Source organism: Lepus europaeus, chromosome X (genome assembly GCF_033115175.1).
Source record: "Lepus europaeus isolate LE1 chromosome X, mLepTim1.pri, whole genome shotgun sequence".
NCBI lineage: Eukaryota > Metazoa > Chordata > Mammalia > Lagomorpha > Leporidae > Lepus > Lepus europaeus.
Window position 1 is genome coordinate 84,253,187 of NC_084850.1, and position 72,089 is coordinate 84,325,275.

The 72,089-nt window shown below is 42.9% G+C and overlaps 1 protein-coding gene and 1 long non-coding RNA gene across 2 annotated transcripts; both read left to right on the forward strand.

Moving 5' to 3' along the window:
- Positions 1 to 6,297: 6,297 nt before the first annotated feature.
- On the forward strand, positions 6,298 to 33,455 carry LOC133752719 (uncharacterized protein CXorf49 homolog). The gene is made up of 6 exons (XM_062183080.1): positions 6,298 to 7,584; positions 8,135 to 8,291; positions 8,826 to 8,902; positions 9,968 to 9,996; positions 32,187 to 32,343; positions 33,375 to 33,455. Exons 1-6 carry the CDS (start codon positions 6,298 to 6,300, stop codon positions 33,453 to 33,455), a joined length of 1,788 nt encoding a protein of 595 aa, XP_062039064.1.
- Positions 33,456 to 33,674: 219 nt separating this feature from the next.
- On the forward strand, positions 33,675 to 51,701 carry LOC133753807 (uncharacterized). The gene is made up of 5 exons (XR_009865086.1): positions 33,675 to 33,753; positions 49,445 to 49,601; positions 50,469 to 50,499; positions 51,305 to 51,346; positions 51,453 to 51,701. It is a non-coding gene; the product is annotated as an uncharacterized LOC133753807 (long non-coding RNA).
- The last annotated feature ends 20,388 nt before the right edge of the window (positions 51,702 to 72,089 follow it).

Sequence of the window (72,089 nt, forward strand, 5' to 3'; positions counted from 1 at the left end):
ATAACCTTGAAAACAGAATGAATTCCTCAATTATAAGATACAAACTACCTAAATGGACTGAAAAACAAAAACAATCTATATATGCTGCATGCAAGAAACACATGTCACTAATAAAGATACACACAGACTGAAAGTGAAAGGATGGAAAAAAAGCTATTCCATGCAATTGAAAATCAAGAGCAAGCAGGAGTAGTGATATTCATATTAGACAAAATGGACTTTAAGACACAAAATGTTAAAAGAGACAAAAGGTCATTATGTAATGATTAAGGGGATCAATTAAAAAGGAAGATGTGACTGTAGTAAAAGTATATGCACCCAGTGCTGGGGCACCCAGCTATTTAAAAGTGTTAATGAATAGAAAGGTAGACAAAAGCTCCAGTACAATAATAATGGAGGACTTCAGCACTCCACTTTCATCAATGGAAAGATCAACCAGACAAAGTCTACAAAGATAAACAGAGCTTATCTATGCTATTGACCAAATGGATCTAATTAATATTAACAGAGCATTTCATCCCATAGCTGGAGAATATGCATTGTTCTCAGCAGTACATGGAACATTGTCAAGGATAGAAAATATACAAGACCACAAAGCAAATCTCAACAAATTAAAACAAATCAAAATCGTACCATGTGTCTTCTCTTACCACAATGAAATGAAGCTGGAAATTAACAATATAAGGAAACACTAGAAAATACGCAAACACATAGGGACTGAAAAACATGTTCCTGAATGAACAGTGTGTCACAGAAGAAACCAAAAGGGAAACAAAAACGTTCCTTGAAATGAACAAAAATAACAGCACGATGAATCAAAATGCAGCAAAAGCAGTGTTAAAAGGAAAGTTTACAGCAATTAGTGCCTACATCAGAAAATTGGAAATGTATCAATTAAGTGACCTAATAATGTCTCCAGGATTTAGAAAAACAAGAAGAGATCAAATCCGGAATTAGTAGGGGGAAAGACATAGTAAAAATTAGAGAATAAAATTAAAATAAAAACCATATGGGGGATTCCAAGATGGTAGAATAAGGACAGGGCAGACTGCTGTAGTTTGGGGGAAATAGTAAAAAGTAAGTGGAGAAAATGCATTCTCAAGGGACAGTTGGAGGGAAAACTGCAGTGGACATTCTGTGGAAGGAGGAGAAATGCTGTGGAGCTGTAGAAGGTGAGACACACAGCAACAAGCATGGACATAGCTGACTTTCAATCAGAAATTTAAAGGTGAAGAGATTATGTAAATACATAGTCAAGATCTTTTTTTAAGATTGATTTATTTGAGAGGTAGAGTCACAGAGAGCAAGAGATAGAGTGAGATCTTCTATCCACTGGTTCACTCCACAATTAGGTGCAATGGCTGGAGCTGAGCCTATCCAAAAACAGGAGCCTGGAGCTTCTTCCAGGTCTCCCATTTGGGTGCAGGTGCCCAACCACTTAGGCCATCTTCCATTGTTTTTCCAAGTTACAAGTAGAGACCTGGATCAGAAGAGGAGCTGACAGTACACAAACCGGCACCCATAGGTGATGCCAGTGCCATAGGCTTTGCCCAATACGCCACAGAGCTGGCCCCAATTGTCCAAGTTTTAAGAGAAAAAAAGTTAACCTAGAATACTGTATCCCATAAAGTTCTCATTTATGAATGAAGGTGAAATAAAGACTTTTCAAAACAAACAGAAATTGAAGGAATTTGTCACCAATCATCCAACCTTACAAAAGGGGCTTAAGGATGTGCAGCACACAGAAAGGTAGTAATCATTATGAAAGAATCTGCAGGCAGAAAATCTCCCAGTGAAAGTACAAAGGAAATCCAGAACAAAAACATGAATATTCATGGAAAAATGTCAGGGGCGAGTCATTACTTATCAATAGTAACCTTGAATATAAGTGGCCTCAACTCTCTACTCAAAAGATACAGACTGGCTGAATGGATTAACAAACAAGACCCAAGTATTTGCTCCCTGCAGGAAACACACCTCACCAACAAAGATATACACAGACTGAAAATGAAAGGACAGAAAAAGATATTCCATACTAACAGAAAGTAAAAAAGAGCCAGTGTATTCATTCTAAAATCAGATGAAACAGAATTTAACAAAAAAAAGGTTTAAAAGAGACAGAGAGGGGGTACTATGTAATTATTAAGGGATCAATTCAACAGGAAGATGTGACTATAGTAAATGTATATGCACCAAACTTCAGGGAACCTGGCTGTTTAAAAGAAATGTTAATGAATCAAAAAGGAGACATCGACTCCAATACAATAATAATGGGTGACTTCAATACCCCACTTTTAGCAACAGACGGATCAACCAGACAGAAAATCAGCAAGGAAACTACAGAGCTAATAGACACTATGGATTAAGTGGACTTAACTGATATCTACAGAACTTTTCATCCCACAGTTCCAGAATAGACATTCATCTCAGCAGTGCATGGAACTTTCTCTAGGATAGACCATATACTAGGCCACAATGCAAGTCTCAGGAAATTTAAAAAAAATGGAAATTATACCATGCATCTTCTCTGACCACAATGGAATGAAGCTGGAATTCAACAATTCAAGAATCTCTAGAACATATGCAAATTCATGGAGACTGAACAATATGTTCCTGAAAGAACAGTGGGTCACAGAAAAAAATCTCAAGAGAAATAAAAAATTCTTTGGAAACAAATGAAGATGACAGCACATCATGTCAAAATTTATGGGATACAGCAAAAGCAGTGTTAAGAGGGAAGTTTGTGACAATTGGAGCTTACATCAAGGAATTTGAATGGCACCAAATAAATGAGCTATGATTACTTCTCAATGAGCTAGAAAAAATAGCAAACCAAACCCCAAATTAGTAGGATGAAAGAAATAATTAAAATTAGAGAAGACATAAACAAAATAGCAACCAAAACATACAATACAAAAGATCAAGGAAATGAAGAGCTGGTTATTTGAAAAAGTAAACAAAATTGACCCAGCATTGCCCCAACTAACCAAAAAAAGGGGAGAAGACCCAAATCAATACAATCAGAGATGAAAAAGGAGCTGTAACAACAGGTACCAAAGAGAAAAAGGAATCAGCAAAAATTACTGCAGTGAGCTGTGTGCCAACATTTGGGAAATACAGAAGAAATGGATCTATCCATGCACCATACAATGTACCAAAACTGAGTCATGAAAACATAGAAAACTTAAATAGACAAATAACCAAGACGGAGATTGAAAGAGTAACAAAGACCCTCTCTACAAGGAAAAGCACAGGATTGAATGGTTTCACTTACCATACATTTAAAGGAAAACTAACTGCAATTCTTATCATGCCCTTCAAAACAACTGAAAAAGAGGGAATCCTCCCAAACTCCCTCTATGAGGCTAGCATCACCTGAATTCCTAAACCAGAAAAAGATACAACAGAGAGAGAACTACAGATCAATTACCCTGGTGAACAGAGATGCAAAAGTCCCCAACAAAATACTAGCTAATTGAATCCAACAATACATCAGAAAGATCATTCACTTGGACCAAGTGGCATTTATCCCTGATATGCGGGGATGGTTCAACATTGGCAAATTAATCAACGTGATGCATCACATTAACACACTAAAGAACAAAAACCACATGTTTCTCTCAATAGATGCAGAGAAAGCATTTGATAAAATACAGCACTCTTTCATGATGAAAACCTTAAGCAAATTGGGTATTGAAGGAACATTCCTCAATACAATCTAGGCAATTTATGACAAACCCATGGCCAGCATCTTTTTGAATGTGAAAAATTTGGAAGCATTCCCCCTAAGATCTGGAACCAGACAAGTATGCCCAGTATTACCATTACTACTTAATATAGTTCTGAAAGTTTTAGCCAGAGCCATTAGGCAAGAAAAAGAAATTGTAGGATACCAATTGGAAAGGAGGAAGTCAAACTATCCCTTTTTACAGATGACATGATTCTATATTTAGGGGAACCACTGATTCCACTAAGAGACTATGGGAATTTATAAAATTGTTTGGTAAAGTGGCAGGGTATAAAATTAACACAGAAAAATCAATAGCCTTTGTATACACAGAAAGAATGTTTAAGATTCATCCCATTCACCATAGCTACAAAAATGTTTAATTCCTTGGAATAAATTTATCCAAGGAGGTGGAAAATCTCTATGATGCAAATTATAGGTCATTAAAGAATGAAATAGAAGGAGACGCAAAAAAATCTTCCATGTTCATGGATTGGAAGAATCAATATCATAAAAAATGTCTATACTACTGAAAGAAATTTACAGATTCAATGCAAATCCAATCAAAATACCAATGGCATTCTTCTAAGGTTTTAAAAAAATGATGCTAAAATTTATATGGAACCACAAGAAACCCCAAATAGCTAAAGCAAGATTTCACAACAAAAATAAAGCCAGAGGAATCACAATACCAGGTTTGAAGACATAATACATGGCAGTTATAATCAAAACAGCCTAATAGCAGCACAAAAACAGGCATGTGGACCAATGGAACAGAATAGAAACTCCAGAAATCATTCCACGCATCTACAACCAATTTAGCTTTGACAGAGGAGCTAAATTCATTCTGTGGATCAAGGACAGTCTCTTCAACAAATGGTGCTGGTAAAACTGGATCTCCACATGCAAAAGTATGAAATTAGACCCCTACCTTACCCCTTACACAAAAATCCACTCAACATGCATCAAAGATTAAATCTACAGGCTGATAACATCAAATTACTAGAAAACATTGCAAAAAAACTTCAAGACATTGGCATAGGTGAAGGCCTCTTGGAAAAAAACTGCAGAAGCACAGGCAATCAAAGCCAAAATTGACAAATGGAATTACATACAGCTGAGAGGCTTTTGCAGTGCAAAAAGAACACTCAGCAAAGTGAAAAGGCAACTGGCAGAATGGGGGAAATTTTTTCAAACTATGAAACTGATAAAGGATTAATATCCAGAATATATAAATAGATCAAGAAACTCAACAGACAGTCCATTTAAGAAATGGGCAAAGAGCTTGAACAGATATTTTTCAAAAGAGCAAATCCAAATGGCCAACAGACATATGAAAAATTGCTCAGAATCACCATCTCACTCCTGGTAATTTACCCAAGGGAATTGAAAGCAGCTTGCTCTCTCACTCTCGTTATTGTTTCTGTCCTGGTTGGTTAAGAAATAAAAAAGTTAAAATAATCACACTTCCTCTGGAGACAGACTGCTTCTTTTCCTCCTGTCTCTAATGCTGGCAAGCCCAATGACCTTAGGAAAAATGCTGAATCTCTCTGTGCTTGATTCTTACTTTGTGATAAGGCTGGGGGAATGAGTGAGAAAGGGATTGGAGAAGCCAGTGAAGATGAATTAGTGTGGATCTATAGTCCTTAGCAGAGTTCCAGGCACACATGGCATGTGGTATAATCTGCATTCCACGGATTCTGGAAAATCACTGTTCAAAGGCTGCTTCTCCCTTTGCTCCCAGCAGAGGGCGAAAGCACGGGCTTGCTCACATTCTCTGCTATCCTTGGATTGTTTTAAGCTGTTTAATTGTAGCAAACATGGCAGGCCAACAGAAAGTGTCATAAACTCTGATTACACATCTAAAAGAATCTTTTGCAACAAACAGAGAAGGCACAAGGATAAATTCTAAACTATTTGCTATGTACTTAGGGGAAATGGAGTTTTCCTCTGATCACTGAGAATGGGCTTCCCTGCCTATTTTGCTATCAGGACGTAGATCTACTTATGGCATGGAGGCTTGCCAATCCTTTTTACTCTGAGGGCTTTACAGTCATCATTACCTTCATTCGTATACAGCCCTGAGCCAGATGGTGTTATCACCCTCAACCTGCCAGCACAGCAGTACCGTGGGGAAGCCAAGGCTCTGAGACTTGGATGTCCTTCAAAAGCAGATCAGGAGTGCCTGTGCAGATGTAGTGAGAAAAACAGAGATGGGACAATCCCTGCTCAGTCTTCACCACTGGGGCTGTCTGCCGATCTGCCCCTTCAGTCTCCTTGCTTGGCAACAGTACGAGCACCCTTGTTCCTATTGGCTGGTGCCTGGAAGAGCGGCCCAAGAGAAAGCACGCTGATTGGCTGGAAACTGACAAATGGGAACAGCACAGCGTCCTGCAGAAAATTTGAACGGAAGCCTCGCAGTGTTTGAGAAGCTTCCCTACAACCCTTGCGATAACGGCCTAACGTAAATCTGTGTTCTTGCCACATCCTGGCTGTTCCTCAGCGAGGATCATGGGCAGATTGACCGACTCCTTTTAGCGTAGTCTGTCTAGACTTGCTACCAGAGTAAGATGTCTGGTTTTGGCGATGGTACCGGCCCAAAGAATGAGAAGCAGGTCAGCCGTGGTGGCCTTGGAGCCCCTTGGGAACCTGGACTAGCCCTGGATTTGGGGCCAATAGGAAATGATGAGGGCCGAAGTCAAGGCCCGGACCAGGGAGAGGGCGGGCTCTCAAGCCTGCAGGCCATCCCGTGGCAACTGGAGTTGGACTCTGGGTCAGAGCCAGAGCTGGAAGTGATCCAGGGGGGAGTGGCCGGGCTTTGGGGCAATGAGGATCGGCCTAGCACTCCTGCCCCTAACAGGAAGAGTGCTGTGGCTTCCATGTCCCGGTTCACTGAGGGGTGTGCAGACATTGTACAGCCACTGCGCCACACAGGTTTCCAGGCCATGCGCAGATTCCGGAGCATAGAAAGCGGCGCCACCGAAGCGGCCGCCATTAGGGCGCACGTTGAGGCAGGACCCGGTGGTAGAGGCGCGCTGGGCTGGAGCTGTGTGGAGTCGATGCAGGCTTGTGCTGCCCCTCAGCACGTGAGTGCTCCCAGGAAAGAAGGCCGCGGCCAGCGCCATAGTAAGAGAAGAGCTGCCAGACGTCGTTCAAGCACCAACACTGATGACCAGCGCACCTGTGGTGAAGGCCTGGCAGGGCTGCCTTCGGATACCGAGTCCTCCGATGAGCTCAAGGACATGCAGCTCAGGGGGGCAGGCATTCCTCTGAAACGGGATAGCCAGGCCAAGTGTAGTAATCTTGCGCAACCAGCAGAGAGCCCCAGACGCTTGATGTTTCATCGCAGGGAGACTTTCCCTCACATTTCAGGCCCTGTCTTGACCTCTACTGTCTGGGGTCTCACTTGTGCCATGGAAAGGCAGGTCCTGGGCGAGTCAATGCCCTCTTCCTCAACTTCCTCAAAGAAAATGCAGAAGGGAGGGGGCAGGCCTAGATTCCCAAGGGGTGATGCTGCTGCTACTGGTGGTGGTACAGAGGTCCTTCCTCAGGCCACTCCTAGGAGGCAGTCGTCACAGGAGAAGAAATCCCCAGGGAATGCCCCTGGAGTTGTCCTGGGGACAATCTTTTCACCATGGGGCAAGAGACAATCTGCAGCTCCCATTGATCCAGCCACTATCCCTCCAGTGTCTGGTATTTCACTGCTTAGGAAGTCCAGCACATCTTCTTCGCTCCCTTGGGAACCCAAACAGTCTAAGCAGGGCTGTGTTGGGAAGAAATCTGGGGCCAGGAGGAAGTCTCAGCCTGTGGATGCAGGAGACTTTGACCCAAATAGAAGTCCAGAACAAAGGGCCCACGTGAGTATGCCTTCCTCTTCCTCCTCCCACTCTTTATATCTGTCTGTCCCTGTTCCCCTCCCTAGTCTTTCTCCCCACCCCCAGCACACACCTCTCCACCCCTGCTACATATATCACTTATTCAGTTGTAGTTTGGGAGTCCTTGGTCATTATGATGCCAAAATTGGGTACTGAAGGTTGGAACAAAGTTTAGAGTACTCTTGGTGTTCTGCAAGCCCTGTTCCTGACACTTACACAATTCCTGCCTCTGCCCCAGGGAATAGATGGGATGGAAGGCAGAAAGCTGATTTTGTATGATGCACTCATCTGCAAAGCTTCAATGTTTGGTTTTCTTGGCTCCCTGCAACCCTGTTTTACAGGGGGCGCGGGCTTATTATCTCCATACTTCTCCCTGGCTCAGCTCTGTCTCCTGGTCTTGAGCTCACTGAGTGAGAAAGAGCTGATGAGATGAGATTCTAAATTGTCCTCCCTATTACAGACATATCTCACCTCAGATCCAAACACACTGACTCCCACACACTAGCCTGATTATGAGTAATTTCTTTTTTAGCTTCCAGCTCGCAGGTCAGGGAGGCCTTGTTGGTATGTACATCATGGAGAATTCAGCACTGGGGACTCTGACACCCAAGACCCACAAGTTGCAGCAAATTTTCAGCCTTTATCCCCAAGCCAGGGAAGTGTCACATCTAGAGGTCCTACAATCTCTGGTGAGTCCAGGGGGTTTAATTCTAGTGAAGGGGCAGGGTGGAGGTGGAAAACCTCTGGATATGTCACTTTTGGGGGATCAGCCTTGCTCCCAGGATTCCCTGCCTGCCCAGGCAGCTCACCCACAGGAAACAGATGTCATCAGTGTTTGCCTTAGGTCAAATCATTCTAACAGTATGGTTGTGAGGTAGGGGGAGGCTTTGGCAGTGCCCCAAGCTCCAAAATCAGTAGTGGGTCAATAGAGCAGAGCCTTTCCTACAATGACTTGTACAGCAATGTGGCTCCTCCCTGGAGCTGGCTGTAGCTGTGACTCTGCTAGCATGCAACCCATATTCACAGTCTTAGGGGTCCATAGTCACATGCACATTGACACTAGGGGAACATGGAAGGCAGGCCCAGAGAGAGGGCTGAAGTCCCTGGGCAGAGCTGGGGCAACAGGTTGCCAGGAGAGGATCAGGCTGCCTCATAATAGAACTGGCCTGGTCCTTTCCACCTAATGCCTGGTCTGGGAAGCTGGATTTTGCCTTCTCTTTCAGGTGAACAGGAGCCACCTGTCCGTCTTCAGAGACCAGAAATGGAGCAGTTACCACCTGGAATCGAGGGCTGTCCTCGGGTAATGCTGTCTCTGATTTCTAGAAATGCAGGCCCAAATTAGATGGTGGGATCTGTGTCCAGGTCAGGATGATACCAGGGTCCCCTACTCACCATCCCATACTCCATGGAGAAAGGGCAACTATTTTTATTGAGAATTCCAATCAAGCATGGCCACTGAGCTGTGGGAGGTGCTAAATACAAGGGCCAGGGGCATGGATGGGGAGAGAGGAGGCCATAATATCCTCTCTCTCTCTCTCTCTCTCTCTCTCTCTCTCATTCGCTGTGCCAGTGTGCCGTGCTACAGCAGGAAATAGAAGACCTTAGAGAAGAAATAGGTATGAAAAACCACAGGCAGGGGATTGGACTGGGGAAGACCAAGCAGTCGTTGTCAGGTGCCAGAGTATCAGGTGGAGATGGGTTGCAGGTGTGGGCAGAATCACTGGGAACTTAGTTTCTGTGGGGAGGAGAACTAATCAGGCTTGCCTTGAAACCTTGTGTGCATTTATAGCTAGGTGTATGCACAAGAAGTGCATTGTCTGAGCTGCACGTGCACTTCGCCAAAGAGTCCCAGAGATCTCTTTCTTTAGGACATTTAGAGCTACTACATGTGTTTGCCATGGGAGTGTTACTTGCTATGGCTTCTGTACTTTTTTCTGTTGTTTGATTGTTTGCTTTTTTTTTAACATGTTCTGAATGGTTCTGATATAATCCAACGTTTGAAAACAACTTTTACATTTTGTTCCTCTTTAGAAGACGCTACCACGTGTAATTCAGGTGATGGGTGGGTGGGTCTGTCTCAGTGCTTTTTGGATGGGAGTGAAGCATTTGTAGCTGGAGGGGCAAGGTGAACCCTCGCCCCAACCCCAGGGGCACAGGTGCAGGTTTCCATAGGCCTATGTCTGAAGTGCCTTGTTGTGTTTCTGTGTTTCAGTGGTGATACAGTCCTTCATAGAGAAGTTCCAGGGGCTATGAAGTGAGTGTTACACATACCATGCCCCTTTGCCACAATCCTAGCTGTTTAGGAGGGATGTGTGCCGGCGCTGGCTCTGGCATGGCTTTGACTTGACTCTGCTTTGCTTCATAGGTTGAACTGGGCATCTTCTACCAGACAAGGTATCCATGGACCCCAGGAGCTGCGTTCCAGCTGCTTCCCTCCTCTTCCTCTTCACCAGAGCTTCTTTTTATAAGAACGTTTTATTGAAACATTGTGTACACAATAAATACACAAAATTGTATAGATAAATGTGTTTTTATTTTCTGATTCCACTCACAAGCAACTCCCAAATTTATTAGAAAACATTAGGAGTACCCCAAGAATCTTCACCGTTCTCCCTCTACACTTTTAATGTGAGAAATTGTCATTTACATGGTATGATTCAGAGAAACAATATTCATAACTATACCAAAGGATAAGAAATACACAATTTTTAAAATTTCTTCTGTGTATTAACTACGAGAGATGAGAGAAAACCTATGACATTCGTCCTTTTGGATCTGGTTTATTTAGCTTAGCATAATCTTCAGTTGCATCTATTTTGTGTATATATACCATATTTTTTCTTTTTTGTTTTTTAAAGATTTATCTATTTATTTGAAAGTCAGGCAGAGAGAGAGAGAGAGAGAGAGAGAGAGATCCTCTATCAGCTGGTTCACTCTCCAAACAGCCGCAATGGTGGGGCCAAAGCCAGGAGCCAGGAGCTTTATCCGATAGTCTTCCACATGGGTGCAGAGGCTCAAGGACCTGGGTCATCCTCCACTGCTTTCCCAGGTCATTAGCAGGGAGCTGGATTGGAAGTGGAGCAGCCAGGACTTAAATCGGTACCTATATGGGATGATGGCACTACAGGTGGCAGCTTTACCCACTACACCAGAGTACCAGTCCCTCTTTCTTTTTTTAAAGATGTATTTATTTATTTTGAAAGTCAGAGTTAAAGAGAGGGAAAGACAGACAGAATTTTCAATCCACTAGTACACTAGCCCAATGATTGCAATGGCGTGGCTGAGCCAGTCGAAGCCTGGAGCCCGGAGCTTCATCTGGATCTCCTCTGTGGGTGGCAGGAGCCCAAACACTTGAGTCATTATTCATTGCTTTCCTTGTCCATCAGCAAGGAGCTGGATTGGAAGTGGAGCATACAGGACAGAAACCAGGGCCCATGTGGAATGGCAGCATTTCAGGTGGTGGCTTTACCCACTGTGCCACAAACCTGGCCACCATATTTTCTTTATCCAGTTATCAGTTGATGGACATCTAAGTTGGTTCCATATCATAGCTATTGGGAATGACTATAAACATGGAAGTGCAGGAAGCTCTTTGATATGCTGATGTTACTTCATTTGGATATATTCCAAGAAATGGGATTGCTGGGTCATAGGGTCGATCTATTTTTAGAATTCTGAGTACTCTGCATAGAATCTTCCATAACAGTTGTTTGTTCCAGTTTTCATTCCCAATAAAAGTGTATTAGGGGGCCGGCACTGTGGTGTAACGGGTAAAGCCGACGCCTGCAGTGCTGGTATCCCATATGGAGGCTGGTTTGATTCCCGACTTCTCCACTTTCAATCCAGCTCTCTGCTGTGGCCTGGGAAAGCAGTGGAAGATGGCCCAAGTCCTTGGGCCCCTGCACCCACATGGGAGACCTAGAGGAAGCTCCTTGCTCCTGGCTTCGGATCGGCACAGCTCCGGCCATTGCGGCCAATTGGGGAGTGAATCAACACATGGAAGACTCCCATCCCCTCTGCCTTTCCTTTTCTCTTTGTGTAACTCTTTCAAAGAAATAAATAAATCTTAAAGAAAAAAGAGTGTATTAGGATACCCTTTCTCCACATGCTTGCCAGCATTTGTTAATTTTTCATTTTTGGATAATAGCAATTATAACTGGAGCTAGGTGATACCTTACTGTGGTTTTTATTTTATTTTATTTCCCTGATGGATAGTTATTCTGATAATTTTTTTCATGTGTCTGCTGGCCATTTGGATTTCATCCTTTGAAAATGCCAGTGCACACCCTTTGCCTATTTTTAAACTGGATTGTCTTTGTTGTTGTTGAGTTATCTGAGCCCCTTATCTATTCTGGATAGTAATCCTTTATCAGATGCATAGTTTGAAAATATTTCCCCCATTCTGTTGGTTGCCTCTTCACTTTGTTTTTTTTGTTTGCTGTGCAGAAATTTCTTACCTTGATGTGCTCCCATTTGTTTGATTTTTGCTTTTATTGACTATGCTTCTGAGATATTATCCAAGAAGTTCACATATGCCAATTTCTTACAGCATTTCCCACGTGTTTTCTTCTAGTAATTTAATGGTTTCACGCCTTCAGTTTAGATCTTTGATCCATTGTGAGTTGATACTTGTATAAGGGTATAAAGGTATAAGGTCTTCGTTCGAGCTTCTGCATGTGAAAATCCAATTTTCCCAAAACCATTTGTTGGAAAGACTGTCCTTTATCTAGGGAGTAATTGTATAATTTCATCTCGCTTGTCAAAGATTAGTTGGTTATATTGTGTGAGTTAATTTCTGGGGTTTCTTTTTAAAAAAAATTATTTATGTGAAAGTCAGAGTTACACACAGAGAGAAAGAGAAGCAGAGAGAGAGAGAGAGAGAGAGAGAGAGAGAGAGAAGAGAGAGAGAGAGAGAGAGAGAGAGAGAGAGAGGAGAGAGGTCTTACATCTGCTGGTTCACTCCCCAATTGGCTGCAGCAGCTGGAGCTGCGCCAATCCAAAGCCAGGAGCCAGGAGATTCTTCCAGGTCTCCCACGTGGGTACAGGGGCCCAAGGACTTGGGCCATCTTCTACTGCTTTCCCAGGCCACCGCAGAGAGCGAGATCAAAAGTGGAGCAGCCGGGACTCGAACTGGCACCCATATGGGATACTGGCACTGCAGGCAGCGGTTTTACCTGCTATGCCACAGTGCCGGCCCCAATTTCTGGGGTTTCTATTCTGTTCCATTGGTCCACATGACTATTTTTGTGCCAGTACCAAGTTGTTTTCATAATAAAATCTCTGTGGTATGTCTTGAAACCTGGTTTTGTGATGCCTCTGTCTTTGTTTTTATTGGTTAAGGTTGCTTTGGCTATTCAGTGTCTTTTTGTTTCCACATGAATTTGGGGATTGTTTTTTCTAGATCTATGAAGAATATCTTTGGTATTTTGATTGGGATCACATTAAATCTGTAAATTGTTTTTGGAATAATGGACATTTTGATAATATGAATTCTTCCAATTCATGAACATGAAAGGTTATTCCTTTTTGTGTCTTCTTCTATTTCCTTAATTAATGTTTTGTAATTTTCATTGTAGAAATCTTTCATGTCCTTGGTTAAATTTATTTATCCCAAAGTATTAAAAATTTTCTGCAGCTGTTGTAATCAGACTAATCTTTTTAAGTTCTTTCTCAGCATTGTTGGTATATAAGAATTATACTGATTTTGTGTGTTGATTTTAAGTCCTATAACTTTCCTGAATTCTCTTTTGAGTTCCAATAGCCTTTAGTGGAGTCTTTTGGTTCCCTTATATAAAATAATCAAATCATCTTCAAACAGTGATATTTTGACGTTCTCCTTTCCAATTTGTATCCTTTTGATATCTTTTTTTGCATAATAGCTCTGGCTAAATCTTCCAGGACTACACTGAGCAATAGTGTTGAAAGTTGGCATTGTTGTCTGGTTTGGGATTTTAGTGGAATGCTTCCAGTTTTTCCCTGTTCAACATGATGCTGGCTGTGGTTTTCTCATATATCTCCTTGGTTATATTGAGGTAATTTCCTTCTATATTCAGTTTAAATTTAATTTTTTTATCTTGAAAGGATGTATTTGTCAATTTTTTCTCTGCATTTATCCTTCATTTTGTTAATGTGATGTATTAAGTTCATTGATTTGTGAATGTTGAATGTTTTCTACATTCCTGACAAATCTTACTTGGACTGGATGGATGACTTTTTCTGTGCTGTTAGATTCAATTTATTATTATTTTGTTGATAATTTTTGTTCATCAGAGATAATGATATATTATTCTTTTTGCTGTTATATATTTCCCTGGTCCTAGAATTAAGGTAATGAAATAAGTTTGGAGGACTTTCTGGTATTAGTTTCTTCCTTGAATGCTTGGTCAAATTCAGTGGTGAAGTTACCTGGTCCTGGGTTTTTCTTTTCTTGGAAGGCTCTTTATTACAGATTCAATCTCATTTTGGGTTATTGGTCTATTCATGTTTTCTTTTTTTTTAACTTTTATTTAATGGATATAAATTTCCAATGTACAGCTTATGGATTACAATGGCTTCCCCCTCCCATAACTTCCCTCCCACCCGCAACCCTCCCCTCTCCCACTCCCTCTCCCCTTCCATTTGTATCAAGATTCATTTTCAATTCTCTTTATATACAGAAGATCAATTTAGTATAAAGATTTCAACAGTTTGCACCCACATAGAAACACAAAGTGAAACATACTGTTTGAGTACTAGTTATAGCATTAAATCAAAATGTACAGCACATTAAGGACAGAGATCCCACATGAGGAGCAAGTGCACAGTGGCTCCTGTTGTTGACCCAACAAAATTGACACTCTAGTTTATGGCGCCAGTAACCATCCTAGGCTGTCGTCATGAGTTGCCAAGGCTATGGAAGCCTTCCAAGTTTGCCGACTCTGATCATCTTTAGACAATGTCATAAAAGACAGGGTGAGGATAGTAACCAATGATCCTAAGAGTGGCATCTACCAGGTTTGAACAATTATACAGCATTAAGTGGGGAAGAGGACCACCAGTACACACAGGTTGGGAGTAGAGCCATTGGTGGTAGAGTAGAGGTTATGATTACAAAGGAATGAGGCCCAAGTACGCTAGACAGGGCCTAGAACAAAGGACAGAGTCATTATTAGAGGAGCTAAGAAAGGTGCTGTCTAAGCTACAAGTAATTTTTCAGATTGAGAGGCAAATAGAACCTGATAGAAGGGGCTTGATAATAACTTAAAAGATTAGTCTGATTACAACAGCTGCAGAAAATTTTTAATACTTTGGGATAAATAAATTTAACCAAGGACATGAAAGATTTCTACAATGAAAATTACAAAACATTAATTAAGGAAATAGAAGAAGACACAAAAAGGAATAACCTTTCATGTTCATGAATCGGAAGAATTCATATTATCAAAATGTCGCTGATGGCGAAGTGAATCTAGCTATGAGATTATTATTTAAGTTTTGGCTATGCTATTACAGAAAAATGTTAGCCATCTCTTTTATAAGGTCTAAAGATTAAATTGTGTGTCCTACAGATTCCTTCATAATAGAATTAGTTTCCTACCTTGAAGAGAATAGAGAAATGAAAGAACAAGTTGGGCTTAGAATAGAGAAATGAGGGGGCAAGTCCTAGATCGCTTGCTGACAATAGCGATATTACATGAATATTTAGCAAACCGTTTCAACCATTAGATAACAACTTAAGAAAACATTTACCAGAAGGTCCAATGCCTTCTATAAATGTTAAGAACAAGGAAGACACTATGACGCCCCCAAATGAAAAAGATATCCCAATTCAAGATTATGAAGATGATGAGATAGAAGAAATGCAAGAAGCAGATCTCAAAAAATTGATAAGAACATTAAGAAGTTCTCAAAAACAAATTCTTGAACTACAGAAATCCTTAATGGACAAGATAGAAAATCTCTCTCGTGAAAATGAAATATTAAGGAGGAATCAAAATGAAATGAAACAACTAGTAGAACAAGAAACTGTGATAGTGACGAGAAATCATAATGAAATGAAGAATTCAATAGATCAAATGACAAACACATTAGAGAGCCTTAAAAACAGAATGGGCGAAGCAGAAGAGAGAATATCAGACTTAGAAGACAGAGAACAGGAAAGGAAACAGTCAAACCAAAGAAAAGAAGAAGAAATTAGAAATCTAAAAAATATTGTCGGGAATCTACAGGATACTATTAAAAAACCCAACATTCGGGTTTTAGGAGTTCCTGAAGGCATGGAGAGGGAGAAAGGATTAGAAGGCATTTTCAGTGAGATACTAGCAGAAAATTTCCCAGGTTTGGAGAAGGACAGAGGCATCTTAGTACAGGAAGCTTATAGAACCCCTAATAAACATGACCAAAAGAGATCCTCACCACGACATGTTGTAATCAAACTCACCACAGTGAAACATAAAGAAAAGATCCTAAAATGTGCAAGAGAGAAACGTCAGATTACTCTCAGAGGATCTCCAATTAGACTCACAGCTGACTTCTCATCAGAAACCCTACAAGCTAGAAGGGAATGGCGAGACATAGCCCAGGTACTAAGAGAGAAAAACTGCCAGCCCAGAATACTATATCCTGCAAAGCTCTCATTTGTGAATGAAGGTGAAATTAAGACTTTTCATAGCAAACAGAAACTGAAAGAATTTGTTGCCACTCATCCTGCCCTGCAAAAGATGCTTAAAGATGTGTTACACACAGAAACACAGAAACATGGTCACCAATATGAAAGAAGGTAAAGGAAGGAAACCTCACAGCAAAAGATCACAGGAAGCTCAATTTCTCTTTGACATAGAATTAAACTCTGATGCTCTGTTAAAGCAATGTGTTAAAGTAATCTATTATGTTCTCTTGATGTCTGTTAAATTCTAATTGTTCAAAAACAGCTGAATTTTTATTAAGAGCTATGGGTTATTTAAATATGTGCTTATTTTCAAAGATTTGAATAATCACCTTGTAACAATGATCAAATTTGGTCTATGTTATGTCATGATTTTAAGGAGTCTTATTTCAACCAGATATTTTGGATTTTGAGCCTTCTTGGCATTCTTGACAGGCATTCAAAAAAATCAAAGTTTCAAACAATCTGGTCTCTAAAATTTCCAGTAAATCCTGGACTTTGGTTTTTCCAGTTTGGGCCCAACTGAAAAAATCGAAGGACCTATGTCTGTCATCTTACAGAGACACCAACTAATCAGGCTATTTGGATTATATTAGAAGTACTGTCAAGATGTGATGTGGTACCAGACTTTAAGTTTCTATAATGGAAAATGCTATTAATACAAATGTTTGAGAATTAAAAAGTCTAATGATCTTGTGTTACTAGCCATGATAGTTATCTTAATGAGAAAGCCTCAGAGGCCTAAAGGGTTAAATACTTGTAAAATCCTACAGGTGCTTTCAAAAATACTGTGAAGTAAGCAAGTGCCTCTTGTTGGTTGATGAGTTTATAATTTTAAACAAGGCGACTTAAAGTCTTTTGTCATCCATAGTTATATATGATGTGCTGCTCATAAAACTAAAATGTTGTTGGTTTTTTTTCTCGTTATACTATGCCTCTAGATTAAGTGGGCTGTCTGCTTTGATGGATCCTTAGTGGCTGTGATGGGTGTGGCCAGAGAGCTCCGCTTGATTCTTCAGGTTTAAGGCTGTGCAAAAACAACTCACCCAGATTGTTCTCTCCCTTGCTAATTGCTGGATCGCTCTCTCTCTCTCTCTTTCTTTTCTTTCTTTTTTTTTTTTTGACTCAGTTGGGAAGTAATTCCGCACAGCTGAGTGGAATTGAGTGTAGTTGGTTGAAATCTGGCCTCTGTGAGTATTCGTTTGATCTGCCCCTGGGACCACACAAAGAGTTTATGCAGCCCTCAATGTGTTCTCAAGTTTCTCCACAGTCCCAAGATTACCAAGTTTGTGTACTCGGTGAGTTCGCTCGCCCCCCCCCTCGGATTTTCACAGTTTCAGATCGTTAGCTCCACCTACTTTCACTAGATTCCACCTCCTGTTATTTCTTCCGACCAGAGTCAAGTTTTTTTGCTTGGCTACTCTCGGTTGCCGCTTTACATATGTAAAATGGTGCCAGGGGTAGATCAAAGGAATAGTCACTCTTGCTTGGCTTTGTAAGGTGAGTGGAGAGAGAGGCTAGTGTCTGTGCCGGTTCCCCTGATTTATTTTTTTTTTCTCTCCTCCAGTCAGCCTGGTGAACTTTCCCCAGTGGGGCCTCAGGCCTCGTTTTGCCATAGATTAAGTGGGCTGTCTGCTTTGATGGATCCTTAGAGGCTGAGATGGGTGTGGCCAGAGAGCTCTGTTTGATTCTTCAGGTTTAAGGGTGTGCCAAAAGTGACATGACTCACCCGGTTTGTTCTCTCCCTTGCTCCTTGCTCGATCTCTCTTTTTTTCTTTTCTTTTTTTTTTTTTGACTCAGTTGGGTATTCTAGACTTTCTTTTGTTTTTAATTTCCATCTTCATTATATTGTGGTAAGAGAAGATGCATGATACGATTTTAGTAGAATTCGCTGAGACTTGCTTATGGCCTATTATCTGGTCTATCCTAGAGAATTCCCATGTACTGATGAAAAGAATGTGTATTTTGCAGCTATGGGATAAAATGCTCTGTAGATATGTTAGGTCCATTGGGTGTATAGTGTAGATTAGTTCTGTTGTTTCTTTGTTTATTTTTTGGTCTGGTTTATCTGTCCATTGATCAAAGTGGAGTTTTGACCTTCCTCATTATTATTGTATTAGAGCATATGTCTCCTTTTAGATCCATTAACGTTTGTTTTATAAAACTTGGTGCTGTAACACTGGATGCATAAACAATTACTATAGGTATATCTTCTAGTTGAATCCATCCCTTAATCATTGTATAATGACCTTCTGTGTCTTTATTACCAGTTTTGTTTTAAAGTCTATTTAAAGTCTATTTTGTCTCTTATGAGTATAGCTACTCTCGTTTGTTTTTATTTCCATTTGCGTGGAATATATTTTTACATCCTTTCACTTTCAGTCTGTTTGTGTCTTTATTGGTGAAGTATGTTTCTTATAGGCAGTATATAGATGGGTCTGATTTTTTATACATTCAGTGACTCTGTCTTTTAATTGAGCAGTTTAGTCCATTTACATTCAAGGTTATTATTGATGAGCAATGACTTGATCCTATGATATCTCCATTAATATTCTTAGTGTTTCTTTGGAATATACTTTGTTCTTTTACTAGGAGGTTTTCTGCCTCTACATTCTTTCATGATTCTGATTGCCTTTCTGTTTCTGTATGTCATAATCTTTAATTTTTATCTGAATAGCTTGTGATGAGGTGACAAAGTCTTCTAATTTTTTATTAACTTGGAAGGTTTTTATTTCACCTTCATTCATTAATAAGAGTTTCTTTGAGTTTCTTTGGGCAAAGTATTCTGAGTTGGAAGGTTGTTTTTTAAGACTTGGACTTTAAGTCTCCATTCTCTCCTGGATGTAGGACTTTTCTTCTTTACTCTCAGTCTCCGGACTGAAGATTATTTGTACTTATATATATGGTGGTGATGGTCATTGTTACTCTGATGAGCTGCATCTCATTTGTGCACTTGGACAACTAAACAACGGCCTCTTCTCCATCTGCAATGTTTTTCCTGTAGCAATTTTCTTCCTCCCAGCCCAAACTAGGACCATTGAGGTGCTGCCTGTTGTATCCAGGTGCAGCCCCAACAGGCAGACAATCAACAGATGGTGCTTGCAGTCCTTCAACACCTTTTTTGTGAGAGACAACGCTGGGAGACTTTTCCTGAAAAGTCAGCCTCCAGCCCACAATGAGTTTACCCTCCTTTTGTTTCTAGTACGGTGCTCTCCCCAGGTGATAGCAGCAAAGGTTTTCACTGGTTTGTGGTATTCACAGAGTCAATGAGGAAGAGTGTTGTGGTTATTTATTTCATCAATTGATTACATGCAGTGAAAATGACTCTCTGAGGCCATCCCTCTACCTAAACCTTAACTTCATTTCTCATTATAATGATTGCTCCATTTCTGATCCCTTTATTGAGCAATCTGGCTGCTGTGAGTCACCTCTTATGTGAGGATGCTTGCGAATCAGAAAAAGGAATCTTTATGTGGAAACATTACTGTAAATGATACCTTAAGAATTTCAAGGATCTTACCGGATTCTAATTCAGAATTTTTAATATCCTTAAAATGGAAGTAAATCTACTGTCTCTTAGCAGGTCTATAAAAAAAGACTCTGTCCTTAATTCTAGGCCCTAAATGCCTCAAGTGAATTTCCCTGAGTTTCTTGCCCTAGAATCATGAAAGTACAGAATATCAGAGCTAGATTAAGTCGTGGAGAAAATTCTAATTGGCCAACTCTTGGGCAGTGTACAAGTGAGGGATATCGGGGTTTGTATGGGCAGTGCCATGTCGAGGGTACCAGATAGTACAAGGCTTTTCCTCCTTAGTCTCTATTTTGTCCTTCAAAAAAGCCAACAAAGCCTTGGCCCAAAGGAGAAGCCACTACACTTCTTCATGCCCAGGCCTCATCTGTATTAATGTGGAGATTGGCAAAGTTTCTTTCCAACATCTTAAAGCTCTAAGCACTGAGATATATCCTTTTTGCTTCCAAACACACACAGAGCCTGCTTAACCCATATGAAAATCCCAGGTTAAGAAGCAGCTGTCCCTTATATCTCATTTACTGCAACTGTATTGTGTCATCCAGAATGGTTGTTTCTTCCTATTTTAAATTCTTGACAAAGGTGACAGATGGCAAAGTAGGTAGGGCAGGCACTGCGTGAGCAGTCAGGAGTCCTACCTATCTTCTGCCCTATTGACAATTACTTGCCACTTCCGAACCTCCAATTTTCCCTCCATGAAAGAGGAAGGTAATCTGGAGCCCTGGGGTCCATGAACCACCTAAAGTTGTGTGCAGAGTTGTGTGAAGTTGTATGAGCAGTCTCCTGGGGACAGTGTACAGAGCTTTCCCTAGATCCTCAAAGGGCTGTCGTTATGGACTGAATCATGTGCCCCCACAGTCTACATGATGAAGCCCTAACCCCCAATTTGGCTACATTTGGAGGCAGGCCTTTATGTAGAAGGTTGAGTATCTAATTCAATAGGACTGGTGGCCTTGGGGGAATAGACACCAGAGTTCTCTGTCTCCCATCCTTGTGAAGACACAGCAAGAAGATAGCAATCTTCAAGACAGGAAGTTTCTGTCACTAGTAATTGAATTTGCTGTCACCTTAATCTTGACATTCTAGCATCCAGAATGACGAGAAAACACATTTCTGTTGCATAATCCACCAAATCTGTGGCATTTTGTTACGAAAGATCAAGAAGACTGCTACAGTTCCCAAAACTCAAAGAAGGTTCAGAGCAACTGGACCCACAGGTCTCCAGAAACTGAGCTTGTTTTACAGCAGTTGGTCTCTCGATATTTTGCACATTTTTCGAGTGCTTAACTTTTCTGTATACAAGTGATTATAGTACGTGTACAAATCTGGTTTCCTGCTTTCTGCTCAGAATTGAGCAGCACATTTGTTGTGGTGGTATATGGTGTTTTCAAAGAGTTTGGATCTGTGTAAGCCCATATTCAGAGCTGAAGTCCCAATTCTACCACCATGTACCTGTGTGACCTTGAGCAGGTTATCATATGTTTGTCTCACATATAAAATGGCAATAAGATCAGTATCTGTCTCATAGGCTGTTTTGATAATCAAGTAAGGATGTATGCAGAGGGCCTGGCATACTAAAAAGGTTCAGCAGTTATTAGTAGTTCTGTTGTTATCACTGCTGAATGAATGGGATTTATAAATTATACTGTTGTGGGCTGGGCACTGTGGCACAGAAGGTTAAGCAACTGCTTGGGACAGCCACACCCCATATCAGAGTGCCTGGGATTGAATTCTGCCTCTGCTTCCAATCCAGTTTCCTGATTAATGCACCTTGGAACACAGAAGATGATGTCCCAAATACGTGGGTCCCTAACACCCATATGGGAGACCAGAATGGACTTCCTGGTTCCTGGCTTAAACCTGGCCATCCCTGGCCATTGTGGCCATTTGGAGAGTGAACCTGTGGATGCAAGATCTCTCTCACTCTTGCTCTAGCTCTTTCCCTCTCTGCTTCTTTCTCTGTCACTCTGTCTTTCAAACAAGTAAATGAGTATTTTAAAAAGTATACTGATTGGCTGGTGCCATGACTCACTAGGCTAATCCTCCGCCTTGTGGCGCCGGCACACCGGGTTCTAGTCCCGGTTGGGGCGCCGGATTCTGTCCCGGTTGCCCCTCTTCCAGGCCAGCTCTCTGCTATGGCCCGGGAGTGCAGTGGAGGATGGCCCAAGTCCTTGGGCCCTGCACCCGCATGGGAGACCAGGAGAAGCACCTGGCTCCTGGCTTCGGATCAGTGCGATGAGCCAGCCGCAGCGGCCATTGGAGGGTGAACCAACAGCAAAGGAAGACCTTACTCTCTGTCTCTCTCTCTCACTATCCACTCTGCCTGTCAAAAAAAAAGTATACTGATGTGACCAAGTTTTTTTAATAGACTTTTTTGATTTTATAGATTTCCTTAGGGTATGTTATCTAGAGTAGTGTCTACTGAGTTGACAGGGTATTTTTTTTCCCATAGTTTGTCATGTTTCTTTTAGTGTTATTGTAAATCCCATTTAAATTTATCTAAGTGTAGATCTTGTGAATAAATTAAAAAGAAAAACATAAACAAAATAAGTCAGTTAACTTATTTCTAGAAGTTCTTGATATTTAGTGTACAATAGTCCCTCTTATCTGCAGTTCGACTTTCTACAGTTTCAGCTACCCATGATCAACCATGGTCTCAAATATTAAATGGAAAATTTCAGAAATAAATAGTGCCTACATTTTTAGTAGTGTATTTTTGTGAGTTGTGTAATTTGCCCCTCTAATGGCATGCAACATCCCTGGGTCCTGTCTGCTCATTTATCATTTAGTAGTCATCTCAGTGATCAGATCAGCTGTGGAGGAGTCCTAGAGTTTATGTTATTTTACTCAAGGACAACCCCAAAGAAAAACTTTTGTTTCAATTGTTGTAAGTGAAAGTGATGCTAACAGAGAAGTTTATAGGTATAAATACATATATTAGAAGTTTATAGGTGTAAATACATATATTAGAAAAGAAGAATGATCAGAAATATCAGAAATCAGCACTCTAAATTTGCACTGCCAGGGACTAGAAAAATAAGAACAAACTAAAACTAAATATGACAAAAGGAAGTAAGTGATAAAAATTAGAGCATTAAAAAAGAATAGAATGACATTAAAAAGAATAGAACAAATCAACAAAATGAAGATTAGGACTCAGTGACCAACATCGGAGTACAAGAGCTCAATATCCAGCTCTGACTCCTGAATATAGCTTATGCTGAGGTGGACTATCAGAGGTATTTGGGCTGGCTCAATTAGTTGGGTTCTTTTTTTTTTACACTTTTATTTAATGAATATAAATTTCCAATGTACAGCTTATGGATTACAATGGCTTCCCCCTCCCATAACTTCCCTCCCACCCACAACCCTCCCCTCTCCTGCTCCCTCTCCCCTTCCATTCACGTCAAGATTCATTTTCAATTCCCTTTATATACAGAAGATCTATTTAGTATATATTAAGTAAAGATTTCAACAGTTTACACCCACATAGAAACACAAAGTGAAACATACTGTTTGAGTACTAGTTATAGCATTAAATCACAATGTACAGCACATTAAGGACAGAGATGCCACATGAGGAGCAAGTGCACAGTGGCTCCTGTTGTTGACCCAACAAATCGACACTCTAGTTCATGGCACCAGCAACCACCCTAGGCTCTTGTCATGAGTTGCCAAGGCTATGGAAGCCTTCCATGTTCGCCGACTCTCATCATATTTAGACAAAGTCATAAAAGACAGGGTGAGGATAGTAACCAATGATCCTAAGAGTGGCACTAACCAGGTCTGAACAATTATACAGCATTAAGTGGGGAAGAGGACCATCAGTACACACAGGTTGGGAGTAGAGCCATTGGTACTAGAGTAGAGGTGATGATTTATGAAGGAATGAGGCCCAAGTGCGCTAGACAGGGTCTAGAACAAAAGATAGAGTCATTATTAGAGGAGCTAAGAAAGGTGCTGTCTAAGCTACAAGTAATTTTTCTGATTGAGAGGCAAATAGAACCTGACAGAAGGGGCTTGATAATAATCTGCTGGGCTTTAGGCCTTGTAAGTTAAGAGGCCCAGACCTATCTATCTCTTCACATGGGGTACATCCTAAGGGAGGTGTGAACCTCCTAGGGGAAGGCACTCTGTTGACTTTCATTACTTGGCCGGCCTGGGAGGAGAGCTGGCCAGGTAAAGGCAGGTGGCATCTCTAACAAGAAATTTACAGTTCTGCCTGCAATGTTGCTGACCCTACTTGGCCATCACCTCAGCTGCAGTGGTCACGTTGGAAGTTGGGCTGAGTGAAGGGCTTTTCAGCTTAGAGCCAATAAGATCTGTGGCTCTGACCTGGGCATCCTTCGACTCCAGGGCAGGTCCATTTCCAGTGATCCAACTCTTGGCAGAGCTGCCAGGGCTCTTCACAAGCTGACTTCTGCTGAAGCCCAGGATTACCACATTAAAAGCCACTGCAGTGGACTGGCCTGTTGGGTCTCCTTGAGGGCAGATCACTGTACAGATCAGCCATTAATAGGCCTGCCACCCATTGCTTCTGATGCCTAGCTTTCTTTTCCTCCTCGTTTTTGTTAAAGCAGACCAGAGGATGCAAGTCAAGGGAGTGCCCAAGTCCCATCTCTAATGTTTGGTGGCCTGAACTACAAGTCTATAGTCACAGGCACGTTCTGTAGTACTTTTTCTAAGGTAGACAATGCCCATGAGGAAAATTATATTCTCACCTAAAAACTTTCTTTCCCTTCGGTCTGAAAGGGAGGTTTTTTCTACTTACTGTATACTTCGCTGATGGCAAAGTGAATCTAGCTATAGATTATTTAAGTTCTTATTTTGGCTATGCTATTACAGAAAAATGTTAGCCATCTCTTTTATAAGGTCTAAAGATTAAATTGTGTGTCCTACAGATTCCTTCATAATAGAATTAGTTTCCTACCTTGAAGAGAATAGAGAAATGAAAGAACAAGTTGGGCTTAGAATAGAGAAATGAGGGAGCAAAGTCTTAGGTCGCTTGCTGACAATAGCAATATCACATGAATACTTAGCAAACCGTTTCAACCATTAGATAACAACTGAAGAAAACATTTACCAGAAGGTCCAATGCCTTTTATAAATGTTAAGAATCATGTATTTGGAAACACCTCTTAAATATCTAACATGGTGTAGTTTGTTTAGCCAGTAAACTTAAGCACAACCCTCTAAAATGTTTTTAGTTTCTTTCTACCAACAAGTTTAAAACATATGATACACAGATTCAGGTCACACAAATTAAAATGTATCTTTGATTGATTTTAGCAGCTTAAATTTATGGACAATCTTATCTATAAGCCAGTTAAAATAAAACTCTTAAAAATTTTCCCATGTGGACATACAATATGTACACACATATAACATAGCATAATAGACCAATATAGCAATTTTAATAATAGCTTTTAAGATCTTTAGCTCTTTTTGTAGATTGCCAATTGATTTGAATTGCTTTTTGTTTTTAGTAACCTCAGTTAACCATACTTTCTCTCAGCTGGTACTGTTAATACATTATTGGCTTCATCTGTTTACAGAGCCATCCCAAAGTACTGAATACAATGGAAGTGTCTGGAAAAAGTCCATAGGAACCTATAGGAGGACAGCTAAACACAGAACCAACAACGCTTTAGTTTTATGAGCAGCAAATCATATATAACTATGGATGACAAAAGACTTTAGGTCGCCTTGTTTAAAATTATAAACTCATCAACCAACAAGAGGCACTTGCTTACTTCACAGTATTTTTGAAAGCACCTGTAGGATTTTACAATTATTTAACCTTTTAGGCCTCTGAGGCTTTCTCATTAAGATAACTATCATGGCTAGTAACACAAGATCATTAGACTTTTTATTTCTCAAACATTTGTATTAATAGCATTTTCCATTATAGAAACTTAAAATTTAGTACCATGTCACATCTTGACAGCACTTCTAATATAATCCAAATAGCCTGATTAGTTGGTGTCTCTATAAGATCAGAGACATAGGTCCTTCGATTTTTTTCAGTTGGGCCCAAACTGGAAAAACCAAAGTCCAGGATTTACTGGAAATTTTAGAGACCAGATTGTTTGAAACTTTGATTTTTTTGAATGCCTGTCAAGAATGCCAAGAAGGCTCAAAATCCAAAATATCTAGTTGAAATAAGACTCCTTAAAATCATGACATAACATAGACCAAATTTGATCATTGTTACAAGGTGATTATTCAAATCTTTGAAAATAAGCACATATTTAAATAACCCATAGCTCTTAATAAAAATTCAGCTGTTTTTGAACAATTAGAATTTAACAGACATCAAGAGAACATAATAGATTACTTTAACACATTGCTTTAACAGAGCATCAGAGTTTAATTCTATGTCAAAGAGAAGTTGAGCTTCCTGTGATCTTTTGCTGTGAGGTTTCCTTCCTTTACCTTCTTTCATATTGGTGACCATGTTTCTGTGTGTAACACATCTTTAAGCATCTTTTGCAGGGCAGGATGAGTGGCAACAAATTCTTTCAGTTTCTGTTTGCTATGAAAGGTCTTTATTTCACCTTCATTCACAAATGAGAGCTTTGCAGGATATAATATTCTGGGCTGGCAGTTTTTCTCTCTTAGTACCTGGGCTATGTCTCGCCATTCCCTTCTAGCTTGTAGGGTTTCTGATGAGAAGTCAGCTGTGAGTCTAATTGGAGATCCTCTAAGTGTAATCTGACGTTTCTCTCTTGCACATTTTAGGATCTTTTCTTTTTTTTTTTTTGACAGGCAGAGTGGACAGTGAGAGAGAGAGAGAGACAGAGAGAAAGGTCTTCCTTTTGCCGTTGGTTCACCCTCCAATGGCCGCCGCGGTAGCGCGCTGCGGCCGGCGCACCGCGCTGTTCCGATGGCAGGAGCCAGGTGCTTCTCCTGGTCTCCCATGGGGTGCAGGGCCCAAACACTTGGGCTATCCTCCACTGCACTCCCTGGCCACAGCAGAGAGCTGGCCTGGAAGAGGGGCAACCGGGACAGGATCGGTGCCCCGACCGGGACTAGAACCCGGTGTGCCGGCGCCGCAAGGCGGAGGATTAGCCTGTTGAGCCACGGCGCCGGCAGGATCTTTTCTTTATGTTTCACTGTGGTGAGTTTGATTACAACATGTCGTGGTGAGGGTCTCTTTTGGTCATGTTTATTAGGGGTTCTATAAGCTTCATGAACTAAGATGCCTCTGTCCTTCTCCAAACCTGGGAAATTTTCGGCTAGTATCTCACTGAAAATGCCTTCTAATCCTTTCTCTCTCTCCATGCCTTCAGGAACTCCTAGAACCCGAATGTTGGGTTTTTTAATAGTATCCTGTAGATTCCCGACGATATTTTTTAGATTTTGAATTTCTTCTTCTTTTCTTTGGTTTGCCTGTTTCCTTTCCTGTTCTCTGTCTTCTAAGTCTGATATTCTCTCTTCTGCTTCGCCCATTCTGTTTTTAAGGCTCTCAAATGTGTTTGTCATTTGATCTATTGAATTCTTCATTTCATTATGATTTCTTGTCACTATCACAGTTTCTTGTTCTACTAGTTGTTTCATTTCATTTTGATTCCTCCTTAATATTTCATTTTCACGAGAGAAATTTTTCTATCTTGTCCATTAAGGATTTCTGTAGTTCAAGAATTTGTTTTTGAGAACTTCTTAATGTTCTTACCAATTTTTTGAGATCTGCTTCTTGCATTTCTTCTATCTCATCGTCTTCATAATCTTGAATTGGGGTGTCTTTTTCATTTGGGGGCATCATAGTGTCTTCCTTGTTCTTGTTACCTCGGTTTTTGCGTTTGTTGTATGGCATGTTGGAGATATTTGGTTTCTTCACTGTGGTGTTTTTTGTTGTTACACTATGGCTCTATATTAAGTGGACTGTCTGCTTTCGGTGGAGCCTTAGAGGCTTGAGATGAGTGTGGCCTGAGAGCTCTGTATGGTTCCTCAGTGTGAGGGTGTGTCAAAGATGACACTCCCAGGTTAGATGTGGTAAATCTCTCTTTCTTTCATTCTTTTTTTTTATTCAAAAGGGAAGTAATTCCGCACAGCTGAACATAATTGGAGGTAGTTAGCAGGCGAATGATATACCCACAGGAGCCAGAGATTGGAAACTCTTTCCCAAGGACCACACAGGGAATCTGTGCTGCCCTTGGTGTGGGCTCCAATTCTGCAGTCTCCCACTGGGTTGCCAAGTTAGATCCTAATCTCCTGTTATTTCACCCCTCCCCCCAGAGTCATGTTTTTCTGCTAGGCTCAGGGCCGGTGCAGACCTGAGGTCGCCCTGCTTATGACGTATGTCCAAAATGGCGCCTGCTCTTTGTCTTGCTCGCCTTTGAGGGGTGAGCGGAGAGAGAGAACCTAGTGTCTGTATCGGTCACTTTTTTTTCCTCTCTCTCTTCTAGTTAGCCTGGTGAACTTTTCCCCACGGAATTTCAAGCCTCGTTCCCTCTAGTCTCCTCTTTCCGCTTGCCCACTGGTGTCTTGGGCTATTGAGGTTCGGCTCACCTCGCGTTCCAGCGCTGGTGTGTGGCTTCTGCTGCTGGTGTCCCTAACTTGGGCTCCCACGCTCTCCACGCAGGTCCACTGTGAATCATTAGTTCCGGAAGAGTTTCCTCTGCTGTTTCTTCCCCTACTCTTCCTTGACCCTGCAGTATCTCCACTTTTATTAACCTGTGTCTTGCCGAACTATCAATGTGCTCCTTTCCTATTCTGCCATCTTGCCGCTCCCAATTAGTTGGGTTCTTATCACCCATGTGAGAGGCCTGGATTGAGTTTCCAGCTCCCCAATTCAGACGTGAGGATTAGTGAGCTTTCAGGTTTTCAGGATGTGTACAAGAGCGCTCTCTCTCTCTCTCTCTCTTTCTCTTTCAATAACGTTGAAAAAAATCACTCTGACTCAGGAGATAGATACTTCTTTTCCTCCTGTCTCTAATACTGGAAAGACCAATGACCTTGGGCAAGTCGTTGATCCTCTCTGTGCCTGCTTCTTATCCTGTGAGAAGGACTAAATGACACGTAATTCAACCAAGGACTGTCATGAGTTAACACATGTTAACATGGTTATATAGTGCTTAGCTGAGCTCCAGGCACATATTAATAGTGCTAATCAGGGCCAGTGCTGTGGCGTAGTGGGATAAGCCTCCGCTTGTGGCGCCAGCATCCTCTCTGGGCACTGGTTCTAGTCCCAGCTACTCTACTTCCAATCTAGCTATCTGCTATGGCCTAGGAAAGGAGTAGAAGGTGGCCCACATACTTTAGCCCCTGTACAGTGTGGAAGACCTGGAAAGAAGCTCCTGGCTCCTGGCTCCTGTCTCCCAGCTCTGGCCGTTGTGGCCATTTGAGGAGTAAACCAGTGGATGGAAGAACTTTCTCTCTGTCTCTCCTTCTCTGTCTGTAACTCTACCTCTCAAATAAATAAATAAAATCTTAAAAAAAAGTTGTAATTTACATTTCACAGATGCTAGCAAGTCATTCTCTCCAATGGTTGCTTCTCCCTTTGCCCCTAAAGAAGGCAAAAGTACTGATTTTTTGTCACAATCTCTGTTGCTTTTGGAATGCTTAAGCTCTTTAATTGTAGCAAGCCTGGTTTGTAAAAACTGATTTCTAGATTTTTAGTTCATATCTTCATGATCAGTGATGGTGAGCATTTCTTGGGGGGTGCCATTGACCGTTGATAATCTTCCTTTTCTGGATAACTTGGAGTGGAAGGACCTCGAGGTTGGGAGTATGGTAGAGGTGGGCAATCTCTTCTTACCAAACCCACTGGCCAACAAAGGATCTTGTGTTTATAGATATGAGACATTTGATCCAATTCCAAACAGAGTGGCTGAAACGGAGATGGCAAGTCATAAATCCTAAAACACGTGCTATGTCACTGGTTGGGGAAACTTAGGCCAACCTCTGATCACTGAAAATGTGCTTTCTTGCCCATTTTGCTATCAGGACATAGGTCTGCTTGTGGAATGGAGACTTTCAAATCCTTTCTGTACTGAGTTTTACACAGCCCTCATTGCATTCTTTGTCCCATGGCCCTGAGCCAGATGCTGTCATTCCCCCATCCTCACCACCCAAGCTGCGTAGTGGAGAAACTGAGGCTCCAAGACCTGCCCTTTGAAAGCAATTGCTGGGCAAGGGCGAGGGAAAGGTAGAGGTGGGACTAATCCTGGACATTCAGTCTCCACCACCGGACTGGCTTGTGACCACCCTGACAGATGCTATGTTTGGCAGCAAAGTGAGCATCCTTGTTCTATGCTGGAGTCTGGAGGAGTGACTTAAGATGGAGCTCACTGGTTGGCCAGGGGCTGACCAATGAGAAGGCTACTGTGCACTGTGGTCAGCTCACAATGAAGCCTCTCATGGTTTGACGAGGTTCCCTATGACCCCTGAGGTAACAACTGTTGTCAAGCCTCACCATTCCAGCCGCATGACCCCCAGCAAGCACTCCATGAGGGTCTGACCATTTCAACCATCTCCCTTGGCCTGAGCTGTGCAGACATGTGACATGAGCTATCACAGTAAGGTGTCTAGTTCTAGCGACGATATTGGCCTGAAGAATGAGGAACAGGCTGGTCCTAGCAGCCCAGAAGCCTCACAGGCACCTGAACTAGACTTGGATTTGGGGTCTTTAGTAAACAGTCAGGGCCAGGACAGACAGGAGGATGGAGTGGAGGGCGGGCCCTCAAACCCTCAGACCTCTAACTTGGAGTTGGATTCCAGGTCAGGGTCTAAGCTGGAAATGATCCAGGCAGGAGGGCCAGGGCTTTTCGGCTGCCAGACCCGGCCCGGCACGCCCACCACCTAGGGGGAGAGTGCTATAGGTTCCATTTCCCAGTTCACTGAGGCATATGTGGCCATCGTGCAATTGCGGAGACTCTGATGTTGATTCGGTGAGCCAATTCCTTAGCACAGAAAGCTATGATACCTGCTTATCTACCATCCCGGAACACACTGAGACAGACCGTTGCAGTAAAGGGACACTCAGTACAATCTATGAGGAACCACTACCAGCTTGTGCAACTCCTCAATACATGAGTGCTCCCAGAGAAGGCTGGCCCTGTGGCCTCAGCAAGAAAAGAGGTGCCAGACATCGCTTAATTGTTAGCACGGATGACCACTGCATATGCGGGGAAGGCCTTATCGGGTTGCCTTCTGACCCTGAGTCATCTGAGGGGCTCGGAGATGTACAGCCCATGTGAGTCAGTATCCATATGAAAGGAGGGAGCCAGGCCCAGGGTAACATCTAAACCCTAGAATAGTCCCAGACATGCATCTTCCCATGGCAGGGAATATTTCCCTGACATGCCAGGGTCTGTCTTGAGATCTGCTCCCTGAGGTCTCACTTGGGCTATGGAAAAACAAGTGGTGGGACAGCTGGGGCCCTCTTCCTCTAAGAAAATAGAGAGTGTGGTATCAGGTAAGGGAGAAGGAAGGCCCAGTCACCCAGGTGCTACTGTTGCTGCTGCTGCTGCTGCCACTGCTAGTGGTGCAGGGGGTCTCCCCAGGGCACTCCTAGGAGGAAGGTTGCTCAGGATAATAAATACCTAGAAGTTGCCTATGAAGTTGTCCTGGGGACAACTTTCACTTCACGGGGTCATAGTCACAAACAATCAGCAGTTTCAATGGACATAACACCCTTCCCTCCATTGCCTGGCACATCACTGCTTGAGAATCCAAGCACATCTTCCTCATTACTTTGGTTAGCCAAACCATCCAAGCAGGGAGGCCCTGGGAAGAAATCTGTGGCCAAGAGGAAGTTCCGGTGTGTGGCCAGTCATAAGAATGGCCCAAAAAGAGATCCCACTTCAAGGACCCACGTGAGTAGGTCCACTTCTTCCTCCCCATCTCTGGCTCCACCCTCCTTTGCCTTCATTCTCCTCCCTTAGCATGCACCTCCCCAACCCCAGTCTGTCTGTCCGTTAACTGGAATATTCACTGGGAGCCTTCAGTCATTAGGTTGCCAAACCTGGGGTAAGTGAGTCTAGCACAAAAGCTTAGAGGGCTGTTGGTATATGCCAGGCACTATTTTTGATGCTTTTGCACATTTCCTCGCTGCTCCCCAGAGAGGGGCTGGGATGAACTTCAGGGCTGCCAGCTGATTTTGAATAGATCCTGGACCCCTGGCAGATTGAGCTGCAAAGCTACAATGTTTGCTTTTTAAAAGCTTCCTGATTCCACCCCCTAGCTGCTCCCCAAGCCTACCTGGCAGGAGGTCTGGGCTTCTCAGTTCCCTCACTCTTCTCCCTCTCTCAGATCTGCTTCCTGGCATGGAGTTGACAGAACCAGAAAGAACTGATGAGATGAGCTTCCAGTTCTCCTCAGTACTGCTAACCAACCCCCCTCCCAGCCCCTACACACACAAATCTCATCGACACACCATAGCCCATCACTGAGAAATGTTTGTTTTAGTTTCCAGCACAAACCGAAGGGGCACATTGCTGCTGCAGGCACGGTGGAGAATTCAGCCGTGGGGACTCTAATATCAGAGATGCACAAGTTCTATCAAACTCACAGCCTTTGGCTTTTAGCCCAAGAAGCCTCACACCAAGAGGAATTGGACTCTATGGTGAGTGCAGTGGGTTGCATTTGAATGGAAGGAAGAGGGGTCGAGGAGGGAAAACTCTGGATCTGTCATTTTGGGAGCTTAGCCTTTGCTCCTAGGCTTCCCTACATACCCAGCTGGCTCTCCCATGGGAAATAGTGCGTGTTCATGGGTAGCCTTCGGTGGAGTTTATGAAGTGGAGGGTGTGCCCCAAGCTCGACAGTTAGATGTAGACGGTCAGTAAAGCATGGCTTTTCCTGTTAAATCCTGCATAATCACGTGGATCCTCTCTAGAAATGGCTGTGGCTGTGGATCTCTTATGCATCCCAGAGCCACAGTCCTAGAGTGCCATAGTCATGTGCTGGATGACACAGGGAGTCAGGGAAGACAGAGGCCTTGCCCACTGATTGTCCTATGCCACCTCACTTAGTATAAGTACACTTCATCAGGGTTGCATGCTCTAATTCCCTAATGATGCATTATTACTCATGATAAGTCCCATTCATTAGGTGAGGCATGACTGGATACCATTCAAGGATTGTGTGTGTGTGTGTGTTACAGTATATGTGTGCTTGTGAATCTAATTGAGGATTATCTTTCTTGAGGGAGAGAGATCTGACTTACGAAATAAAAGTTTGTGAGTGAGGGGTCAACAATGTGTGAAGGGTCAAATGAGCAAAAACAAGGTTGTAATCTACCTTTTGTAAAAGGGGCTCAAATTAGGAAACACAGGAGGGTACCAACCCAACTGACACAGAATCAGGACTCTCAAAATGGCAGAGTTCCTGGAGGAGGCTCTTCATCCTGCTCTGGGATAAATACAATGCCTCAGCAATCCCCAATGTTTGGATGGGATCACCAGGTGAATTCTGGCTGATTCAGAGGAGCAGGGATGGGCCTCACATTTGACAGAGCTCCTTTCTGGTGATGATAGCCACAACCTGAGCTAACCATGACATGGGAAGGATGGAGAAGAGGAGAGAGGGGCTGTACTTGGAATGTTGGTCTGGCTTAGCGTACCTGTTTCCCTTATTCTTGCTCAATCTCCCTGCCAGGATTGTGTCAAGAACTCAGGTGGAGGGACCATCACGCTTGTGACAGTCACAGGCCTCAGAGCCAGAAAAGAACACCACTGAAGACTAAAGCAACCATGTCAAACTCAGCACTTGACCAGGGTAGCTGGAGTCCTGCAGCTAAGGTTTTGATGCTGGCAAAAGCAGTTATTTCTTGGAGGAATGGCATATGGCTGGCTTATGTCCAGGAGAAGTTTGGCAGAAAATTTCCACCTGCATGAGTCACTTTAGGCTGGTTTTGATTGGGACAATTCCAGTACCACATACTACCCTGCCACAGGAGGCATAGTGTCATTAATTCTGATAATTTTATGTTGTTTCTGCTGAAATAAGGAGGATGGCTGGAGAGGGAGATCAAATGGTGAGTGAGATGAGTATGTGTGTGTGTGTGGTGGGAGAGGATCATGACCCCTCCCCCCAAAGATGTCCATATCATCATTCCTGGAATCTGCCCCTGTGTTGCAATGCATCGCAGTTGGGGGGATGGTTCTAGGTTGCAGATGGAATGAGAGTTGCTATTCAGTTGACTCAGTATAAGGGAATTCTGGAATATCTTGGTTGGCTCACTATAACCACCAGCGTCCTTAAGAGGGGAAGAGGGAAGTAGCAGAAGTGGTCAGCAGGATGCCACCTAGAAGGACTTGACTCTGTCTTCCTGGTTCAGAACGCGAAGGAATTGGTAATTGAACCAAGGCATGCTGGAATCTTCTACATGCTAGAAAGCCAAGGAAATAGGTCCTCCCCTCAGGGCCTCCTGTTGGAAATGCTGCCCTGGAGATACCTTGGTTTTTGCTCAGTGTTCCTGCTGTGGGATTTCCATACTATGTCCCAAATGAATATCCTTGTGATTTTAAAGCACTCAGTTTGTGATATTGTACTCTGGAGCAATAGCAAAGTAATACTCCAGTGGAGGAAGTGCTCGCCATTGTTACTCAGATCAGAGGGAGCTCTGGAGAAGTGCTTAGTTCTGTGCCTGCCCTTGTTTCAGATGCAGTGGTACAGCCCTGAACAAAACTCCACCTGTGCCAGTGCCAGGGCTTCCACATGTTCATTTCCAGCTACAGATGCTCCTCATATTATGGGAGATCTGTATCTTGATAAACACCACATACATTGAAAATATCTTAAATCAGTAATGTAGTTGCACTGTAGAGTAGGTGGTGTTTACCTTCTGGGATACTTGGCTGCTTAGCACTGCGAGATATTGCTGTTCTATCAATGGCTAGGCTGAGAAATGATTCAAATTCAAAATTAGAAGTATACTTTCTACTGAATGTATATCAGTTTTGCACATGGTAAAACCACAGACTCTTAAGTTAAGCTGTTTGAAGCCTGGGACCTCTGTGTGACATTTGGCTCTGTGGGCAGAGATTACTTTTTACTCAGACACAGCCAGGGCCTCTGTTACAGTTCCTTTTTCATCTCTGATTGTATAGATTTGGGTCTTCTCCCCTTTTTTTGGTTAGTTGGGGCAATGCTGGGTCAATTTTGTTTACTTTTTCAAATAACCAGCTCTTCATTTCCTTGATCTTTTGTATTGTATGTTTTGGTTGCTATTTTGTTTATGTCTTCTCTAATTTTAATTATTTCTTTCATCCTACTAACTTGGGGTTTGGTTTGCTATTTTTTTTCTAGGTCCTTGAGAAGTAATCATGGCTCATTTATTTGGTGCCTTTCAAATTCCTTAATGTAAGCTCCAATTGTCACAAACTTCCTTCTTAATACTGCTTTTGCTGTATCCCATAAATTTAATAGTATCCTGTAGATTCCTGACAGTATTTTTTAGATTTCTGATTTCTTCTTCTTTTCTTTGATTTGACTGTTTCCTTTCCTGTTCTCTGTCTTCTAATTCCGATATTCTCTCTTCTGCTTCACCCATTCTGTTTTTAAGGCTCTCTAATGTGTTTGCCATTTGATCTATTGAGTTCTTCATTTCATTGTGTTTTTTTGTCACTATCTCAGTTTCCTGTTCTACTAGTTGTTTCATTTCATTTTGATTCCTCCTTAATATTTCATTTTCACGTGAGATTTTCTATCTTGTCCATTAAGGATTTCTGTAGTTCAAGAATTTGTTTTTGAGAACTTCTTAATGTTCTTATCAATTTTTTGAGATCTGCTTCTTGCATTTCCTCTATCTCTTCATCTTCATAATCTTGCATTGGCGTGTCTTGTTCACTTGGGGGCGTCATAGTGTCTTCCTTGCTCTTGTTACCTCGGCTTCTATGTTTGTTGTTTGGCATGTTGGAGATAATTTATGGTGTTTTTTTTTTTTTTTTTTTTTGCTGTGGTGTTTTTTTTCTTGTTATACTATGCCTCTAAGTGAGCTGTCTGCTTTGTTGGAGCCTTAGGGGCTGTGATGGGTGTGGCCAGAGAGCTATGCTTGATTCTTCAGGTTTAAGGCTGTGCAAAGAGCGTCCCAGATTGCTCACTCCCTTGCTCCTTGCTGGCTCGCTTTCTCTTTTTTTTTTTTTTTTGACTCAGTTGGGAGTGGAGTTGAGGGTAGTTGAAATCTGGCCTCTGTGAGTATTCGTTTGATCTACCCCTGGGACCACACCCAGAGTTTATGCAGCCCTCAATGTGTTCTCCAGTTTCGCTAAAGTTACTGAGTTTGGCTGCGCTTTACATATGTAAAATCGCGGTGCTTTTTGTTTTGCTTGGTGAGTGAAGGGAGAGGCCTCTGTTCCCTCCCCCCCCAATGTCTCGGGTTTCTGAGGTCTTTGTCTTACCCTCCTCCATTCCCGTGCTGGCGAGATTCTGTGGCTCTGGCTCGTCTCCCGCCGCTCGTCTCGTCTCGGTTGGTTTTCCACACGGTGGGCTCCCTGTAAGTCCTCTGTGTCACATCCACAAGATCCGGAAGCGTTTCCTCTGCAGTTTTTTTCTTGAGTCTTTTCCTGAGGCTACAGTAATTCCACTTTTATGAAACTTTATTTTCCCAAACTAAGGCGCACGTCCTCACTATCCGCCATCTTGGCTCCACCCCCCTGTATCCCATAAATTTTGACATGATGTGCTGTCATCTTCATTTGTTTCCAAAGAATTTTTTATTTCTCTTGAGATTTTTTCTGTGACCCACTATTCTTTCAGGAACATATTGTTCAGTCTCCATGAATTTGCATATGTTCTAGAGATTCTTGAATTGTTGAATTCCAGCTTCATTCCATTGTGGTCAGAGAAGATGCATGGTATAATTTCCATTTTTTTAAAATTTCCTGAGACTTGCATTGTGGCCTAGTATATGGTCTATCCTAGAGAAAGTTCCATGCACTGCTGAGATGAATGTCTATTCTGGAACTGTGGGATGAAAAGTTCTGTAGATATCAGTTAAGTCCACTTAATCCATAGTGTCTATTAGCTCTGTAGTTTCCTTGCTGATTTTCTGTCTGGTTGATCCGTCTGTTGCTAAAAGTGGGGTATTGAAGTCACCCATTATTATTGTATTGGAGTCGATGTCTCCTTTTTGATTCATTAACATTTCTTTTAAACAGCCAGGTTCCCTGAAGTTTGGTGCATATACATTTACTATAGTCACATCTTCCTGTTGAATTGATCCCTTAATAATTACATAGTACCCCTCTCTGTCTCTTTTAAACCTTTTTTTTTTGTTAAATTCTGTTTCATCTGATTTTAGAATGGATATACTGGCTCTTTTTTACTTTCTGTTAGTGTGGAATATCTTTTTCTGTCCTTTCATTTTCAATCTGTGTATATCTTTGTTGGTGAGGTGTGTTTCCTGCAGGGAGCAAATACTTGGGTCTTGTTTGTTAATCCATTCAGCCAGTCTGTATCTTTTGAGTAGAGAGTTGAGGCCACTTATATTCAAGGTTACTATTGATAAGTAATGACTCGCCCCTGACATTTTTCCATGAATATTCATGTTTTTGTTCTGGATTTCCTTTGTACCTTATTTTTTAACAATTTATTTATTATTTGAAGGTCAGAGCTACACAGAGAGAGGAGAGGCAGAGAGAGCGAAAGAGGTCTTCCATCTGTTGGTTCACTCCCCAATTGGCTGCAATGGCCGGAGCTGCGCCGATCCGAAGCCAGGAGCCAGGAGCTTCTTCCGCGTCTCTCACGTGGTTGCAGGGCCCAAATACTTGGGCCATCTTCTATTGCTTTCCCAGGCCATAGCAGAAAGCTGGATCAGAAGTGGAGCAGCCAGGCCTTGAACCGGCGTCCATATGGGATGCCAGTGCTTTAGACCAGGGTGTTAACTTGCTGCACCACAGCACTGGCCCCAAGATTTCCTTTGTACTTTCACTGGGAAATTCTCTGCCTTCAGATTTTTCATAATGATGACTATTTTTCCACGTTTCTGTGTGTTGCACATCCTGAAACATCTTCTGTAAGGTTGGATGATTGGTGACAAATTCCTTAAATTTTTGTTTGTTTTGAAAAGTCTTTATTTTACCTTCATTCATAAATGAGAACTTTACAGGGTAAAGTATTCTGGGTTGAGTTTTTTTTTCTCTTAAGACTTGGACAATTGGGGCCAGCTCTGTGGCATAGTAGGCAAAGCCTGTGGCACTGGCATTCCCTTTGGGTGCCGCTTCATGTCCTGTCTGCTCCTCTTTCCAGGCCTCTGATTTTGTTTGGAAAAGCGGTGGAAGATGGCCCAAGTGCTTGGGCCCCTGCACCCACATGGGAAACCTGAAAGAACCTCCTGATTCCTGTGTTTGGATAGGCTTAGCTCCAGCCATTGCAGCCATTTGTGAAGTGAACCAGTGGATAGAAGATTTGTCTCTCTGTATCTCCCTCTGTCTGTGACTCTGCTTCTCAAGTAAATCAGTTTTAATAAAAGACCTTGACTAAGTCTTTCTATTATCCCCTCACCTTTAAAGTTTCTGATGAGAAGTCAGCTGTGAGTATAATGGGAGATCCTCTGAAAGTAATCTGATGTTTCTATTGTGCACATTGTAGAATCTTTTCCTTATGTTTTACTGTGGAGAGATTGACTATAATGTGTTAAGGTGAAGATCTTTTCTGGTCATGTCTATTAGGAGTACTATGTGCTTCCTGTATTTGGACATCTCTTTATTTTTCCCAATTGGGGGAGTTTTCTGTAATTATTTAAATAGTCCTTCTTATCCATTTTCTCTTTCCACACTTTCAGGAACTTCTAAGACCCATATATTGGGTCGTTTTGATAGTATACCATAAATCTCCAACACTGTTTTTAATTTTTTCTAATTTCTTCTTTTTTTTTTGAATTGACTGAAGAATTTCCAAAGATTTTTCTTCTGTCTCGGATATTCTTTATTCTGCCTCTTCAAGTCTGTTGTTAAGGCTTTCCACCACATTTTTTTATTTGATCTATTGATCTATCCATTTTGAGTGTTTTAGTTTGATTTTTCTTTGAAACCTGAATTTCATAGAAAAATTTTTCATTCATTTCATGTATGGTTTTCTTTAATTCTTGGATTTACTTCTGATTGATTCTGAATTGTCCTATGATTAACTTTTTGAATTGCATTTCAGGAATTTCATCCATCTCTTCAACTTCACATTCTAATATTGAAGTGTTATTTTGTTCCCTTTCGGGCATCATGTTGTCTTCCTTAATGTTGTTTCTTGAGTGTCTGCATTTTTTTGACATTTGTGGAGTTATTTGTTGATTTTTTTCTCTGATGGCTTTTATCTTTGATCTCCTCCTCTGTGGCTTAGTGGAATGTCTGCTCTTTCAGTGAATACTCAGAGGTGCATCCTGGTTGCGGTAAGGGAGCTCTTCGTTAGTGCTCCATGGTGGGGCAAGTATGGAGGGTGATACAGAAGTTGGGCATGGTAGATCTCCTCTTGTTAACAGAAGAGGTGGTATGTTCACCTCTTTTGGTTTGACCATACCCTCATCTCCTCTCTTCTACGATAATTAGTGCTGAGTGTTAGTCTATGGTGGGTGTAGTACTCATCTGTGCTTCCACATGGATTGTACCAAGGAACTGTGCAGTCCTCAGTGTGAGCCCAGATCTCATTCCATTGACCCACCCCAGGCAATCAGGGAGCTGTGGGGATATTTAGCGGGTCACAGTGATTGCCCTGTGCCCTCTCACACAGTCACAGTGTTTTCACATTCTCAGCACCCAGGGCTCCTATGCTCAAAGAGTGCAAGAAGATCCACTCCACCCCACTAACCTGTCCCATCCACAGAGTGACTGAGGGGTTCCCAGAGCTGCTGGCCATGTGTGTTCCACCAAGGTGGTTTGAGACTGATCCTTCCAGCTGGACTCAAAGTAGGGAACACAGATTTTATCCTATGGTAAAATCCCTGGATCACACGCATGCACAATGCCCACCGGCTACAGCCCCACTCGCTTCACAATTGTGCTGGGCATGTACAAGAGTCCTCACTGACAAGATGGAAACAGTTCTCACCACTTCCAATGAAATTACTATGGTTGCCCCTGGCAACAGGATAGAGACTCTCCCTACTAGTTGCTGGGTTTATAAACAAGAGCTGCAGCAGTTGCTACCTGCTTATGTCCAAAATGCCACCAGCCCTCCCACAGCTGTCTGCAGGGCAGTGCTGTGGAGGAGGGGACGGAGAGAGAGAGAGAGAGAGAGAGAGAGAGAGAGAGAGAGAGAGATGTGCTGCTTTTTTATTCCCTCTGGGTGAGCAGTCACCCTGTTATCCTCAGGGTTCTGGGCCAGACTCAAAGACAGTGTAGTCTACTAGGCTCTCCCTCCAACTGTTTCAAGAGTTGTGTGGGCCTATGCAGTCTGACCTCACCATCTTTGCCAGAGCAGGTACTTTTCAGGATTTGGGCTGCTGAGTCCTTTGTTGTGTCTGCTCGTTGCTGTACTTCTGCACCTTCCACACAGGTCCAGGCCTTTTCCACTGCTTCTAGTGGACCTCTCACTGCAGTTTTCCAAGCAACTTTCCCCTGAGCATGCACTTTCTCCACTTTTTTCTACTATCTTCACTTAGCCTAGAGCAGAATGTCCCATCACTGCTCTGTCATATTGGAACCTCCCTTCTGCCTCTTAAAAGGCAGATCCACTACTTCCTGATCCTGGGTTCCACCAGTTCCGATGGGAAGTGCTCCCTTATTTTGTTCCTGTGCCCCACTGGGTTCTTTTGTGTTTCAGGGATGTGTTCCCAGGCAAGCTGGGATGGGCTAGCCACCCACAGGACAAGTTGTTCAGTGGCACCTTATGAGGTCACCAAAAGGAAGCAAAAATATCCATCTCTGAATCCTGGGAATGATCCCACAGAAATGTAACAAGAATATTGGATAGAGCCATGGGACACCAAGGATCCTAATAGGAAAACTACATTTATTTTTGCCTGCAATCCCAATGAATTTGGTATCCAGAGTATGGGCCCCAAATAAAACAGGGCCTTGTCTTATATACTCTGGCACAAATGACTTTAAGGTTTCTAATAATATTCAGTTATACAACATTTGATTGGCTATCTTAGAGGTACACATTACCCTCACAACCATCACACAAAGTCATACCTGCTTGCACCCAAATTCCTGCAGCTGACCTAACTCCATCACTTCAGTTGACCTAATTGCAATTGCAGTATTTCTCAGAAAGCTCTGTCAATCCTCTGTTCCAAGAAATCCCCCACTTAAAAGCCTCCACCATTTTTGCCTTCAGTCAGTTTTTTCTTCCTCAACAGGAGGGGTCCCTGCTACACACTGATACAAAAATTCCTAACTTATCATACCCCAAGTCACTTCACAAGATCATTTCGGGTTATACATTGTGGCACAGTGGGTTAAAGCACCATTTCGGAAGCTGGCATCCCTTACCAGTGCCTGTTTCAAGTTCTAGTTACTCTGTGTTTCCCATCTAGTTTCTTCTGAATATTCTTGGAAATTCATAGATGATGGCCCAAGTGCTTTATTTCCATTCACCCATGTGGGAGACCCAGATGGATTTCTGAGATCCTGGCTTCAGTGACTTAGCTGGGGCTGTTGTGAGCATTTGGGGAATGAAGAACAGATGAATGATCTCTCTATCCCATATATATATATATATATATATATATATATATATAATATATTCTGTTACATTGTCACTGTGGCTTTAAAATACATAAGTAAATCTATTAAAAGTATCATTCACCATGAGTGATTTAACCCAGTGATGAATGTATGGGTAACATATGCAAATAAATAAATGTAATATATCACATCAACAGAATGAAATTTAAAAATCATCTGATATAGAAAAGGCATTCAATAGTCTTCATCAGTAACATTCATCAATGACATTTATAATAAGAAGGAAACAGTTGACAAAATTAGATATAGAGGGGAAGCACCTCAACATAATAATGACTATAAATGATAAACATACAGTCAATATTCTGCTGACTGAAGAAAAGCTGTTATCATTTTCTGTAAGATTTGAACAAAACAGGGATGTCCATTCTCTCTGCTCTTATTCCATATGGCACTGGAAGTTTCATCCAGAGCCAATAGTCTAAGGCAGGAAATAATAGGCAGACAAATTAGAAAGGAGGAAATCAAATTATCTTTGTTTGTAGATTACATGACTGCATACATAAAGAAACCAAAAGGCTCCATGAAGGGACTGTAAAAACTGACATAAAGTTGCAGAAAGCAAACACAATACACATAATTCAGTAGCATTTTTGTTGCAATCACAGGTACTTTAATTTTTAAAAACAAATCATATATTTAAAAATAAACAGATTGCAGGATTCTACTCTAAAGTTGATACAAGTAAAATAAAAGATTTACAGTTCTGTCTTAGATAATCTCAATGTCTACATACACTTCAAAGTCAGTGATTTTGTAGGTAAAGATACTACTAAACTGAGTTGTGTAACCTTTTCAGGTAAAGTAGTTTAACAGTAGAATATACTACTTTACCTTTACTTTAGTTTTATTTTCAAAAACAACATTACACAGCACACTTTTTCACAACAAAATTGAAGCACACAAGTCTGTGTTTCCTGGACTCCTTAAATTGTCAATATAATGCCCCCTGCTAACCAGGAAAACAAAGGTATGTAATTCCTTAGGATTAGAGGTCATCAAGTTACACTGTCTAGGGGAAACAAGAAAACCAGAGCAAGTATCTATTATCTTTGTATTTGGACCCAACTTTGCCACATAAAGTAAAGCCACGACTAAGATAAAATGTCTAGTTCCTGAAAACAGTCATTTACATAGAGAAACCCACCCAATGTAGACATACCAGCATTAACATTTGTGGGAACAAGTTTACTTTATGTGAGCTATTAGGGGTAAGAAAGTACCCTTCCCCTCTGCCAAAATGTAGAGCTATAACATTACTGCATCTTTGCTCCCTTGCTGAGTGATCAGAAGGCAGGTGCAACTTATGTTACAAATAAATCATCAAGTTAAAGGGCGTAGAACAGCGTAGAATAGCGGCACACTCCCAACATATCTGTCACATATGCCCAACATTAAGGAAAAAGTCAGTGTGGGGTCTCCTCCAGCTAACTAGTGTTGTGAGTGGCTGCAAAGGAGGAGGCCCCACCAGGCCACAACAGCTGGGGGTCAAGGCCGGGGAGGTGGAGGGATGGCTGGTCCGCGACCAACAATTGGCAACAAGAAGATGTTGTGCTGGCTAGTGGTGGTTCCAGACACCAGGGAATCGTGCACCTTGAGGCAGTGCCAAGTTCTGCCCTCCACACAGCCCCAGGAGAGCCAAGTGTGGGTCCATAGAGCAAGGAGAGGGCTCAGCTAGAGGCAACACGTACCATGCAGTAGTATAAACATAAGAACTTATTCTGATAGAAATCACAATAGCAGTCTCACTCTCCATGGCTACACACACACACACACACACATTTACCCAAGAATATGAAGACCTCTACAAATAAAATTACAAACTGTTGATGAAAGCAATTTAAGAAGAAAGCAGTGAAAAGACTTAACATACAGACAGATTAGTAAAATTAATAATGTTAATATGTCCCCAAGTTGACTTACAGATTCAGTGCAATCTCCATAAAAATATCAATAGCATCCTTCACAGAGAAAGGAAAACAATTCTCGTTTTCATATGGAAGCACAAAAGATACCAGTTAATAAAAACTTGAGGGAAAAAAAAACCTGCAGGGATCACAATATCTGATTTCAAGACATAGTACAGCAGCTACAGCAACCAGAACACCATGGAATTGTGAAATGAAAACAAAAAATGGTACCCGTGATAGGGAAAGTCTGTCTCTAAATAGGGAGGTGGGAATGAGTACATGTTCCACTGGAGTCTGGAAGTAACAACAACAACAACAAGAAATCTAAAGTGAACACTGAAATGACAAGCGCTGAAAAGACAGGTGCCATACCTTTGATGAAATACACAGTGAGGGATGGGAGGTAAGATCACTCTACCCATCACAAGGAGAAACAGGGGAGAGAAGATGAAAAGGAGGAAGCAAACTTGACCAAATGACAACAGGAAGTGAGTGCAGCTTAAAGGGGGTGGAGAGGTAGCGTGTGCTTGTTTCACTTGCCCTGAAGCTGTTCTGGGGGTCAGAAATTCTACAAAGTAAACTCTGGGGTAAACAAAGATATGATGCACCCTCCATTCGAATCTAGTTTAAAATGCAGACAAGGGTCACCAGTGTCTAGAAAAACAGAAGTTGTCAAAAGTGACACAAGAGGCCAGCGCCATGGCTCAATAGGCTAATCCTCCACCTTGCGGTGCCGGCACCCTGGGTTCTAGTCCTGGTCGGGGCGCCAGATTCTGTTCCGGTTGCTCCTCTTCCAGGCCAGCTCTCTGCTGTGGCCTGGGAGTGCAGTGGAGGATGGCCCAAGTGCTTGGGCCCTGCACCCGCATGGGAAACCAGGAGAAGCACCTGGCTCCTGGCTTCGGATCAGCGCAGTGCACCAGCTGCAGCGCGCCTACCGCGGCGGCCATTGGAGGGTGAACCAATGGCAAAGGAAGACCTTTCTCTCTGTCTCTCTCTCACTGTCCACTTTGCCTGTCAAAAAAAAAAGTGACACAAGAGTATCCAAAACAAATCACTGCATAACCATTGCAGAGAGATATCAGTCAAAATGCCTTCCACAAAAATCAGGCTTCTATACCAGATTCTGTCAAATATCCTAGAAATGCATAACATCAATTTGACACAAGCTGTTGCAGAAAGTTGAGATTTAGAAAACTACTCAACTCATTTTCTGAGATTTGAATCATTTGTACATCAAATCCAGAAAAGGAAAATTTGAGAGAAAAATGGGGTGAAGCACACACTGATGCCATAGTAGCCAAAATCAGAAACAGCACATTAATACAGTGACTCTTACACAATATGAAAAGGAAAGTCCACAATTTACTATGACTGAATTGGGTTCATCTCAGGAGTATGCACTGGGTGGAACTTAAGGAAATATATACAACACCACACTAGAAGTGAAACATACAATCCTCATACTGAGAAAAGCTAACTAATAGGTTTGACTTGGATGCACTGGTCCAATTGCTGACAAAAAGTTGGGGTGATGACACGATAATGTCTGCACTTGCCTATGGACTTGGTACATGCCTACTGCTACAGATCCAGTACCACAATGCTGATACCTTTACATCACTCCCACAATTTACTTCTTACCATATGGTAGCTAACCCCTTCTCTCATGCCCAAAACCTAACAACTAGAGATCCACCTTTTGCTCGATAGTTTTCCCTTTCCAGCTTGTCATAAATGGAATCAGAGTTTGTAGCATTTTGCACGTGGCTTCCTTTCCTGACAGAGACACAGATGGAACTTCTGAAGGGGTAATGCACTGTCTCCTGGCTGGGGTAGTCGTTACCAGACTTGAACACATTGTAATTACTCTCTGAATTGTAGGCTCTTGTTTTATGCACTTGTATATATAAATTGTATACAATGGATACAGTTTATGTTTAGCCTCATCTAATTAAATTTTATATCTCCATAAGGCATATTTATTAATGAACAGTTGCTAATCCTTTAAAGAAAATGGGTAATGAATGTTGGAACGTCAGGTGACATCTGATAGGATGTCTGCTACACTTCGCACCTCACCCTAAGTGGTGGTCACTAGACTTCAGTGCTGTGTAACTGCAAGGGAGCCAATCACACTGTGGTTATGCCAATGACAACCCTAAGATCTCAGAAGGATGTCTCCCATGGCCACACTGGCAGTCAAAATACACAGGGTCTAGCTAAGCAAACAGGGCTGTTGGCTTTGCCACTAGAGGAAATGGACAATGATGAAACATGGAAGGGAAAGAAGGTGAGCTGATGAGCATCAGGATTGATTCCATATCTTAGCTATTGTGAATTGAGCTGAAAAAACATGGGGGTACAGATCACTCTTTCATATGGTAGGTCTATATTCAGCTTTCTGAGGTATTTCCATATTGTCTTCCACACTGGATTAGGGTATCTTTTCCCCCACATCCTCACCAGCATTTTTTTTTTATTTTTGGATGATAGCTCTTTCTTTCTTTCTTTCTTTCTTTCTTTCTTTCTTTCTTTCTTTCTTTCTTTCTTTCTTTCTTTTTGACAGGCAGAGTGGACAGTGAGAGGGAGAGACATTGCCATTGGTTCACCCTCCAATGGCTGCCGTGGCTGGCATGCTGCTGCTGGCGCACCGCGCTGATCCAAAGCCAGGAGCCAGGTGCTTCTCCTGGTCTCCCATGGGGTGCAGGGCCCAAGCACTTGGGCCATCCTCCACTGCACTCCCGGGCCACAGCAGAGAGCTGGCCTGGAAGAGGGGCAACCGGGACAGAATCCGGCGCCCTGACTGGGACTAGAACCTGGTGTGCCGGTGCCGCAAGGCGGAGGATTAGCCTGTTGAGCCGCAGCGCCAGCCTGGATGATAGCTATTCTAACTAGGGTGAGGCGGAATCTCACTGTGTTGTTTTTTTGAATTTCCCTGATGGCTAGTGATCCTGAGCACCTTTTCAAGCATCTGCTGGCTATTTTTATTTCATCCTTTGAAAAATGCCTGTTTGTATCCTAAGCCCATTTCTTATTTGAATTACTTGCTTTGTAGTTGTTGAGTTTCTTGAGCTCCTTATATATTCTGGATATTATTCCTTTATCAGGCATAGAGTTGGCAAATATTTTCCCCCATTCTGTTGATTGCCTCTTTACTTCGTTGATTGTTTCCTTTGCTGTGCAGAATCTTCTTAGCTTGATGTAATCCCATTTGTCTATTTTGGCCTTTTTGCCTGTGTTTCTGGGTTCTTATCCAAGAAGTCTTTGCCTATGCCAATATATTGCGAGTTTTCCCTATGATTTGCTCTAGAACTTTGATGGTTTCAAGTCTTAGGTTTAAATCCCTTACCCATTATGAGTTGATTTCTTTAGAGAGTGTAAGATGGGGTAGTTTTTCAAACTTCAGCATGGAGAAATCCAATTTTCCCAATACCATGTGTTGAAGAGACTATTTTCCCCTGGAAATAATTTCATCTTGCTTGTCAAATATTAGTTGGTTTTATTGCCTGGGTTATTTTCTAATCTGTTCCATTGGTCCATACTATTTTTGTGCTAGTACCAAACTGTTTTAATTATAACTGTCCTGTAATATGTCTTGACACCTGGTATTGTGGTGCCTACAGCTATATTTTTGTTTGGGATTGCTTTAGCTATTCTGGATCTCTTTATGATTCCATATGAATTTTAGGGTCATTTTTCTAGATGCTTGCAATCCTTTCTTCTCTCGGAATCACAGTCATCATGACCTTAAATCTCCCATGACTTTGACTCAGATATTGTCATCTCCCCTAAACCCCCAGCTGCACAATGGGGAAACAGACTCCAATACCCGACTGGCCTTTGAAAGTGGGTGCTGAGACAGAGGCAGCTGGAAAGGAAGAGGTGCTACAAGGACTAGACACTCAATGTCCACCACCCGATTGGCTTGTGACCTCCCTGTCAGACACCATGCTTGGCAGTGCAGCCAGCATCTTGAGGGGTGGAGGCTTGAGGGGTGGCCCAAGATGGCGGTCACTGGTTGGCTGGGGGCCAACCAATGAGAGGGCTACTATGTGCCGTGGAATGCATAGACGCAGTCCTTGTGTTTGAGGAGGTTCCTATGGTAACGGCCTTTACCAGACTTTGCTGCTCCTATAGCGTGCCTTCCCCCAGCTCTTGGCCGCAGGTATCATGTCCAGGTGGACGGGCTCCCTTCTGCTGGTTCTGCCAAGACTTGAAGCATGAGCTCCAACAGTAAGGAGTGTGGCTTTAGTGATGTTATCGGCCCGAAGATCAAGGAGCCGGCCGGCCCTGGTGGCCCTAGTGCCCCATGGGCACCTGGGCTAGACTTGGATTTGGATCGTTTGGGAAGGGGTGAGGGTCAGAGTCAGGACCAGGACCAGGGAGCAGATGGAGGGGAATGCAGGCCTTCAAGCCCACAGGCCCTCACGTGGCCGTTGGAGTTGGACTCTGGCCCTGAGACTGATGTAGAAATAACCCAGACAGAAACAAGGGTGCTTTGGGGCTGCCAGGCCTGGCGTGGCACTCCCGCCCTGGACGGGGAGGGCACTGCCAGTTCTGAGCCCCAGTTCGCTGAGGTGTGTGCGGCCTTCGGGCAGCCGCTGCGTGGCCCTGGTGAAGGGGCGGTGCCCCAATTGCTGAGCATAGAAAGCGGCACCGCCCAAGCGGCTGCCATATGGGCGTGCCTCCAGGCAGACTGCACCTGTAGTGGTGCGCTGTGCTCACACAGTGTGGAGTCGCTGCAGGCTTATGCTGTTCCTCCGCACGTGAGTGCCCCGAAAGAAGGCTGGATCTGGGGCCCCAGTAAGACAAGAGGCACCACGCAGGGCTCGAGTATTAGCACCAATATCCAGCGCAGCTGTGGAGAAGGCTTTCTCCTGCTGCCTTCTGACACTGAATTCTCTGATGAGCTCAGGGACACGCATCCCATGAGTGTGAGTTTTCACCAAGAAGGAGGAGGCCAGGCCAAGGGCAGCAGATCCAAAGAAGCAGCGGAAAGTTTTGGACACTCGACTTACCATGACAGGGCTGATTACCCTCACATTTCAGACCCTCTGTTGACCTCTACTCTGCAGGGGCTCAGTTGGTCCATGGAAGGGCAGCCAGTGGGGGAGATGGGTCCCTCTTCCTGTAAGACATTGCAGAATGTGATTCCTTGCACAGGATGGGATAGGTCCAACCTCTCAGGTGTTGCTGCTGCTGCTGCACCTGCTAGTGCTTGGTGCCTGCCCCAGGCCAATCCTTGGAGGAATCCAGGTGAGAAGAAGAAATCCCTAGGGGTTGACCCAGAAGTTCTCCTGAGGACAGCCTTTGCACCATGGGGGCACAGAGAGTCAGCAGCTCCCATGGAACCAGATAGCTTTCCTCCAATCTCTGTTTCACTGCTTGAGAAACCCAGTACGTCTTCCTCACTTCCTTGGGGAGCTAAACCGTCCAGGCAGGGAGGCACTGTGAAGAAATCTGGGGCCAGGAGGAAGAGGGATGCCCAGCCCATGGCCAGAGGAGGTGGTGGCCCAAACAGAGATCCTGTTCCAAGGACCCAAGTGAGTAGGCCTTCCTCTTCCTCTCCCTCTCCCTCTCCCTCTTATTCCTCTTTGCCCCCATTTTCCCCATTCTCAATCCACATCCCTCTAGGCCACCTCTCTCCATCCCTTACCCTCTCATAGTCATTAGGAGCCCCTAGTAACTAGGATGCAAAATTGACACCCTCAGGCAAGATATAAAGGTTTAGAGAGCACTGGGTATGCGCCAGACACCGTTCTTGACAAGTTTCCTGCTTCCTACTAGAGAAGAACTGGATTGGAAGGCAGGACTACCAGTTGATTTTGAAAAGATCAGGGGACCCCTTTGCAGATTGGCTGCAGAGCCTTTATGTTTATTTCTGTCAGGCTCCTGATTCCTCTCTCCCAGCTGTCCACCAATACTGCCTGTCACAGGCTGTGCTTCTTACATAACCCTCCCCTTCTCCCTGGCTCAATTCTGCCTCCTGTTCTGTGGCTGAATGAGAAAGAGCTGATGAGATGAGCCTACAGTTCCCTTGTTAACTCATGATCTCACCTCACCATGGTGCTACACACACAACCCACACTGGCACTGACACCCTACCCAAACTCTGAGAATATTTCTGTTTTAGCTTCCAGCATATAGACCAAGGATGCCTTCTCAGTACAGTCATCATAGAGAATTCAGCAGTGGGGACCCTAATACGAGAGAACACCAAGTTGGGGCAAACTGGCTATCTTTGTCCCCAAGCCAGCGAGACATCATACCCAGAGACCCTGCACTCTCCCGTAAGTTTGGTGGGTTGAATTCAATGGAGGGGAGAGGAGTTGAGGAGAGAAACCTTTGACTCTGTCACTTTTTGTGACTCAGGCTTGTTCCCAGGTTTCCCTGCCTGCCCAGGCCAATCTCCACAGGAAACTGGGCATGAACAGGGCTGGTATTAGTCCGCATCACCCTCTGAGTGGGGTTTATGAGGTGACGGTGGTTTGTGGCAGTGCCCCAAGCTCAAAACAAGAAGTAGATGATCAGTGGAAGAGAACTTTTCCCTTTGTGTCCTGCACAGCCGTGTTGCTTCTCCTTAGATCTGGCTGTGCCTGTGGCTCTTGTAGTGTTTAACCAAGAGCCATAGCCTTAGGGAGGTACTATGGCACATTAGCTGAAACTATTCTAGCTCAGAGAGAGGTTTGGAGCCCCTGGGCAGAGTAGGGACAACTTGTTGTCAGAGGGGTTGAGACAGACTCATGTTAGTCTCTGCAAGGCCCTTTCCACCTCATTCCCAGGCTGGGAATTTCGCATTCTGTTTCAGGTGACCTGGAACCACCTGTCCATCCTTGGAGATCAGAAAGGTAGCACTTGCCAAGTGGAATAGAGGGCTGTCCTCGGGTAGTGCTCTCTGGCTCTTAGAAAGGCAGGCCCAAACAAGATGGTGGAATACATGTCCAGGTCAAACTGACGCCCATGACCCTTACTCACCATCCCACACCACAGGAGAGAGGCCACCTGCTTTCCAGTTAGGATTCCAAGCCAGTCTGGCTACTGGGCTGTGGGAGGTGTCAGATGGGGGCATGAATGGGGTGGGAGGAAGCCAATACATACTGACCATTCTGCTCTCTCTCTCTCTCTCTCGACTACTGGGCTATTGTCTTGTGCTACAGAAGGAAATAGAAGATCTATGAGAGCAACCAGGTTTGTTGAATTCTGAGCTGGGCTGAGGTTGGGACTGGAGCAGTCCATGGAGAATTTGTGCAGGTGCCATGACACAGGACAGTGGTAGGCTGCAGCTGTGGGTGGCATCATTAGGACCCACATTCTTGTGAGGAGGAAAACCAAAGAGGCCTAGCTCTGGACACTTAACTGCATTTACAGAAGTGGTGGGGAAACATTTTTATGACAAAGGCCATTTGGATATTTACAACATCACTCATGGGCCATACAAAATTATCAACTAAAAAGTGAACCTGCTATACTTTTCTTGAATTTCAAGTCCTGCCTCTGTTGCCCTGGCAGGATTGGACCAAATGATTTCACTGGCTTTATACAGCCCATGGGCAAGAGGTTCCCCAGCCATTATTTATTATCTGTCAGTGAACACAAAGGGAAATGCATTGTCTGAATTGCACCTGCATTTTGCCAAAGAGCCCCAAGGATCACATTCTTTACCATGTTTAGAAATATTGCATGTGTTAACACTTCAAGTGCTGTTTGCTGTAATTTGTGTGGTTTCTCCTGTTGTTTGATTATTTGCTTTTTAACATGTTCTGGATGGTTCTGATATGACCCAACATTTGAGAATGGTCCATTTTGTTCCTGTTTAGAAGATGTTTCCACATATAATTCAGGTGATGGGTTGGTATGCCTGTCCCAGGGCTGTTGGAATATGGATGGAGGGGTTGCAGGTGGCATGGCTAAGTGATCACTTTCCCCCTCCCTGAGGGCATAGATCCAGGCTTCCATAGGCCTATTTTATATTGCCTTGTTCTGTCTGTTTCAGTGGCGATGCGGTCCTTTACTGAGAAGTTCCAGACCCTTTCAAGTTAGTGTTATACATACCATACCCCTTGCCAGCATCCTGTTTAGGAGGGATGTGGGTAGATCCTTGTTTGGGCATGACCTTGTCCTGACTCTGCTCTGCTTCACAGGTGGAATCCAACATCTTCTACCAGAAAAGCAGCTACTACCTGTGGAATCCAGATGCTGGGACCCAGCCACTTTCTTCCAGTTTCTCTTCAGCCTGTACCCCCTCTCTACCCATGCATTTCTCTCCTTCCCTATCCCAGTTCACAGCAGTTTCAAATTAAATTACCTCTCATGTTTTGTGTTTTGCTCTCTCCGACGGGTGTGAGGTTCCTCCCTGTCAGAGAATTTTAAGAACAGTTTCCTTGCTTAATTCGTGCAACAATAAATCCATCTTTTTATTCCATTTTCTATAACCTTTATGTAGTGTTTCTAGAGTTTGGCTCATCCCATCCCCCGACCCCTCACCCCCTGCCAAGTATGATCCTATTGATGAACTCCTGATCTCCCTCTGGTGGCGCTATTCACAGGGACAGCTCGTGCAGAAGCTGTGTGTCATTCTTAGTTCCTTCTCAGCCCTCAACTTTTAAAGTTACTTACCAGAATTTTAAAAGCATAACCACCAGATGCTGGTGGTTCTCTCTCCTTACTTTCTGTGGAAGGTTGGAAAGAGGAGTCACAGTACAGCATGGGGTTGAGGAAAGGGTAGGTGCTGGACACACAGGAGAAAAGAGCAGGTTCTTCTCTGAGTTGGAGGTAGAGAAACTGATTCTGTGAACAATCCTGTGTGACCTTCACCCTGGAAACTGGAGTGGATGCTCTGCCCTCAGAGCTCCCACATGCTTTGCATTCTGGCCTTTTCTCAGTGATAAGCTCCATATTCCTCATTGCTAAGCAGTCAGTTTGTTTCTGAGACAAGTGTGAATCTTGGGTCAGAATATTCTCTCTGGTCACCATTGAATGCCATTCAAGCATAACACATTATACCAAGTTTCCTTGACATGGCATTTGTGTGTCCCAGCTCAGCCTTGCATACTACTTCTTCAGGTCCCTTGAGACTTGTCTGTGCTCTGTGTTCTGATTTCACCCTCCCTGACAGTTGTGGCTTTCATCCTTCAGTCAGAATCCAGAGCGGGGCAGGTATAAGACTCAGAGGGCTACATTCATGTTTGAGTAACATGAGTATAGCCTTTGTCATCTCCTGTTCTTGATATGTTGTGTGTTCAGTAGAAGCAACAGATGAGTGAAGATATAATCAGGGGCATCAGAATTAACACTGTGGCCAAGGACAGACTGTATATATCATGTGGTTCCATAATACTAAAATGAGGCCAAAATTTTCTTATTGCTGCCATGACTGGTGATCATGATGTGATAGCACAAGGCATGATTCAGTTGTTTGTGGTGATGCTGGTGTAAACTTGCACTGCCATTTTATAAAACTATTGTGTGTGCAAATATACAGTCCATATTACTTGATAATAAGTAGGGTTTACCTAGTTTATTTGTTATTTTGATAACAATTTGATAAATTTATTTGATAAATTTAGAGATTATTCCTTCTGATATAATAAGAAGACTTTAAATGAATGAGCAGTGTTACAGCAGCAGTGGACTCACACATCTGTTACAGCATCCCTTCATTGTGTCAAGGTGCCTTGCCCAGTGACTGGCCTATACCACCTCGGTTTGTGTAAATACATTCCACAGTGCTTGCATGCTGCAACTGCCTGAAGATGTATTACTCATGGTGAGCTGCAGTCATTAAGTGATGCACGTATGTAGAGAATTCAAGGGGTGGGATTTGTGTTTGTGAATCAAAGATGATTTTTCTTGAGTGAGAGAGAGCTGACTCAGGGAGTAAGGTAGTCAAATGAGGAGTTATAAATGTGTAAGGGGTCAAATGAGCAAAAGTTAGGGTGGAATCTCCTGTTTACAGGTGTTCAAAATCTTAACACACAGTGTAGCATCGACCACAATGGCAGGAAGTCCAGACTCACAACGGTGGAGTCCCTGGAGGAGGTTCTTCATCCAACTCTGGGTTGAATACAATGTCTCAGCAATCCCCAGTGTTTGGATGGAATGATCATGTGAATGATGGCTGTCTCAGAGTAGCAGGGATAGGCCTCATATTTGACCCAGGAAGCTTCTGGGGAGACGGCTATGGCCTGCACCAGCCAAGACCTGGGCATAATGGGTGCAGGGAAGATAGAAAGCAAGAAAGAGGAGCTGCACTTGAAATGCTGGTGCTGCTTGTCCCACCCTTTCCTTCCCTGAACCCTGTCTGTAGTCTCAATCTGTCTCCCTGCTGGGCCACCACACATGTGTTAGGAGAATCACAGGCCTCAGCGTCAACAAAGAACATGAGTGGGGACAAAACCATGCATGTAAAAGTCCTCACTTGACCAGGAGGCCTGGTCAAGTTAAACCCTTCAGCTAAGGGTTTAACACTGACCAAGAGGTCATTTCTTGGAGATAGAGTAACACAGTGGGCTAGTGTCTGGATGAAAACATTCTGTATGGACTTTTCAGATGGGGTTTCTGCCATGAGAGACATCTTAGATCAGTTCTGCTTGTGGTGAATTCTAGCACCATGCACTGCCTTGGGAGGCATAGCATCATCAATTCTTATAATTACATGAGGCCTCAGCTGGTAGGAAGAGAGGAGGGCTAGAGAGGGAGCTGAAATAGTGAGGGAGCTGCATGTGTGTGGGGGACAGAATCATGGTCCCCAAGATGTGCATGGCCTCATTCCTGGAATCTGCCACTGTGGCACAAAGCCTGGCAGTGACAGTGCTCGCCCCTATCTCAGAATCAGCCCTTGTCTATATCTATTCCCCTGCCTTATCTATGATAGTTGCTAACACCCTGCCATCAGTAAACCATTTGGCATCTGGATTTTCCAGGGGCTCATCTCGTAGGTCTGGTCTACTAGAGTACACCTGCCTACTTCACCTCCAGAGAAACAAAGGCAAGTTTGGGAATGGGCTAGGCAGGCTCCATGCCCTGTCCCTCCAACTGGTCTTTGCCCCTCCCCTTCCTGATTCAATTTTACCATGAGAATAGCAAGGGAGTGTAATTCTGTCCATTTGAACTCACAGTTTACTGTAAACAAGTTATCTATCCCACACTTCTGATAACTCTTTGTTCTATCATGAGCAAATCAGGCAGGATGAAGCATTGCAAATCACATCTTTAGATGGGTTTTGGCGCTGTAGCTTAACAGGCTAATCCTCCGCCTTGCGGCGCCGGCACACCAGGTTCTAGTCCCGGTTGGGGCGCCGGATTCTATCCCGGTTGCCCCTCTTCCAGGCCAGCTCTCTGCTATGGCCCGGGAAGGCAGTGGAGGATGGCCCAAGTCCTTGGGCCCTGCACCCGCATGGGAGACCAGGAAAAGAACCTGGCTCCTGGTTTCGGATCAGCACGATGCGCCGGCCGCAGCGGCCATTGGAGGGTGAACCAACAGCAAAGGAAGAGCTTTCTTTCTGTCTCTCCTCTCACTATCCACTCCGCCTGTCAAAAAAAAAATTAGATGGGTTTTGTCCCCTCCTTGTAACTGAATGTCAAGCTGACTTCAGCAGGTCTCCGCAATTCCTACAAACTTGATTTCCTTGTCCCATTAGTAAGCATTTCCTAGATATTTCATTCATTAGCTCTGGGTTAATGTCTAATTATCCCGTTTGCAGACAGGCAGTTTTTCGATCCAGACTCCCATTAGACACAGTCTGCACTTCGCCTGAACTTGTGTAGACAAGTTTCAGCATGTCTCTGGTATCCCCTGTCTTCCTTAAGTTCCCTATTTTGGGTCACTTCTGTCTGGTACTCCATATGTAGTACATACCCGAGAAGGGGTTTACTGGGGAGAATTTTATTCCTTGTACTGTGCTTCTTTGTAACTTCACCTGCTTAGCCACCAATCTAGATAGTAACAAGAGCTGGCACTCTCTAGTTTAAAAACACCTTTGCTAAGGCTCTCACCATGAAAGCCCATTGTGGAAATCAGGTCTATTAGATACGACACAAGCTTAAAATGCATAGGACAACATTTTTTCTTCATGTAGGGGAACAGAGTGACAGTATATTTGACCAGGCAGAGGCCCAGTCTAGCACACCACCAGTAAAGGGAATTGATCACTCCCTGTGTGTGCTATTCTGACAAATATATACCCAAGGTTACAGGCATGGAAGGCTGAGTGGACGTAATACATGCTAATCCCACCCTCACCTTCTTCCCTTCCCTGTTAGCTTCAGTGCATGTCTGGACGCCACAGGCAGTGAGAGAGTTTTGAGAGACATCTTGACCCCTGAGCTTAAAGAGAAATGCTTCGTCTTTTTCTACACCACCATTTGGCCTGGTTAATATTTCATTCATTAGCTCTGGGTTAACAGCCAAAACTGCCTCTGTCTCTCCCTAAACATTCCTCCTCCATTCTACCACTCCCTCTCTTTTAACCTAGCCACTTTGGCATCTGTTCTGCCCTGCACCAAGGGGACCACAGAGCCCTGAGATAAATTTCAGAAATTCTACACCCATATAATCTCTCTCAACCTGTGTGAAGTAATGATCAAGACTACTGGCCCTTCAAACCAGAAGACTCACTAGGTTGATTACTATTCCCAGACATATCTTCTTGTCCATAATTGCCCCTTATTCGATCACCTATCAGATTCTCCTTAGGAATTTCCAGAGGGGCACCCATCTGCTCTGATGGATGCTCTCTCCCTTTAAACCTAACATAATGGTAAACAATAACTTGCCAAACTTATTGTACAATTTGTCTTACCAGGTTTCCAATGATATAGCAATGGGTAACAGTACTTGATGAAACAGCAACGGGTAATTAATACTTGTTATAATCCCTAAGGTGGATTCTGTAATCTCTAGTTTATTGTCACTGATTTATAATTAGAGTTTTATAAAAGGAGTAGAATCCCATATGAATGCAATTTTGACCTTAATTCAGATACAGTATAATACCACTATTTTTACTCATCTAGGATTACTAAATGTAAATTGGGTAAAAGCAGATGAGATGAATGTGTCTAAATGTAAACACTGGTACTCTTAACACCTTATATTCTCTTTTTTAAAGATTTTATTTATTTATTTATTTGACAGGCAAAGTTACAAACAGAGAGAGGGAGAGACAGAGAGAAAGGTCCTCCCTCCATTGGTTCACTCCCCAAATGGCCCCAATGGCCAGAGCTGCGCCGATCTGAAGCCAGGAGCCAGGTGCTTCCTCCTGGTCTCCCATGCGGGTGCAGGGGCCCGAGCACTCGAGCCATCCTCTACTGCTATCCCAGGCCACAGCAGAGAGCTGGACCAGAAGAGGAGTAACCGGAACTAGAACCGGCGCCCATATGAGATGCCGGCGCCACAGGCAGAGGATTGACTTAGTGTGCCACGGCACCGGCCCCAACACCTTATATTCTATAGAAAAGCTTTTGTGTTTGCTAATATGTTTTCATAAATTGTCCATATGAAAATAGTCAACACCACTTGAAAGTAACTAAGGTTGGAATTTGATGTGTTATCTTATTTAGAAAATGTTATCTTAATTTGGAGAATTCTAAAAGGTTATTTCAAAATGTAAATCAAGAAAAACAGCAGGTAGAAAGCAAAAATTATTATTTGACATAGAACTAGAATCTGATCCTCTGTTAAAGCAATGAGATTTTTACAATATTTTGAAATCATTTAAAATTCTGTTTAAAACCTGTAGCATCTCCTTTTAATAGTTTTGATTAATTGGTGACTCAGATTTCTAGCCAGCTCCAGTAAGCTATTCTCTCTTCCCTAGTTCTTATTCTGTTGAAATTGTTCCAAGTTATGGGATATGATTCCATGCACTAGCTCTGAAATTTAAGGTTTTATTCCTGATTTTTGGAATGACCAAAGAGACACAGATTTTGTGTTCTGTTAATCTATTATGTTCTCTTAATGTAACTGTTTAAGTTCTGATTGTTTAAAACAGTTGAGTTTCTATAAAGAGCTATGGTTTGTTTAAATATGTTTATTCTATGTGAGTAATCACCTTGTAATGATGGTCAAATCTGGTCTATATTATGTCATGATGTTAAGGGATTTTATTTCAACCAGATATTTTAGGCCTTCTTGGCATCTTTGACATACATTTTAAAAATCACATTAAAAAATAAAAGTTTCAAATTTTCTGAACTTTAATATTTCCATTTGGACCCCTGTAAATAGCAAAGGATATATGTCTCTAATCCTGTAGAAACACCAACTAATCAGGCTATGTGGATTATATTACAGGTACTGTCAAGATGTGAAGTGGTGCTAAATTTTAAGTTATTATAATGTAAAATGCTACTGATACAAATGTCTGAAAGTTAAAAAGTCTAATAATCTTGTGTTACCAGGCATGATGGTTATTTTAATGAGAAAGGCCCAGAGGCCTAAAGGGGATAAATGTTGTGTAAAATCCTACAGGTACTTTAAAAAATACTGTATGGAGTAAGCAAATATCTCTTGTTGGTTAATGAGTTTATAACTTTAAATATGGCTATTTAAAGTCTTTTGTCATCCATAGTTTTGTATATCAGCTCATAAAACTAAACACTGTTGGTTCTGTGTTTTGCTGTCCTCCTATAGGTTCTGATGGAATTTTTCCAGCCACTTCTATGTATTCAGTACTTTTGGGTGGCTCTGTAAGCAGATGAAGCCAATAATGAACTACAAGTTCCAACTGAGAGAAAGTATGGTTAATCAAGTTTACTAAGAGCAGAAAATAATTCAAATCAATTGGTAAATTAAGAAAGGAACAGTTAAAATTTTAAGAAGCTATTGCTAAAACTGCTTTATTGTTCTATATTGTATGTTATGTTATATGTGTATACATACTGTATATCTGCATGAGAAAATTTATTAAGAACTCTATTCTAATTGGCTTATAGATAAAGGATTCCTCATAAATTGAAACTGCTAAAATTAATTGAAGATACATTTTGATTCATGTAACCTGAATTTCTATATCAGATGTTTTAAATTTGTTGGTAGAAAGAAACTAAAAATGTTTTTACATGTTTATGCTTGAGTTGCTGGTCAATCAAGCTATACTGTGTTAGATATTTAAGAGATGTTTCCAATTACATATATACTTTAAATTTATTGAAGGCATTGGACCTTCCAGTACATATTTTCATAAGTTGTTATTTAATGGTTGAAATTGCTTGCTAAGTTTTCACCTGATATGGTTGTTGTCAGTAAGTGATCTGGGAAGCTGGCTTGTTCCCTCATTTCTCTAATCTCTCTTTTTTGTAAAAAAAAAAAGATTTATTTTATTTATTTGAAAGACAAAGTTACAAAGGGAGGTAGTGACATAGAGAGAGGTCTTCCAACCACTGGTTCACTCCCCAGATGACTGCAATGGCCTGAGCTGCGCTGATCCGAAGCCAGGAGCAAGGAGCTTCTTCTGGGCCTCCCATGTGGGTGCAGGGCCCCAAGGACTTGGGCCATCTTCCTCTGCCATCCCAGACCATAGCAGAAAGCTGGATCAGAAGAGGAGCAGCCGGGACTAGAACTAGTGCCCATATGGGATGCCAGCACTACAGGCCAGGGCGTTAACCCGCTGCACCACAGTACTGTCCCCTTTATTATCTTTAAAATGGGAAGCTGACTCTATACTGAAGGACACTCGAGGATATGGGTTTCATCTTTAGATCTTATAAAAGTGGTGGCTAACATTTACTATAATAACAGCATAGCCAAAAGTAGAGCGTAAATTGTAATTTCACAGCTAGATTTACTTCGCCATGGGCACAGTAAACAGATAAAATCTCCCTTTCAGACCAAACAATGGGAAAGAAGGGACTGGAGCCATGGCTCACTTGGTTAATCCTCGGCCTGCGGGGCCAGCATCCCATATGGTCGCCGGTTATAGTCCCGGTTGCTCCTCTTTCAGTCCAGCTCTCTGCTGTGGTCCAGGAAGGCAGTGGAGGATGGTCCAAGTGCTTGGGCCCCTGCACCCACATGGGAGACCAGGAGGAGTCACCTGGCTCCTGGCTTCGGATCGGCGCAGCCATTTGGGGAGTGAACCAATGGAGGGAGGACCTTTCTCTCTGTCTCTGTCTTTCTCTCTCTGTCTGTAACTCTACCTGTCAAAGAAAGAAAGAAAATAAGTTTAAAAAAAAGGGAAAGAAAGCTTTAAAGTGAAGACATAGCTTTCCTCATGGGCATTGTCTACCTCACAGAAAAACCACTATCAGAACATGCCTGTGACTGTAGACTTCTAGTTTAGGCTACCAAAGATTTGAGATGGAACTGAGCACCCCTTGACTTGCATCCTCTTAAAGGTTTCCTCTGGTCTGCTTTAACAAAAGTCCAGAGGAAGAGAAATCTAGTCAGCAGAAACAATGTAAAGAGAGGTGGCAAGCCAATTAAGACTGCTCTATACAATGATCTGCCATCAAGGAAATCCAACTGGCCAGTCTACTGCATTGGTTTATATGGAAATCTAGGGCTTCAGAGGAAACCAGCTTATGAAGAGCCCTGGCATCTCTGCCTGCCAAAAGTTGGGTCACTGGAAACAGAACTGCCCTGAATTTGAAGGATGCCCAGGTCAGAGACACAGACTTTGTTGGCTCTAAGCTGAAAAGCCCTTCATTTGGCCCAGCTTCCAAAGTAACCACTGCTGCTCAGTGGACAGCCAATTACAGCCAGCAACATTACAGGCAGAACTGTAAATTTCCTGTTAGAGATGCCACTTGCCTTTACCTGACCATCTCTCCTTCCAGGCCAGCTAGGTAATAGAAGTCAACAAGGTGCCTTCCCCAAGGAGGTTCTCAACTCCCTCATGATGTATCCCATGTGAAGAAGTAGACAGGTCTGGGCCTTATAACTGGCAATGCATTAAAGCACCTGATTATCATCAAGCCCCTTGTTTCAGTTTCTTTTTGCCTCTCAATGGGAAAACTCGTGGATTAAACAGCACCTTTCTTAAGTCCTTTAATAATGACTCTGTCCTATGTTCTAGACCCTGCCTAGCCCACTTGGGGCCTCATTCCTTTGTAATCACACCCTCTATTCTTACATCAATGGCTCAACTCCAGACCTGTGTGTATTGATAGTCCTCTTCCCCCCACCACTTAATATTGTATAATTATTCGGAACTTTTTATACAAACTCTTCCTCTCTCTCTCCCTATGGAGCCCCCTCATCACTTGGTTAATGCCACACCTAGGATCATTGGCTACTATTCTCACCCTGGCTTTTATACTACATTGTCTGTTTAAGGGTTTATAGGAAGTGATAATGGAATGAACCAAACCCTACATCAGCCAGGCTGTCAACAAAATACTACTACAGGGGTATACTCAGCTCCCCACCCAGGACATCATGACTTTAGACATCACCTCATGCCACTGAGAGTAACTCTACCCCATGTCAGCAGGAAGCATCTCTAAAAGATAGATAAACGGCCCTCTACCCCTCCTGGACTTTTGGGGTTGATGTAATTCATACAAAACTTGCTTAATATAAAAAAAAGATGGGGGGATATGTTAGTAAAATGGTATCATCTTCCTAAGCCCAGCCTGGCTTACTAGAACTCAGGTGACCAAATGGCCCGATCACAAGCATCAGCTCCACTCCCACCCTAATGGTATTTGCTGCTCCCACTTCCTTACCTCTGCAAAGCTATGTAAGACCTGTTCTCCCAGTACAGACTGCTGTACTCTCGTGCACAGGGGGACAGCCTTTTGGGTTTTTCCCACCCAACAATAGACCTTTCTCTTAAAAAAAAACAAGATAGTAATGCTTGAGATTGCTACTCTGCTATTTTTCAAATGCTTTATTTATGTATTTATTTATTTGAAAGGCAGAGTTACAGAAGCAGAGGCAGAGTGAGAAAGAAAGAGGTCTTCCAACCATTGGTTCACTCCTTAAATGGCTGCAACAAACAGAGCTGTGCTGATCTGAAGCCAGGAGCCAGAAACTTCTGGGTCTCCCACATGGGTGCAGGGGCCCAAGCACTTGGGCCATCTTCTACTGCATTTCCAAGCCATAGCAGAGAGCTGGATTGGAAATGCAGCAGCTGGGACTCAAACTGGTGCCCATATGGGATGCCAGCACTGCAGGTGGTGATTTCACCAGCTATGCCACAGTGCTGGCCCCCCAAATTCTTTCTCTGAAGTCAGCATCACCTTAATTCCTAAAACGGAAAAAAATACAACAGAGTAAAAGAACTATAGACCAATATGTCTGAGAAACACAGATGCAAAAAACCCTCAACAAGATACTAGCTAATCTAATCCAACAACACAACAGAAAGATCATTCACCAGATCCATGTATGATTTATCCTTGGTATGTGGATATGGTTCAACATTCGCAAATCAAAAAATGTGATAAATCACATTAACAAACTGAAGAACAAAAAACATATGATAAACTCAATAGATGCACAGAACGCATCTGAATACGACATCTTTTCATGATAAAAGCCTTAAGCAAACTGGGAATAGAAGAAACATTCCTTGACAAAATCAAGATAATTTAAGACAAACACAAAGTCAGCTTCTTATTGAATGGGGCATAGTTTGAAGCATTCCCACTGAGATCCAGAACCAGAAAAGGATGCCCACTACCACTATTGCTATAAAATATAGTCCTGGAAGCTTTATCCAGAGCAATTAGGCAATAAAAAGAAATCAAAGGGATGCAAATTGGAAAGAAGGAAATCATACTATCCCTATTTGCTGATTACATGATTCTATACATAGGGGATCCAAAATACTCCACTAATAGACTGTTGGAACTCATAAAAGAGCTTGGTAAAGAGGCAAGATATAAAATCAACACACAAAATGAACAGTCTTTGTACACACAGACAATGCCATGATTGAGAAAGAATTTCTAAGATCAATCCCATTCACAATGCCTTTAAAAAGTAAATACCGTCAAATAAATTTAACCAAGGATGTCAAATTGTCTACAATGAAAATCACAAAATATTGAAGAAAGAAATAGAAACCACAAAAAAATGAAAAAACTATTCATGTTCATGATTGAAAGAATCAATATCACCAAAATGTCCATTCTACTGAAGGAAATTTACAGATTCAATGTGAATCCAATCAAAACACCAATGACATTCTCGTCAGATCTAGAAAAAAATATGTTAAAATTTATATAGAGACACAAGGGACTCCAAATAACTAGAGTCTTATTTAACAAAAACAAAGTCAGAGGCATCACAATACCAGATTTCAAGACATACTACAGGGCAGCTATAATCAAAACAGCCTGGTAATGGCAAAATAATAGATGTGTAGGCCAGTGGAACAGAATAGAAACTCCAGAAATCAATCCATGCTTCACTACCCAATTTTTCTTTGAAAAAAGGAAGTAAAATCAATCTCTTCAACAGATAGTGCTGAGAAAACTGGATCTTGGAGTGCAGTAGTATGTAGCAAGACCCCTAACTCACACCTTACACAAAAATCCACTCAAGGACTGGCACTGTCATTAGTGGGTAAAGCCACTGCATGCAGTGCCGGCATCCCATATGGATGCCAGTTGGAGTCCTGGCTGCTCCACTTCCAATCCAGCTCTCTACTATGGCCTGGGAAAGCAGAAGATGGTCCAAGTCCCTGGGCCCATGCACCCTCATGAGAGACCTAGAAGAAGTTCCTGGCTCCTGGCTTCAGATTGGCACAACTTTGGCAATTGCACCCAATTGGGGGGTGAACCAGCAGATGGAAGACTCCCCCGCCTCTTATAAGGTGTTTTAATATCTGGGGGAATCTGAGCAAAGAAATGGTTTATAAGAAAGCTCCGACTGTCAGGAGACTCTGGGTCTAGGTTGGTATATCAGAGGAGAGTCTGTGTAAGGCTTTCTAAAAAAAAAAAAAAAGAAGGTTTTTTTGTCTTGAATAATCTCTCCCAATTTGTCATAAGTGAGTTATGATCCCAATTTGGGTTTCATTTGGAGACCACATTTGCCCCTATGGGATGGGTAGGGTTAGTTTGATGGATCACATCAGCATGGATACAGGCCGTTTCCAAACTCACCTTTGCTTCTCTGGGAGAGGATCATAAAGATATTGTGAAAAGTCTGATCACAGGACTTGGTTAGATTTTGGAACTCTTTAAACTATGATGCTGGGTTAGAGGTGAAGGAACCCAGTTTTTGTTTGATTTGTGATAGATCAGCAAGTGAGAAAGGATCACGGACCCTGACTATGTCCTCTGCTCCTGCCAGCTCTTGAAGGGGCAATATGGAGGCAGGTTCCCCAGCTGCTGTAAGAGAGTGAGTGACTTGGGGACTGCGGGAAGAAGGGAGTCAAGGGTTTGAAACCGTGGTGACGGGGCTGGAAGAGCATGCTGTTTCAATGGAATTGAGGAGGGAGAAAGTTGGAGCAGAGGGTTTGAGATAAGGCAGGGCGAGAAGAAATGGACAAGGGCTGGTTTTGAGATAAGGGCGATCAGGAGATAGGTGGAGTAGAAACAGATTCTTCCTCTTGGAATTTTTGGATGGGAGGGGGAGGTGTCAATGAGACAGTGAGAGCCAGGGAGGATAGTGCCAGAGTGGATAGTGGGCTTTGAGGTTGTTGTGTGGGAAGTGAACTGTGCCAGGCCTAAGTAGGAAGGGGCTGAGCCAGTGTGTGATGGGGGGGGGGGCAGTAAAATGGGGACTAATTTGCAGGATCGAATGTAGAACAATGGGGCTTTGACTCTGGTTCTGGATCTTTAGTAGGAGCCTTAGTGGGCAGGAGGACTCGAGCTGGGGAACATGAGGTGCATAAAGAAGGTTTAGGTCGGAGATAGGAGAAAGCTTTAACATAGGGAATCTCTTTCTACTTTTCCGAATGCTCACTGAAATGGTAGAGATCCTGAATAATGTCAGGGGTCAAACGTGCTGTTAAACGACCATTTGGACTGGTTGTCAAGGTCATATGTAGACCATGCCTAATTACAAAGAAATATGAGGTGATGGTGTTTGAGATCTGGGGCCAGTTGGAGAGGAACACTATTATTTAGGAGACAATCGAGGAGAGAGTTGAATGGAACATGGGAAGAGAAAGCGCTCATGGTAACCTGAGGGGTAGAACTGGAGGACAGCAGGTGCCCCTGAGGTCATGGCAATCTGATTAGAAGATCAAGGGAGCAGGGAGTGTGGCTGTCACCTGCACACACTGCCACCATGGGTGTAAAGGCTGAAAGAGTTGTGGTGCATTGTACCAGGACTTTGAGATGAAGCAGAGCAGAACCACAACCCAAAGGAAAGGTCACAGTGAGAGAATTCCCCATTCCCAATTTTACCTCAGGATTTGGAGGGCTGGTGTGTGGACGGGAATAAAGGGCATTCTGTGGCAAAGGAGGAGGTCTAGGGGTGATTCTGTGGTTGGCAGAAATCCAAGATCCCAAAGCAGCTCACATCCCTGAAGGGAGAGCATGGTCGATGGCAGACCCTGGATCTGTGTCATGGCACCAGTGGAAGACCATCACAAAACACACCAAACACCAGAGTAAAAGGAAAGGTTTTATTGTCAGAGGCAACAGGCTGCCTCCCCGTGCGCGAGAGAGCAGCAGCCTGAGCTGGAAAAACAATGCTTATAATAGCCTTGCAGAGATAAGGAAGTGGGAGCAGCAAATCTCGTTAGAGTAGGACATGAAGCTGACACTTGCTGTTGGGCCATCTGGACACCTGATTTCTGGAAAACCAGGCCCGATTCTGAGAAACTGTAACTTATCTCTGTGAAACCAAAACCTATCTTGTATAGTGGTGCAGGGTGGCACCTTTGGACAAGAAGGCACCAGTCTTGCCAATACTCACAGTTGAGAGATTTTTTTTGCTAAGATTTTTTGGTTCCCAAATTATGTCGTTAATTTTGGTAAGAATTCCTTGTTTCCTGTCTCATCATCCAATTCACCCTGTGGCTGGCTCAGTTACCCAAAGACATAGGAAGGCAGTCAGGCCGCCACCTCTGGGACAGCAATATTATTGCCTGGAGTGGTCCTGTCAGGAGTTACTGTAGCCTCCCTAGGAGTTACTGTAACCTTCCAAGGAGTTACTGTAGCCTTCTTAGGAATCCACCTGTACACTGACACTTTCATCAAATTGTACTTCAGTAGGAAAATGCTCTCACACCAGGGTGGTTTCACCCACCCATTTGCTTCTATTCTCAGAGCAACTCTGCAACTCCTGTAGTTAACAAAAGGATTTATTATAGAGAAATCCAGACTCTGCTTCAGGTGGTCACACTCCACTTTTTTTTGACAGGCAGAGTTAGACAGTGAGAGAGAGACAGGGAGAAAGGTCTTCCTTTTTCCATTGTTTCAACCCCCAAATGGCCGCCATGGCCAGCGTGCTGCACCGAACCAAAGCCAGGAGGCAGGTGCTTCCTCCTGGTCTCCCATGTGGGTGCAGGGCTCAAGCACTTTGGCCATCCTCCACTGCCTTCCTGGGCCACAGCAGAGAGCTAGACTGAAAGAGCAGCAACCAGGACAGAATCTGGCGCCCCAACCGGCACTAGAACCCAGGGTACTGGCGCCGCAGGCGGAGGATTAGCCAAGTGAGCTGCGGCGCCAGCCAACACTCCACTTTGAAATATTTCTATTCAACAAATGATAGAAATCTAGGCAATTTCCAGACTCTACCTCAGTCAGTGGGTAGAAACTTTTTAGCAATCCTGGATAGCTTCCTTAAGTCCCTCTGAAGGAGTTAAAACTACTGAATGTGTCAAACTTGTAATTATTAAAACATAAGAGCTACAAAATCTGTGTTTCACCTTCACTCTCCAAATTATCAGCATACAGACAGAGGACAACGTGTGTAATGGAGCCAGTTGGGACAACAATTGCATCTGTAGGGTGTCCAATAGCTTAAAAATTTGGGAAGATGCATGTAATGACTTCTTACCAGAAAGCATGCAATATTCATGAAACTTAAATGGGATTCAGATGAGCTTTTGCTCCTCTTACTTTGGACATTTTTGGACAGAACAGTGACTACCTTCACCTGAGCGGAAACCACACACTCTCCCCCAGCTGCTTACCCCACAATCAGACCTATTTCACAGGAACCTTTATCAGCACCTGAAAGGGCCTCTATGATCCACTGCCATTTACAAACATGATTTGGTTCTGCTCCAGAGATTGGCAAATCATGACACATTTCCAAGTCTAATGAATATTTCAGGTAATTTACTTAACCAAAAAATACACTGTGTCAAAAAACTTATTCCAACTTAAAGCAAAAAATGCCTGAATGTGACACACAAGAAAAGCACTATGCAAATAAAAAAATTCTCAGAGAAACAATATTGTCCCCTGCTTCCTTGTTCCCATTTTTGGACCCAAGTTTGGTTGTTAATGTGTGGTTATCTTAGAATACAAGTGCAAGTTTAAATAGGAAGCACAGCCCTGCACTGATGATCTGGACACAGCAGGTCTTCTGAGAGTGGCACCTTCCAGGAAGTTGAACGTGGCCACACCTGCTCCACAGAGTGTCCCTTATGGGTGGGGCACAGGACAGGTACATGAAGGTCATCTCAGATCCAAATCCAGGCAGCTAACTCTCTGCTGGCTTCAGTGCACACATCACACCCAACAGCTGTTAGCTTCCTGTGCAGACGTTGTGAACCACATGAAGTCCACAATGAGGACGGCAAATCTGCAGCAGTCAGCCCTGAGGATGGCTTAGTATTTCTGCTGTCCACACACATGGCTGTACCCTGCAAGGCTCTGACCTGTGTCTGCTGTGTATGGCTGGTCATTGTTTTGTTCACCTGGCTGATGTTAAGCTGGCTCCAAGTAGCCATACAACCAGTAGTCATCGTGGTTCTGGAGTTTCCATAAGAATAGTGGAGCAGGAGGGGATTGCCCTAGAGCTGCTTCACTCCAGGGGCCTGAAGAATTTTCTGCTCCAGGTGGGCTCTGTGCTCATGCTGGCAGGCGTGGCACCTTCCCAACCCTGTGGGCTGGCAGGTGGTGTGCACAGCTCCTGCAGTGTGCCAGGGAGTGGTAGTTACAGCCACCTGGGAATCATGCCCTGAGGCAGTGAATGATCCACCCTGCCCACAGACAGTGGAGAGTCAGGCGCAGGCCCACAGTGCAGGGAGACAGCTCAGCTGGAGGCAGTGGGTGCCATGCAGTTGTATAAAAATAAGAACCTGTCTCCATGGTTACACACACACACACACACACATTTACCGAAGAGTATGAAGACTTCCACAATGAAAATTACAAACTGTTGATGAAAGCAATTCTAGAATAAGGCAACTGAAAATAAATCATTGTGAAAATTAAGAGTAGGAGGGAGAGCGGCAAGATGGCGGAATAGGAAGGAAGCACACTGATAGTCCGGGAAGAGACAGTTTAATAAAAGTGGAGATACTGCAGGTTCAAGGAAGAGTAGGGGAAGAAAAAGCAGAGGAAACACTTCCAGAACTAGTGATTCACAGTAGACCTGTGTGGAGAGCGTGGGAGCCCAAGTTAGGGACACCAGCAGCAGACTCAACACACCAGCGCTGGAACGCGAGGTGAGCCGAACCTCAATAGCCCGAGACACCAGCGGGCAAGCGGGAAGAGGAGACTAGAGGGAATGAGGCTTGAAACTCCGTGGGGAAAAGTTCACCAGGCTAACTAAAAGAGAGAGAGGGAAAAAAAGTGGCCGATATGGACACGAGTTTCTCTCTCTCCGCTCACCCCTCAAAGGCGAGCAAGACAAACATCAGGCACCATTTTGGACATACGTCATAAGCAGGGCGACCTCAGGTCTGCACTGGCCCTGAGCCTAACAAAAAAACCTGACTCTGGGGGGTGAAATAACAGGAGATTAGGATCTAGCTTGGCAACCCAGTGGGAGACTGCAGGAGAATTGGAGCCCACACCGAGGGCAGCACAGATTCCCTGTGTGGTCCTTGGGAAAGAGCTTCAGATCTCTGGCTCCTGTGGGTATATCATTCGCCTGCTAACTACCTCCAATTACATTCAGCTGTGTGGAATTACTTCCATTTTGAATCAAAAAAAAGGAAAGAAAGAAAGAGAGATTTACCACGCCTAACCTGGGAGTGTCATCTTTGACACACCCTCAACCCTGAGGAACCAAACAGAGCTCTCAGGCCACACTCATCTCAAGCCTCTAAGGCTCCATCGAAAGCAGACAGTCCACTTAACCTAGAGCCATAGTATAACAAGAAAAAACACCACAGTGAAGAAACCAAATATCTCCAACATGCCAAACAACAAACGCAAAAACCAAGGTAACAAGACAAGGAAGACACTATGACGCCCCCAAATGAAAAAGACACCCCAATTCAAGATTATGAAGATGATGAGATAGAAGAATAGCAAGAAGCGGATCTCAAAAAATTGATAAGAACATTAAGAAGTTCTCAAAAATTCTTAAACTACAGAAATCCTTAATGGACAAGATAGAAAAATCTCTCCAGTGAAAATAAAATATTAAAAAGGAATCAAAATGAAATGAAACAACTAGTAGAACAAGAAACTGTCATAGTGACGAGAAATCAAAATGAAATGAAGAATTCAATAGATCAAATGACAAACACATTAGAGAGCCTTAAAAACAGAATGGGTGAAGCAGAAGAGAGAATATCGGACTTAGAAGACAGAGAACAGGAAAGGAAACAGGCAAACCAAAGAAAAGAAGAGGAAATTAGAAATCTAAAAAATATTGTCGGGAATCTACAGGATACTATTAAAAAACCTAACATTCGGGTTCTAGGAGTTCCTGAAGGCATGGAGAGGGAGAAAGGATTAGAAGACCTTTTCAGTGAGATACTAGCAGAAAATTTCCCAGGTTTGGAGAAGGACAAAGGCATCTTAGTACAGGAAGCTTATAGAACCCCTAATAAACATGACCAAAAGAGATCCTCACCATGACACGTTATATTCAAACTCACCACAGTGAAACATAAAGAAAAGATTCTAAAATGTGCAAGAGAGAAACGTCAGATTACTCTCAGAGGATCTCCAATTAGACTCACAGCAGACTTCTCATCAGAAACTCTACAAGCTAGAAGGGAATGGCGAGACATAGCCCAGGTACTAAGAGAGAAAAACTGCCAGCCCAGAATATTATATTCTGCAAAGCTCTCATTTGTGAATGAAGGTGAAATTTGTGAATGAAGACTTTTCATAGCAAACAGAAATTGAAAGAATTCGTTGCCACTCGTCCTGCCCTGCAAAAGATGCTTAAAGATGTATTACACACAGAAACACAGAAACATGGTCATCAATATGAAAGAAATTAAAGGAAGGAAACCTCACAGCAATAGATCACAGGAAGCTCAATTTCTTTTTTTTTAATTTTTTTTTATTTTTTTTTTACTTTTATTTAATGAATATAAATTTCCAGTGTACAGCTTATGGATTACAATGGCTTCCCACCCCCCATAACTTCCCTCCCACCCGCAACCCTCCCCTCTCCCGCTCCCTCTCCCCTTCCATTTGCATCAAGATTCATTTTCAATTCTCTTTATATACACAAGATCAATTTAGTATAAAGATTTCAACAGTTTGCACCCACATAGAAACACAAAGTGAAACATACTGTTTGAGTACTAGTTATAGCATTAAATCACAATGTACAGCACATTAAGGACAGAGATCCCACATGAGGAGCAAGTGCACAGTGGCTCCTGTTGTTGACCCAACAAATTGACACTCTAGTTTATGGTGCCAGTAACCATCTTAGGCTGTCGTCATGAGTTGCCAAGGCTATGGAAGCCTTCCAAGTTTGCCGACTCTGATCATATTTAGACAAGGTCATAAAAGACAGAGTGAGGATAGTAACCAATGATCCTAAGAGTGGCATTTACCAGGTTTGAACAATTCTACAGCATTAAGTGGGGAAGAGGACCATCAGTACACACATGTTGGGAGTAGAGCCATTGGTGGTAGAGTAGAGGTTATGATTACAAAGGAATGAGGCCCAAGTGCACTAGACAGGGCCTAGAACAAAGGACAGAGTCATTATTAGAGGAGCTAAGAAAGGTGCTGTCTAAGCTACAATTAAGTTTTCTGATTGAGAGGCAAATAGAACCTGATAGAAGGGGCTTGATAATAATCTGCTGGGCTTTAGGCCTTGTAAGTGAAGAGGCCCAGACCTATCTATCTCTTCACATGGGGTATATCCTAAGGGAGGTGTGAACCTCCTAGGGGAAGGCACTCTGTTGACTTTCATTACTTGGCTGGCCTGGGAGGAGAGCTGGCCAGGTAAAGGCAGGTGGCATCTCTAACAAGAAATTTACAGTTCTGCCTGCAATGTTGCTGACCCTACTTGACCATCCCCTCAGCTGCAGTGGTCACTTTGGAAGTTGGGCTGAGTGAAGGGCTTTTCAGCTTAGAGCCAATAAGATCTGTGGCTCTGACCTGGGCATCCTTCGACTCCAGGGCAGGTCCATTTCCAGTGATCCAACTCTTGGCAGAGCTGCCAGGGCTCTTCACAAGCTGACTTCTGCTGAAGCCCAGGCTTACCACATTGAAAGCCACTGCAGTGGACTGGCCTGTTGGGTCTCCTTGAGGGCAGATCACTGTACAGATCAGCCATTAATAGGCCTGCCACCCATTGCTTCTGATGCCGAGCTTTCTTTTCCTCCTGGTTTGTGTTAAAGCAGACCAGAGGATGCAAGTCAAGGGAGTGCCCGTTTCCCATCTCTAATCTTCGGTGGCCTGAACTACAAGTCTATAGTCACAGGCATGTTCTGTAGTAGTTTTTCTAAGGTAGACAATGCCCATGAGGAAAATTATATTCTCACTTGAAAACTTTCTTTCCCTTTGGTCTGAAAGGGAGGTTTTTTCTACTTACTGTATACTTCGCTGATGGCGAAGTGAATCTAGCTATGAGATTATTATTTAAGTTCTTATTTTGGCTATGCTATTGCAGAAAAATGTTAGCCATCTCTTTTATAAGGTCTAAAGATTTAATTGTGCATCCTACAGATTCCTTCATAATAGAATTAGTTTCCTACCTTGAAGAGAATAGAGAAATGAAAGAACAAGTTGGGCTTAGAATAGAGAAATGAGGGAGCAAGTCCTAGATCGCTTGCTGACAATAGCAACATCACATGAATACTTAGCAAACCGTTTCAACCATTAGATAACAACTTAAGAAAACATTTACCAGAAGGTCCAATGCCTTCTATAAATTTTAAGAATCATGTATTTGAAAACACCTCTTAAATATCTAACATGGTGTAGTTTGTTTAGCCAGTAAACTTAAGCACAACCATCTAAAATGTTTTTAGTTTCTTTCTACCAACAAGTCTAAAACATATGATACACAGATTCAGGTCACACAAATTAAAATGTATCTTTGATTGATTTTAGCAGCTTAAATTTATGGACAATCTTATCTATAAGCCATTTAAAATAAAACTCTTAATAAAATTTCCCCATGTGGACATACAATATGTACATACATATAATATAGCATAATAGACCAATATAGCAATTTTAATAATAGCTTTTAAAATCTTTAACTCTTTTTATAGATTGCCAATTGATTTGAATTGCTTTTTCTTTTTAGTAACCTCAGTTAACCATACTTTCTCTCAGTTGGTACTGTTAATACATTATTGGCTTCATCTGTTTACAGAGCCATCCCAAAGTACTGAATACAATAGAAGTGGCTGGAAAAAGGCCATAGGAACCTATAGGAGGACAGCTAAACACAGAACCAACAACGCTTTAGTTTTATGAGCAGCAGATCATATATAACTGTGGATGACAAAAGACTTTAAGTCGCCATGTTTAAAATTATAAACTCATCA

Bases quoted from the DNA above. Each gene is read 5' to 3' on its own strand.
- LOC133752719 (XM_062183080.1), top strand. From the start codon at position 6,298: ATGTCTGGTTTTGGCGATGGTACCGGCCCAAAGAATGAGAAGCAGGTC. The intron at 8,903-9,967 runs GTAATGCTGTCT...TTTGCTTCATAG, and splicing joins GAATCGAGGGCTGTCCTCGG to GTTGAACTGGGCATCTTCTA. The intron at 9,997-32,186 runs GTATCCATGGAC...TGTTTGTTTTAG, and splicing joins GGCATCTTCTACCAGACAAG to TTTCCAGCACAAACCGAAGG.